The 70510-nt window shown below is 52.2% G+C and overlaps 1 protein-coding gene and 1 long non-coding RNA gene across 3 annotated transcripts; one reads left to right on the top strand and one right to left on the bottom strand.

Annotated features, from left to right (window-relative positions):
- Positions 1 to 15260: 15260 nt before the first annotated feature.
- SLC9A1 (solute carrier family 9 member A1) lies at positions 15261 to 64702 on the bottom strand. 2 transcript variants are annotated; one of them, XM_004266620.4, is made up of 12 exons: positions 63542 to 64702; positions 28068 to 28528; positions 24763 to 25013; positions 23639 to 23856; positions 22545 to 22747; positions 20547 to 20636; positions 20003 to 20073; positions 19712 to 19885; positions 19361 to 19475; positions 19107 to 19208; positions 17725 to 17797; positions 15261 to 17106 (listed from the first exon to the last, which is right to left on the bottom strand). In XM_004266620.4, the coding sequence occupies exons 1-12, from the start codon at positions 63891 to 63893 to the stop codon at positions 16769 to 16771; spliced, it is 2448 nt and encodes an 815-aa protein (XP_004266668.1). In that variant the 5' UTR covers positions 63894 to 64702; the 3' UTR covers positions 15261 to 16768. The 2 variants fall into 2 exon arrangements, with proteins under 2 accessions (XP_004266668.1, XP_033278372.2); XM_033422481.2 differs by lacking the exon at positions 22545 to 22747 and having other exon boundaries at positions 20003 to 20051.
- LOC125964020 (uncharacterized) lies at positions 56153 to 66614 on the top strand. The gene is made up of 2 exons (XR_007476514.1): positions 56153 to 56289; positions 66355 to 66614. It is a non-coding gene; the product is annotated as an uncharacterized LOC125964020 (long non-coding RNA).
- Positions 66615 to 70510: the final 3896 nt, after the last annotated feature.

Genomic DNA, 70510 nt, shown 5'->3' with positions numbered 1-70510 from the left:
TTCCCTGTTCTAAGGGAATAATTGGAAATGAGAACAAAGATGTATGTAAAATTGGGATTGTTACTTTAATACTTGGCAGAACTTAGCATGGAGGCCTGGGATTTTCTCTGTAGGAGGATATTTGACTGCCGATTCAATTCCTTTACTCATGTGATGAGCAGACTCTAAGATGACCCACTTCTGGTATCAAGTCTTTGTGTAATCTGCTCCCCTTGAGTGTGGGAAAGACATGTGATTTGCTCCTAAACAATAGAATATGGAATCATGGAATGTCACTTCCATGATTAGGTTACATAAGATTGTTACTTCTGGCTGGCTGGCAGACTCTCCCTAGACTCTCCCTATTGCCTTCTTGGCTTGTACCCTCTGATGAAGCAAGTGGCTGTGTTGGAGAGGTCCGTGTGGCAAGAAACAGATGGTGACCTCAGGTTAAGAGCCAGCTGGGAACTGAAGCCCAGAGTCCAACAACTTTTGAGGGACTGGATTCTGCAAACAACCATGTGAACCTATAAGTGGACTTTCCCTAGTTGAGCCTTCAGATAATACCTAGCCCTGGCCAAAAATTGCAGCCTTGTGAGAGATTCTGAAACGGAGCACGCACCTAAGATATGCCCAGACTCCTAACCCACAGAAATCATGAGATAATAAACTGTGGTGTTTTTTTTTTGCGGTACGTGGGCCTCTCACTGTTGTGGCCTCTCCCGTTGCGGAGCACAGGCTCTGGACGCGCAGGCTCCGCGGCCATGGCTCACGGGCCTAGCCGCTCCGCGGCATGTGGGATCTTCCCGGACCGGGGCACGAACCCGTATCCCCTGCATCAGCAGGCGGACTCTCAACCACTGCGCCACCAGGGAAGCCCTAAACATGTGTTTTTAATTTGCTAAGTTTGTTGTAATTTGTCACATAGCAATAGGTTACTAATTATAGAACTATTCAGATATCTTATTACTTTTTGATTTAGTTTTGGAAAATAGTAGTTTTCTAGAAATGTATTCATTTTGCCTCAGTTTTCAAATATATTGGCATAAAGTTGTTCTGTTTAAAAACTTGATTGTAAAATATAACTCACATACAGAAAGGTGCATAAAACATAACTGCATAGTATAATGTACAATTACAAAACAAACATCTGTGTAATCACCACCCAAGTCAAGAAATAGAATATCGCCAGCACCCCAGGAATCCCCATGGGCCCCTTCTCAATCACATCCCCACCTTTCCTCTTAGGAGTAATCATTCTTTTATTTACGGTTATCTCTGCCTAGTGTTATAGTTTCATCGTTCTCTGTAGCTTATCCATCCTCATATAATATAGTTTAGATTTTTCTGTTCTTGAATTTTAAATAAATGGAAAAATTCCCTACATATTTTTGTGTTTGGCTTCTTCTGCTCATCACTGGATTTATAACATTAATTCATGTTGTTGTGAAGTTCTAGTTTATTGTCACTTCTATTTAATATTCCATGGTATGATTATACCCAAATTGACTTAGCTACTTTACTATGGATAGGCATTTTGATTGTTTCCAGTTTGGGGCTCCATAAACAATTCTCCTCTGAACATGTCTCCTGGTGCACAGTCCGTGTATTTCTTAGGGCATTTTTCCAGTGGGGATGTTGCAGGGTCACAGGATGTGAGTATTTATACCACTTTACTGGAGAATGCCAAACTCTCCCCCAGAGTCACCAGCAGTGTATGAGAGTTCCTGTTGGACCATACCCTTGTGACCACTTGGTCTTGTCCCACTTTTGAATTTTACCCAACTGGTGTGTGTATAGCGGTATTTCATTATAGCTTTTGTACTACCTTGATTGTTTATGGAGTTAAGCACTTTTCCATGTATTCATTGGTCATTCGGATTTCCTTTTGTTTTGCAAAGCATGTATTGAATTTATTTGCCCATTTTTCTATTTGGTGGGTTTGTCTTTTCATGTTGATTTGCAGGAGTTCTTTATATATTCGAAATAAGACTCCTTTATCAGTTATATGTGCTCAAGTATTATTCCAGTGTATGGCTTGTCTTTTCATTCTCTTTGTGGAGTTTGTGGATTGTGATATAATTAAATGTATCTATTTTTCCTTTATGGTCACTTATGATAACTTGTTCCCTTGTTTGCATGGTTAACGGTTCACATTTTAAAAAACATAACTTGTTGAAATTTTGAGGCTTAGGATGACGGTGCATTCCTTCGGAGGGCGTTCGCTTCTATCAGGTGCTAGGGGGCAGTACAAGCCCAGGACCATTTTAAATTAAATTTACAGTCTGAATATATGTAGACCATGATAGATGATGTGAATTGTATGCATAAGGGACAGCTTCAGGAAGCAACTTCTCAGGGATATGGTCTCTTTCCTCCTGCTCTTTTCGGCACCATGGCGTATTTCCTTATAATCCCCGGGGCGGGGGGGATGGTTTCTGCTGCTTCACTCTTACAGTGAGAGTGTGGCCCCTTGGGGTCTCTTATCAGCTTCTCCTTCTTGGTTAGGTCCTAGGCTTTGTGAGATCGTCAAACCCGAAGCTCATCAGATATCAAACCCAAAGTTGGCAAATGACCTCAGGGAAAAACAGCTCCACACCTTGACTAACCTCACTCATTTCGCTTAGGTTTTGCCTGGTTATTCATTATAAACTTGTCAGAATTCAAGGATGCTTGTTCATTATAAGCATCTTCTTAAAAAATCTTCTTTTCAGGAAGATGTTTTCAGGAAGATGCTTACCAGAAACTTCACTCCGAAAGACTTATGTACTAAGATGTTAATTGGCAAACTAGTTAAAATACATACAAATTAGGTAGAATAGGTAGTGTTCAAAAAAAGGTGAATTATTAAATTATGATATCCATATATGACAATTACCGTGCCCATTTTCTAAAGTACCCCCTATGGCAAAGACTGTCAGATGTCCATCAAAAGCTGTTGTCTCCTTCTTTTGTATTAGCAGTAGGGTTACTTAGCTGCCAAGCTAGAAACTACATTTCCCAGCCTCCACTGTAGCTGAGTGTGGCTACATGATAGATTATTATCAGTGGATGTGAGCAAAAGTGATGGGTGTCACCTCCAAGCCCAGGCCTTCAAGTTTAGGTGCATTCCCCTTCATGCCCTTTTTTTTCCCGTTGGGCTAAACCTGGGCCATGATTTGACTATGAAGATGAAGACAACACCTTAGGAGGTGTCAGAGCCACAGGATGGGAGAGACCTAGTCCCTGAATGACCACAGGGAGCACAGTGGCCCCAACAATCTGGACCACTCATCTCAGGATTGTTACATGAGAAAAAAAACCAAACTTATGTTGAGTTACTGTATTTTGGGATATCTTTGTTAAAGCACTTTGCCTTTCCCCCTAATTAATACACACCCACTTAATGCTCGCATTTCATGGAGATGTCAATCCATTGACCTCAGTTGTTCTTCTTCCTCCCATCTTTTTTAGTTTGTTTGTTTGTTTTTGTTTTTGCGGTACGCGGACCTCTCACTGCCGTGGCCTCTCCCACCGCGGAGCACAGGCTCCGGACGTGCAGGCTCAGCGGCCATGGCTCACGGGCCCAGCCGCTCCGCGGCACGTGGGATCCTCCCAGACCGGGGCACGAACCACTGCATCGGCAGGCGGACTCCCAACCACTGCGCCACCGGGGAAGCCCCTTCCTCCCATCTTTACTTCTCTTGGGATCTCTTCTTGATTCTACGGTCTCTTATGACAATCACATCCCTGCAATATTGTCTGTAGCCCCTCTTTCATTTCATTTTACTTAGCAAAACTCATCCTTCTGGTGCCTGTGTTCAAGTACCTGAAGATCACTGATAAAATCATACAATTAAGGCTGACTGGTTTTCTGTTCTCAAACAGAAAATGGACTCAACATGGAAAATTCTACTATGTTTTTTGAATAAGCACAATTTTCTTCTTCTCTACTCTCTCAAGATGACAGTTTCATTTCTTTTCCTTGTTCTTCAAAATTTGTACCTCCTTTCCTAGGTTCATTCTTGTTTGGTGACCTTGCCTCATTTTTTCCTAAGAGAATTAAAGCCTTCAATCACACCGACACGTTTCATCTTCCCGCCGCTAAATCTGCAAACCCACCTGCTTCTGCAGGCCCAGGAGAAGCTGTCCCCGCTTCTTTCAAGGGTGTCTGACGCTGAATCTCTGCCTCTTTTACATTCTCAAAGCCTTTTCTTCTCACCTGGGTCATCTTCCAATAGCTCACGGATATCTGTAATATCTCTCTTGTTTCGTCCAACGAAACAAGACACATATCTCTGTTCACTTTCTGTTCCGTATGAAACATAACCACAGACTTAGCGGCTTAAAACAATCCAGATTTATTGCGTCACAGCTTCTGTGGGTCAGAAGTCCAGCAGGTTTTTGCTGGGCTCTCTGTCCAGGGTCTCACCAGGCTGAAAGCAAGGCTCTGGTTGGCCAAGGCTCTGATCTCCTCTGAAGCCCAGGTTTCTCTTCAAACTCACTAATTGGTGGCAGAATTCAGCTCCTTGCTTCTCTATCCTCACTGTCTCCCTAGGTTAGTGTCAGTTCATCTGGTGATGTGGCTTTCAACGCCATTTAGATACTGAAAGACTCACACCATTTTATCTCTAGCCCAAACCTCTTCCCCAAGTTCCAGACTCATTTCTGTGGGAACTTATCTGATAGTTTCATTCAGGTCTCTCACTGGCATCTCTAACTAAACGTGTCCTAAAGGGAACTCTGGATTTCCTGCTCCCCAAACCCGTTCTCCCTCTGGGCGACTGCACCAACCCGCACCCAGTCAGAGAGCCAGGAACCTGGAGTTTTCCTTGATCCCTGCCTTTCCCTCACTTCTCATACACAGCCTGTCAGGGTCTGTCATTACACCTCTAAATTACACACATCTGCGTCAGCACTGTCTGCACCCTAGCCCTGACCTCTGTCACCTTTTCCTGGACTACTGTTCTAGTCTCCTTACTTCCATCCCAGACCCCCTAAATCAATTCTCCATATGGCCCAAAGGAATCATTTAAAAGCATAAATCAGGTAATATAACTTTCCTGCTTAAGTCATGTGAATAATTTCCCAATGCACTTCAAATAAAATTCACTTTCTGGGACTTCCCTGGCAGTCCAGTGGTAAAGACTCCATCTTCCACTGCAGAGGGTGCAGGTTGGATCACTGCTCGGGGAACTAAGATACCACATGCCTCGCAGAGCGGCCAAAAAAAAAAAAAAAAAAAATTCACTTTCCCCCCTGGCCTATGAAGTCTGTGGTCTGTGTAATCTGACCACTGTCTTCTCTGAAGCTCTCAAAACTGTCATTGTCCTGCCTGTCCCTCTGACAGAACAATCTCTCTACTGTTCATCAGGGCTGGTTCCCTCTTTCCTTCAGCTGTGGTTTAAATGCTACCAGCTCAGAGAGCCCTTCGCTCTCCAATGAATCTAAAGGGTCCCCTCCTAGTGCTCCCTCCGTCTCTTTCAGGGCACTTGTTTGATGTGTGCACTTGTTTATTGTGCATCTGCCTTACCAGTCCATGGTTGGTTTCACCTTTGCACGAATGGTGAACTTGCAGAGAATGGGACGCTATTCTAGCTGTGGGACAGGGCTGACTTCTAACCAGCCAGGCTCCCAGAAGCCTCCCAAGTAGCAGCAGAAGAGCGAGTGCTCCAGGATGTGAACTCAGGGCTGGTCACTAGATTTTTTTAAACATTTTTTTAAAATTTACTTTTGGCTGCATTGGGTCTTCGTTGGGTTGCGTGGGCTTCTCATTGCAGTGGCTTCTCTTGTTGTGGAGCACGGGCTCTAGGTTTGAGGGCTTCAGTAGTTGTGGCTCTCGGGCTCTAGAGCACAGGCTCAGTTGTAGCACACAGGCTTAGTTGCTCCCCGGCATGTGGGATTTTCCCAGACCAGGGCTCGAACCCGTGTCCCCCGCATTGGCAGGTGGATTCTTAACCACTGCGCCACCTGGAAAGCCCCAGATTTTTTGATATCATATTTTAAATGGATATAAAATTTACACCTAGCAAAATGCACACATCCTAAATGTACAATTCAAGGAGTTTTGATAACACCCTGATCAAGATATACAACACTTCTATCACCCCCAAAATTCCTACTTTCTCCTTCCTGGTCAATCCCCAAACCCCACAGGCAACCACTGTTGGTAGCTGGATTTTTTTTTTTTTTTTTGCGGTACGCGGGCCTCTCACTGTTGTGGCCTCTCCCGCTGTGGAGCACAGGCTCCGGACGCACAGGCTCAGCGGCCATGGCTCACGGGCCCAGCCACTCCGCGGCATGTGGGATCTTCCCAGACCGCGGCACAAACCCGTGTCCCCTGCATTGGCAGGCGGACTCTCAACCACTGTGCCACCAGGGAAGCCCGTGGTAGCTGGATTTTTATTCCCTGTTCAGGCAAGGGCAGTGGAGTGTTTCTATGATACTCCAGCCAATCCATATATCTTGACACCACTATTTTTATCAATGAGATATAATTAAAAAATTATATCTCTATAATTTCTATAATTAAAAAAATTTTTAATTTATTTTATTTTTTAGCAATAAATGTATGTATATTGTTTTTGTAGACAGTGCTATTGCACACTTAACAGACTACAGTATAGTGTAAATAAGACCTAAAAATATTTTTTATTTTATATGGGACTACATTGATTTATAATGTTGTGTTAGTTTCAGGTGTACAGCAAAGTGATTCAGTTATACATATACATATATCTGTTCTTTTTCAAATTATTTTCCCATTTAGGTTATTACAGAATATTGAGCAGTTCCCTGTGCTATACAGTAAGTCCTTGTCGGTTATCTGTTTTAAATACAGTAGTGGGTATATGTCAATCCTAAGCTCCCAATTTATCCCTCCCCCTCTGTGAGACCCATTTCTAATATTCAGTGTGCCAACTGGCACGGCTTCTGGGGTCAATGGGAATTAAAATAAGCTGAAGCTCTGGTAGTGGTCAGGACTGGAGAATGGCCCTTCTGGCTAAATGAGAGCTGATAACTTCCAACCCTCTTCTCTCTCAGTGTGAATTCCCAATCAGAGCAATTGTCTGCTCCCTGGAGCAGAGCTGAAACTAATACACATCTAACATCACGCAGTTTATGCCCAAATTCAGACACTACAGCGAAGTAGAACCAGTGGAACAGGCTAAGCAAAAGAGACCTTGGGGGTTGGAGGGTGGGTCTGGAAAGCCAGCCAGTGGACCCAGGGCTGGTGGGCTGCTGAAACAGTGAGTCTGGGTGATGTGTCCTCCAGGGCACACACCCAGCCCAGCAGACGTAGATCACATCAGAACACAGTCTTCCCTTACGACCTGCCACCTTGTTTCAGAGCCACCCCTGACCTCCCCCTTCGCCTTCCACGATGCAGGCTGGTACCAGGGGCTCCTTGGGGATGTGGAAGGAGAAACAGCTCCAGAGGTGCTTGACCAAGGCTGCCCCCTTCTCTTTCTCTGCAGCTCCCAGACTTTCCACCTTGGACTCAGGGACTGCCTCTCCTGGGTTCAATTTCCTTGGTCTTTCTTCCTTATATCACTCTCTGGGACACCCTGGACGCTAAGAAGGTGGGCTTCAACTATCTACAAGTGTCCCCTTCCACACACCCCCCCCCATTCTCTCCCTGAGCACAGAGAACAGCATACAATGGGTCCTCAAAAAATATTCCTTGATGGAAAATTGCTTTCCTGGCTCTCACTGGCATGGTCCTTTTACTGAGTTTATGACGTGGGCAGTAATTATGAATCCTTTGCTACAGACAAGGAAATGAGGCTGAGTGTGTCTGCCTCACCAGGCTGCCAGTTCTTCCAGGATGGGGCTCTGTGCTTCCGTCTCTCCTCACCAACACACACCCCGCACTGAGCCTATTTGCTGAATTGCACGAGGGCAGCTAAGGCTTAGTTTCCTTATCCGTAAAATGATGCATCATGTCTGGCGTTCTCCATGTGCCAGTACCGATCCACTCTTCACTTTTCTCCATTCTGCACTGGTCAACAGAGGCTGACATTTCCTAAGACTGCAGCTCTCATCAGGTTCTGGGACCATCCCTTGCTCCCTGGGTGGTGAAGCTTCCTGCCGCTGCTAGCCCCTGAGCACCTCACCAGCCTTTCTTGGTTCCTTTAACTGTGCCCACTACTTTGAAATAATCCTTTCATCAAACCCTTTTCAATTACCCCTTTAAATGTGCCATCTGTTTCCATCCAGTGCCCTGACTGCTACAATAATTGGTACCAGAATAGCCTCAGGAAACAGATTCTTGGCTGGGATTCTGGGATTGGGTTGCTCACACATCTTGATTAGTGTGTGAACAGCCTCCTTGAGGGGGGTAATGGACGATGGCTATCTGCGGCATCACAGTTACTGCCTTTATGACCAGTGGTGGCGTGACATGAACTGGTAAGATGTTGGGAGATCAAGTAGCTATGACACTTAGTCACTATGGTGACAGAAGTGATTACAAAGACTGGAGTGGCCTTCTGACTCTACATTTGATTGCCTTTGGAAACACACACAAAGGAAAAAAAAAAAAAACAGATTGAAAGCCTTGAACTGGACTAAATGGGAAAGAATTCTCATTATGGTCCTAGAGGCAATGAGAGGTGATGGAGTGCATCCTGAGGAAATCAGCATCCCTTGTGAGGAAACTGCCCCAAGTGAGGTCCCTGCAGGATATTTATGCTAGGAAGGCTGGTTTCCTCAGACTGAAGGCGGGGGGTGGGGGCTCGGGGCCGGGTAGGGGTGCTGCCTTCACCAGCGAGGAAGATTCAGGAGGTGTTGGGGGTTCCAAGTTCTGACCAAATGTCCCCATCCCATGCCTGGGTTTCCCATTCTTTCTTAACCAGTGCCTTTCCATTAGCATAAGAGACTTGGTAGGGTTGCGCATTTAACTGGCTCTGCAACCCTGGGGCCCTGACCATCAAGGCCTGGGCTTGGTCCTCTGCTGTATCTGCTCTGTGACTACCAGAATCAAAGATTCCTTCAGAGTCATTCTGGAGGCTTTTTTTTTTTTTTTTTTTTGCGGTACGCGGGCCTCTCCCTGTTGTGGCCTCTCCCGTTGCGGAGCACAGGCTCCGGACGCGCAGGCTCAGCGGCCATGGCTCACGGGCCCAGCCGCTCCGCGGCACGTGGGATCTTCCCAGACCGGGGCACGAACCCGTGTCCCCTGCATCGGCAGGCGGACTCCCAACCACTGCGCCACCAGGGAAGCCCTTCTGGAGGCTTTTTGAATATCCACCCTTGCACTGAGTCATGAGTTCAAGGCTTTCAATTCGTTTTTAGCCTGAGTGAGCTCAATGTGACCACAGACCCATCCTGTGTCTGTAAATTAACTGGCAGAATCCCACCACTGATTTCCTGACTCACGGTAGAAGAGCACTTAGGCGTGGAAGGGTCAAATGGAAGCCCTTGAACGGCAACGTCCCCACCATCAAAACAGCAAACCAAAGGCAACACTACATCCCTAAGGGAATTCTAGAAATTAGCACCACCATCAAGGGTCTGAGATATGTCAGGGGGTCATTCCTATTAAGACTCAGTTTAACATACCTATTTGGCTGGTGCAAAAACCAGTTGGGTCTTGAGGAAAGACTATACATTACTGTAATTAATTATAGATTACTGTAATTACTATAGTTAACTAGGTGGGATGCCAATTGTAACTGTGATTCCAGACATGAAATCTTTACTGGAACGGATCAACACAACTCTTGCCCTCGTGTACATCTTTGACCCCAAATTCTTACTTTTCTATTCCACTAAGTAAAGATCGTCAGAATTAGTTTGCCTTTGTGTAGCGGGGACAGCAGTGTATCTTCACTCTACTACCTCAGGGCTTTGTTTAGTCTCCTGATTTCTGCCATAATAGAGTCCAAAGGGATACCGATCATCTTGACATGGTTCCAAACATGCCGGTCCATTATATTGATGACATTATGGTAACTGGGCCTAGTGAGCAGGAAATTGCAAGCACTTTAGATTCTTCGTAGAACATATGTATGCCAAAGGAAGGGTGATAAATCCCATAAAAATTCAGAGGAATGCCTTGTCAGTGATGTTTCTAGGGTAGCCAGTGGTCTGGGGTATGTCAGGGTATCTCCTCCAAAATGAGAGACAAGTTACTGAACCTGATACTGCCTACAACGAAGAGAGAGGCCAAACATTTGATGGGACTCTGGATTTTTGAGGCAATATAGACTACATTTGGTCATGCTGTTCTACCCATTTACTGGAAAAACCTATAATACTGCAAGTTCTGAGTGAGGCCTGCAGCAAGATAAGACTCTACGGCAGGTCCAGACTGCAGAGCAAGCTGCCCTGTCACGTGAGCTTTACGATTTAGAAGTTTATGGCAGAAAAATATGCTGTAGGGACAAGCTCCAGTAGGAGAGTGGCAGTACAGTTACAGACCCTTAGGGTTTTGGATTCATTCATGCCCTCTTCTGCCAATAGCTCTTCTCCACTTAAAAACAGCTCCTGGCTCACAGCTGGGCATGATAAAGCCTGAATGCTTGACTGTGGGACACCAAGTGACCCATGCAACCGGAACTGGGCATTTTTGTTTGTTTGTTTGTTTTTGTTTTGCGGTACGCGGGCCTCTCACTGTTGTGGCCTCTCCCATAGCAGAGCACAGGCTCCGGACGCGCAGGCTCAGCGGCCATGGCTCACGGGCCCAGCTGCTCCGCGGCATGTGGGATCTTCCCGGACCGGGGCACGAACCCATGTCCCCTGCGTCGGCAGGCGGACTCTCAACCACTGCGCCACCAGGGAAGCCCGGAACTGGACATTTTCTGATCCATCTAATCATCAGATTGGACATGCATGGCAACATTCTATTATTAAATAGTGTATGTGAGATCAGGTCTGAGCAAGCCCACAAGGCGCAAGGAAATTGCGGGAACAGGTGGCTCAAATCCCCGTGGGAGGTCCTCGTAGTGCTTCACCGCTTCTCTCTCAACCCAAAGGTCGGGAAGTTGCGATGGCAAGTTATCATGGAGGAAAAGGCAGACATGGTTTCCAAATGAGTCTGCATGGTATGTGAGCGCCAGCCACAAATGGATAACTGCCACATTAAAGCCACACTCAGAGTGTCTCTAAAGGACAGCGATGAAGAGGTATCCTCTATGGGCAGAACTTCTTGTTATACTGATTGTTCATTTTGCATGGAAGGAGAGATGACCAGAGGTACAGATCTACGCTGATTCATGAGCAGTGGCTCACAAGTTGACTAGCTGGTCAGGGACTTGAAAATAAGAAGATTGGGAGATTGGTGATGAAGAGTTAAGAGGTCTAAGGGAAAGACATATGGATGAATTGCTTGAAATGGGCACAGGTGTTGAAGTTATTTTTAACCCACACAAATGTCCTGAGAGGGCATCCATTGTGAGGGAGGGTCTCAGTGAGCAGGTGGACAAGGTGACCTATCCTGTTGATGTCAACTTCTTTCCCCATCTGCCCTGGTTCTTGTTCAATGGGCCCACATACAGAGTGGCCATGATGGCAGGGAAAGGGGCTCTTCATAGTGTGGTAGACGAATAATGACCTCCCAGAGATGTCCATGTCCTAATCCTAGGGACCTGTGAATATAGTTTATATGGCAAAGGGTAAATTAAGGTAGCAGATAGGATTAAGGTTGCTAATCAGCTGACCTTAAAAATAGGGAGATTATCCTGAATTACCTGGGTGGACCCGGTGTCATTACAAGGGTCTTTAAATGTGGAAGCAGGAGGCAGAGTCAGAGTCAGGGTGGTGTGAGGTGAGAAAGATTCTACTGGCCGTGGCTGGATTTGAGAATGTAAAGAGGCAGCAAGCCAAGGAATGCAGGCAGCCTCTAGAAGCTGGAAAAGGCAAGAAAACAGACTCTCCTCCAGAGATTCCAGGAAGGACCGCAGCCTTGCTGACACCTTGATTTTAGCCCAGTGAAACTCCTTTCAGTCTTCTGACCTCCCAAAATGTAAGATAATAAATTTGTGTTGTTTTAAGCCACAAATAAATTTGCGTTTAAGTAATTTATTACAGCACCCGTATAAAGCTAGTACACGTAGACTCAACAGATTTCCCTCACCAAATCTGATTGGGCAGTTGGCACTGTTGAGTGCCCAAGCTGCCAGCAGCGAAGACCAAGCTGAGTTCCTCGTATGGCACTATTCCCTGGGGCAACGGTTCTCAAAGTGTGGACCAGGAAGCCCTGGGGGTCCCCAAGACTCTTCCAGGGGTTCTATGAGGTCAAATCTACTTTGTTAATACTAAGACGATATTTGCCTTTTTCACTGTCATTCTTTCATGAGTGTACAGTGGAATTTTCCAGAGGCTACACGACGTGTATACAACAGACTGAATGCTAAAGCAGATCTGAGAATCTAGCTCTCTTTTATTAAACCAGACTCTAAACAGATTTGCAAACATGTCAAATAATGCCACTCTTCTCACAATTTTTGTTTTGAAACTTATTTTTCATTCGAATGTTATATTTATGTTGCTAAGTAATGGGCTTATTAGTTTTAAATAAATAAAGCTTTAATTTCTAATCCAGTAAAATAAATATAAACCGTATAAACAAAAACCCTTTGCAATTTTTAAGAGTATAGTTTTTCAATAATTTTGAAGAGTGTAAAGGGATCCTGAGACCTAAAAAATGTGGGAACCACTGCCTTAGGGGGACCAGCTACTTACCTATTGGTAGGTTGATTGTCCCCTTCCTTTGTAGGGGATCTATGACCTCATGGTAATGAATATGTATTCCTGCTCCGGACTTGGCTTCCCTGCCTGCAGTGCTTCTGCCAGCCTCATCATTTTTGGACTTGCTTATTCATCACTGTGCTATCCCACACATTGCCTATTTTCATTTTATGGTGAAGGGCACATAGCAATGGTCTCACCCATGGAACGCACTGGACGCACAATGTGCCCCATCGCTCAAAAGCAGCTGACTGGATAGAGAAACCTTCAGCGCCAGCTGGGAGAGAGCAACCTTCGAGGTTAGGTTATTGACGTGTAGGATGCAGTATAAAATCAGTGGCTCCACCTCTCTCACAGCCAGAATGCAGAGGCCCAGGGACCAAGGGGTGGAAGTGGAGGTGGCTCCTCTCACTATTATTCCAATTAACCTCCTGGAGGACTTTTTGCTGTCCATGGCTCAACTTTGTGTTCAGTGGGTCTGGAGTCCTTAGTGTCCAAGGGAGGAATACTTTCTCCAGGCAACACAGATGTGGTTCCTTGAAATTGGAAGTAGAGTCTTCCTTCTGCTCATTTTGAGCTCTGTATGTTGCTTAACTAAAAGGCAGAGTGGGCATCAACTGTACCAGACAGAGTGATGAATCTGGGAAGTGGAGGGCGGGCAGGAAGCCCACATCTAGAATCCAGAGGATTCCCTGGGTACCTCTCAGATCTCCCGTGTCTAATAACAACAGTGGAAAACGGCAACCCAATAGACCACAGACCAATAAGAACCTGAATCGCATAGGAATAAAGACTTAGGACACACACACACACACACACACACACACACACACACACACACACACACACACACGGTAAAGAACCAGATTAGCCAAAGTGCTGGCAGCTGGTGAGAGGAGCACGGAAGGGGTGGAAGAAGGCGTGACTGCTAACTCAGACCTCGTGACCAGCTACCGATGCGGGGCTGGGGCAGGTTTCTCCCCACTCTGCTGTCTGATTGGAAGAGCCTTGATGATGACTAAGTTAGGCTCCAGGTGAGTGTGACTGAAGGATGACAAGGACGTGGTGAGTATGACAAGGACATGGTGGCTGATGAGACTGTTTTTTCCCTGTTAGGGATGAGCTTTCTTTACCCCTTAATTTTTTTTAAGTATTGAGGTGAAATTCACATAACATAAAACAAGCCATTTTAAAGTGAACAATCAGTGGCATTTGTGCAATCATCACCATGATCTATTTTCAAAACTCTTTCATTACCACCAAACAAATTCTGTAACCATTAAGCAATAGGAACATGAGTTTAACAAGGACAAGAGTGAATGGTGGGGGGAGGGGGGGTAAGGAATTTCTTTGCTTGGATACCCTGTCTCCCCTCTAAATCCACTCTGCCCTTGTTCCATTCCTGGAAGGCTGACCTCTGTGGACTACACTCAGTGAAGTCACTCAGGTGCCTCTGCTTTGGGCTTGCAGATGGGTCTGACCCAAAGGGAGGCACCAGCAGGATCAAAGTCAGAATATTTATCCCCTGGCTCCGTCTGGCAGAGGCTGTGTTCTGCTCCCCATGGCTGCAGCCCTGGCAGGGCATTCCCCTCCCCGCCCCCATAGTAACAACTCCCTCCTTTTGCTCTTCAGGTCTAGGAGTTGTAACGGCTTCCTGTAATGTGAACCCCCTGGGTCCCATCCCTGGTAGGTTCCCTTAACCCTGCCCATACCTCTGTAAAGACTTCCTTAGTCGAAGGCTCTTCAGTAACCCTCTGAGTGTACCATCCGTTTCTACCTGGGACACTGATACAGAAATGGATGGTGTGGTCCCTCCGTATGGTCCTTTTGGCATGGACCACTTCAGATTTTATGGATCAAACCAGCTCTGTTCACAGGTCCCAGTCTGGGCAAAGGAGATGCTTTCCTCCACAAAGCAGGTTCCAAGGGTGCCGGGGGTATGTACCAAGGCCTCACTGCCCTCTGGCGGTCAGCTCCTGAAAATGCACCTCAGGGATCCAACCTCAGCGGATCTCAGCCCACTGGGTGCTGGTGCTGAGCCCATTTCACTCCTGAGCACGTTTCACCCAGGGGTTACTGTCCCCACTTTGCAGCGGAGAGCCTCTCCATTGCCCTTAGTATAAATCAAAATCTTGACCATGGGCTACAAGGTCCCATCTTCGCCTCCCCTCCTGTCACTCTCTGACCCAGCCACATCAGCCTTTCCTCAGATCCTAGGGTGTTCCCACATGCAGCTCCCAATTAGAACATATGGGCACTCTCTGAAACCTTCTTCACCTGGTTAACCTCAGTTCATCCTGTAGTTCTATCCATCACTCAGGAAAGTCCTCCTCGTCACCCCTTCCTCCCCTCACTGTCATTCACACACACACACACACACACACACAGGGGTTTTCCTGATAGCACTGATTAATGTTGCTCTTCCCCAGAGGCTGAAGGAGCGTTTTGCTTTGCTCACAGCTGTATTCCTGGTGCTGGACCCACAGTAATAACCACACCAGCCCCTGACATGGATTAAGTGTTTCTCTGTGCCAGCCATTGAGCCAAGTCCTTGGGGGCTCTGGGCCACCCTCCTCCCACAGGTCCCTGGTCCCCAGGGAGCAGCCCTCGACTCTATCAAAAACTCACACGGATTTATTAGAATATGAAAAAGATTCGGTTTCTTCTGTACAGGCGGCAGAGCGGCAGCAGCTGTGGTGGCTTTGAACATGGTTGTCAACGTCACCCTTGCATGGTGACTCCTGCCCCAAACAGCACTTACATGGAGAGGAGGGGGGACAGATGAGCACCCACTGCCCAGTCCATTGGGAAGGGGGACGCTCTGACTATTGCACAATCCTGGGGAAAGGAGTACCCTTGGGAGAAGGACAGACACCAGTAGGCCTGGGCCTGGCCCATGGTGGCAGTGGGAGTAGGAGTGTGTGCCTGTGAGCAAAGGCCTCTGGGGACCCAGGACTCAGCCCACCCACCAGCCCTGGCCGGTGGGAGATGCTCAGGGGAGGCCCCTACCCTGAGGACGGGGCTCCACAGCAAGCTGGGTGCAGTGCTTATAAGAGAGGTTCCAGGGGCCAGTGGGGGAGGGGAGAGGGATGAGAGAAAACAGGCCAGCGGGAACTGAGGGTCAGGCCCAAGAGAAAGAAGGTGCCAGGAGGCCTGGCATCTGTGAGTTAGAGAAAATCATGATTAGGGTGGGTATGTGAGCGGGTGAGGTCATTTCTGAAATCAGAGCCCTGGGGACAGAGGACTGTTTTGGGGGAGAGTGTTGGGCAGACAGGCACAAATGAGGATGGGTAATGCTCCAGAGTAGGATGGCTGGAGCTCTGTTCAGCTAGAGGTTTTCAAAAATGTTTTAAAAACAGGAATGCCCTCTGTGCAAATAGAATCTTACATGGAAGTGTGAACAAACAAAACAGATAAAAAGGCAGCACTCTCTGGTGCCCCTGACAGAAGCCCCTGAAGGGCCCAGTGGTCCCCGCTGGAGCACAGTTTGGAGAGCTGAGTCATCATCGTCCAAAGCGCCTCAGCTCCAGACAGAGCTCAGAGATGCCCTCAGCCTGCAGCTCTGAGTAAGGACAGGTCAGGTGGCTGGCCAGGGTGACACAGCTGGCGGGAGGAGGGTGGGACGGCCATGGGTCACTGATCCCTCCCCCAGTCAGATGCCTGGTCCCCTAGTCTTAACGCTGTTAATGGAGGGACAACAGAGGCCCCGGCTCCTTCCCTTTCCAGGAAGGACCAAGGCTGAGCCAGAGGCTCTTTGGTTAGAAACTAAGATTGACTTCAGTGAGGAGGGTGACAGATTGGGAGGGGGCCTTCCGAGGTCTGGGAAACTCAGAGGCCCTGGTCTGGGTATGGGAGAGAGCTTGGATCAGGAAGGGCAGGGTTTGCCTCAGCCCAGCAGGTCTGCCAAAGGACTGGGAAGGCAGTTCTGGTGGGAGGGAGGGCGCTTCCCAGGAGGCAGGGGGAGCCGTGCTGCGGTGGGGGCTGTGGGCCCAGCTGCCATGCGACAGGGGGAGGGGCAGGGCCAATCCAGGTCGGGAAGGACGAGGGGAGCCCCGCCAGCAGACCCCTGCTCTGGTGGGAGAGTCTGTGGTGGGACGGGCACCGCCCGCTGGCCCCAGTGCTACTGGCCCTTGGGGATGAAAGGCTCGCCCTCCCCAGGCTCAGGATGGGGGCCTGGGTCACTGAGGCAGCGCTGCATCCTCTGGGAGCTGGGGCTGTCACTTGACGCAGGGGTGAAGACGTCGTCGGTGCCCGGGGACGAGAGCTCCTTGGTCCGCATCATGATGCCCCTGTCGTCCTCGTGGTCCTCCTTGGCCACCCTTCCTGGATCCCGGTTCAGCCCCAAGACCTTGCCCTTCAGCTCCTCGTTCACCAGGTCCACAGACTCAGGTGACTGCGGGGAGGCTGGGTCGATGGTGATCACAGGCAAGTCGGCCTTCGGCTCATAGGCCAGCGGGTCTGGGGACAGAGAGCCAGGCACAAGCTGGTTTGTGCCCCTGAGCCCTGCCCAGCGTGCGCCCCACCTCAGCCCGTGCCAGCAGCTCCTACAGAACCTCAGCAATCCTGGCGCGCTTCAAATCACTCCACAGGGGCCTTTCCAAGCCCCTGTCAACACATCAGATTGCTTTTCCTCCCCTCGGACTGGGGTCTGAGAGGTAGGACTGTGTTCCCCTCCTCAGCCCTGGGGCTCCCATAGGAGTCCCTCCTCAGACCAAGAATTCAGGCTCCCTCCTGAGTCACCGGGTCCTGGAAGGCCTGCCCTTGTTTTCCCCACATGCTGGTGATCCCAACGGTGCAGCCGCCTCCAGCCTCCCTGCCAGGCACCCAGCTCCTCAGCATGAGCCCCACGTGGAGCGCTCTGTCCCTGGGGAGGACAGCAGGGCCACTCTTCTGCCCCCTTTGGTGAACCCCCAACTCTACCCGATGTAGGAGGAGCTTGGGAGGTCAGGGAGGGAGCAGCCCGTCCTCCCCGCGGGCTCTCTGAGGCCCATTCCTGTTGGAGCCTCATCCTCGAGATGGTGGCACTGTGTGCCCAGCCTTGAGGCCCCTCGCCCAGCACCCTACGCCCTGCCTTACCTGAGCCAATGCGGGCCCGCGACATGGTGGGCGAGTCCAGCTTGTGGGCCGGCACCGTCAGGTAGTTGTTGATCTGACAGAGGAAGGGCAGACAGGGGTGAGCATGGGCGGCCCCTCTGGACGGCACCCAAGGTCAGTGGCCACACCCTCCCTTGGTGTGTCTGGGGTGCCCGCTCCCTCTCTGCCCGGGCCAGTGCTAGGTCCTGAGGGCTTGGCCCAGCCTCTTGTCAAGCTCTGCAACCTCCGGGGTGGCCTTGAACACCCCCCTCGCTGCCCCGCCTCTCCCACGGTGACACTTGCCCAGACTCTAGCTCCAGCCCACACCTACCCCTGAGGTACAGACCCAGAGAGTCAGAGTGTCGCCTGGGCCCTGGATGGCCCCCAGGTATCTCAATGCAACACGCTGGAACTGAACTCAGCCTCTTATCCTCCTTCAAAAGCTGTCCCTTCCTTGGTGTCCCCTCTCCCAGCCACCACTCCCGACCACCCCAGTGGAAGGCTAGACGCGAGCCCTGACGCCTTCTCCTCTTCCCTCAGTCCCACCTCAGTCTGGTGACCAAGTCTTGCTGCTTCCACCTCCTTCCTCCTTGAAGCTACCTGCTCCTTCCCTCCCCCCGCCACTGCCCTAAGCCGGGCCACCCCCACTGCTCCCCATGTCGTTCCCTTGCTTAGAACCCTCCTTCGTGACTCTCCACGCCCTCGGAATAAGGCCCAAACCCTAACACCATTAACAAGCTTCCTGGAAAGCTGAGCCCCCTCAGTCTGTGGTCAGCAGCTTATGCCCAGCTTCTGCCTTCCGCCTGGACCTCCCTCTGCCACACTCCCTCCCCTGTGGCTCTTAACCCTAAGCATGCGCTGGCCACTTCCTTGTTCAAGGTGCTCAGGGCCCCTTGCGCTTCCTGTCCTGCACGGGCTACTGCATGAGAAGCTCCGTAAGCGAGGGACTGGGCCAGTTCACCACCGGATTCACAGAGGGTGCTCTGCTGCTTGGCACTTAGGAACCGCTCCACAAACGCTTCCTGAACAAATGAATGAAGGCGTGTGTGCCTTGCTTTGTGACTTTGGACAGGTCCCTTTCCCCTGAGCCTTAGTTTTCTCACTAGAAAATGAGGGGTTAGAGCACATGGATAGACTCGTCTAGCTCTGATGCCTGAGGACACAATGGGGAAGGGGGCCTCTTTGCTGCTCTGAGTGCGGAAGAGGGAGAGAAGGCAGCTTTCTGGAACCCGCCCTGGGGCTCAGCCTTTGAAACAAGTGGAGGAGGCCGAAAAACCAGATCCGAGTGGCTCTATCTCCAAAAGGGCCTGGTGGTGGCGGTGCAGGAAGAGGAAGAACCCAGGCTCCCGGAGAAAGGTGGCAGCCAGCTCCAGTCCCAGACACACCTTCTGCTCCAGTTGCCGGGCCTTCTGTCTCTGGAGCAGCATCTGGTTCCAGGCCTCCTCGTAGGGGTCTGCCACCAGCGTGTGTCTGTTGTAGGACCGCAGCTGTGGGAGGAACAGTTGTCAGGCAGGGCAGGCCCCAGAAGCTGGGCCTGGAGGGGCTGGGCGGCTCTGGGCGTGTGGCGCAGGGCTGGAGCAGAGAGGGGGCGGAGGGGCTCCTCTACTGTAGGGGGGCCGGGTGGGGAGCAGCTCCTCACCCGCTGCCTGGTCTTCTGCAAGTTATTCCTCAGGATTTTGCGGATCTCCTCTTCCTTGTCCTTGGACAGTGCTGGCAGGATGCGCTCGGCAGGCAGGGACTTGGGGTGGATGTTCCTGGGATAACGAGGCACAGATGAGAAAACTCCTGGGACCCTGGGGCCTGCTGGGCTGGGCCAGAAGGGTCCCCCCGGGATGGCCGGGGTGGGGGGTGGGCCAAGCCTCTGGTCCTCAGTGTGGCCCTGCAGCTCTCCCGCCCACCCCAGTAGGATGCCCCAGGGGGCCTGCTCCAGGTGCGTGTCGAGGGGTCAGTGCGGCTGCAGAGGCTGCCAGGGTTGGCCACTAGCACTCACTGCATGGAGACGGTGGAGACGGCAGAGGGGATCTTGCCCATGCCCCCACTTTCCACCAGCTCGATAGCCTGCTTCATCTCCATCTTGTGGTAGAAAGCGATAAGCTGGGGCTCCTTGGAGCGCTCGCCAGCTATCAGACACTTCTTCACATACTTCTTATTAAACCGATTGAGCCTGGTGGGAGGAGGGAGGACATGGATGAAGCCACCTCCTGGGACGGGTTGATGCCCAGGCCCCGGGAGACCCTTACCTGCCCCTCCCACCCTCCTGCCCACAAGGCCTGCCACCTACTTGTCCTTCCAGTGGTGGTGGCCGTAGTGGCCACAGATGTCCTCGATGCCTGTCAGAAGGTGGTCCAGGAACTGAAACGGGCCCAGGGCCAGGTCAAGCCTTACTACTGGGCTCCTCCCCTACCAAGACTTCTGAATGGGCGCCCCCCTTCCACCCTAGTGCAGCTCTGCTCAGCCCAGCCCTATAGTTCCAGGACCAGCCAGGAGGTGGCACCTATACCTCACTCATCCTGAACCCCAGGGAAACCTCAAGCCTCTGGCCACTGGGGCCCGGCTGAGACCCCTTCTCTGAACCCACTTGTGCCGATGCCTGGGATAGGTTTCTGCAGAGGCAGAGACTGCGTGACGCCCCTTCCTCAAGTTCTAGGCTGCTCGTACCACACCCCCCTATGGTGTGACCTGGTGACCTCAGGAGGCTGAAGGACCACCCGGGCACTGGGATGAGGGAGGAGGGGCTGACTGAGGGCATGGACGCGAGGCCTAGCTGCTCCCCAGCTTCCGGAGCCTCCTCCTGCGACACAGGGCCCAGGCCCAGCTTCCAGTACCTGAGTGTGGATCTCCTCGTTGATGGAGCGCTTCGTTTCTTGCTTTTTCTTCACAGCCAGGAGGTCTACCAGGGGCCGAATGGTCATGCCCTGGAGGGCAGGTGGGTGTCAGGCACTGTAGCTCTGCTACTCTGGCAGGGAGGCTACAGAGGTACCCCACCCCAGGGTCCTTGAGTCTGCCCTCTGCTCTGAGGTCCCCGATCTCCCAACCTCCCAGCAGCACTTACATAAAGCAGGTCCTTAAGGCCCGCTTCTTTCCAAAGACACAGCCAGCGGTTTCACAGCCCATCCAGCCAAGTGACTCACACACAAGGCATCTAGCCCAGGTCAGGGGTCAGAGGGCCTGGGTTCAAGTGTGAGCTCCACCACAGATGCATTCTGTCACCCCAGGGAAGTCAGGCCTGGCTAACAGGGAGGACCACCTCTGCTCCGCCCCCCTTGCAGGACTGCCACCCAGGAGGACCTAGGAAGAGCAGCAGCAACTAATTTAACTGCACACTTGCCATGTGCCAGGACCAATTGTGTTTTACTAGGATTAGCACTTCAATACCCACAATGACCCTAAGAGGGAAGCCCATTCATTATCCTCATTTTACAGATGAGAAAACTGAGACTCAAAGAGGTTAAGTAACTTCCTAAGGTCTCACAGAAGTAGTAAAGCTGGATTCAAACTCAGGCAGGGAGGTCCCTACCTCAAAGCTGCTTTCATTAAAAATGGGCTTGGTAGGGCTTCCCTGGTGGTGCAGTGGTTGAGAATCCGCCTGCCCATGCAGGGGACACAGGTTCGAGCCCTGGTCTGGGAAGATCCCACATGCCACGGAGCAACTAAGCCCGTGTGCCACAACTACAGAGCCTGCGCTCTAGAGCCCGCAAGCCACTACTGAAGCCCGTGTGCCCAGAGCCCGTGCTCCCTAACAACAGAAGCCACCGCAATGAGAGCCCACGCACCACAATGAAGAGTAGCCCCCACTAGCTGCAACTAGAGAAAAGCCCGCACGCAGCAACTAAGACCCAATGCAGCCAAAAATAAATAAATAAATTTATATTTTTAAAAAAGGGCTTGGTAAACCATTAGCATATACAACTGCAAAGTCAAGGTGGAAGCAGGGCAAGATGACAAAAGAGGCAGTCCCCTCTGCTTTTAAAGGACAGAAAAAACAAGTCCAGCCCGAGGAAGTTTCCTCTGTACTGTTTTTTCCCCGAGAAGGCAATGATGTTTCCCATCTAGGGCCTGGCCAGGATTAGTGTCCAGGAAAGATGGAGGGGATGGTAGAGAAACAGAGGCCCAGACAGGGTGTTTCTCACTTGCCCAAGGTCACAGGTCAGATAAGGAAAAGCAATTTACATCATCTCAGGCTGGGCTTCCTTGGGGACTCTGAGGGCGGTGAGGCTCTCAGCTAAGTCTGGGTTGTTTAAATGCACAGGAATCATGGCCAGCAGGCTGGAAGGATTCTTCAGAATCATCCAGTTCAGTCCCCTCACTTCACAGATGGGGATCTGAGACCCAGAGATGGGAGGAGAGTCCTTCCCGGGGTCACACTGATAACAGCAGAGCTCTGGCTAACTCCAGACCTCCTGCTGGCCAGCTCAGGGACCTTTCCAGTTCCCCATGTTGCGCTATTATTCCCATTTTACAGATGCAGAAACTAAGATCCTAAGACATTAAACCACTTCCTTAAGCCCCTACAATGAGCATCATGGGCCTGCTGACTGGACCCACTCCTCTTAATGCTATCTGGATTCCTAACTAAACTAGGCAGCAGTTTGGTTACTTTACATTCTGATTGGTCACTTTTCAATGACGCATGATCACAACTCTCCCTTTACAATTTAGGACACTGGGGCCCAGAAAGGGGGAGTGGCTTGTCCCTGTGATAACTGTACTAGTTATCAGTGGAGCTGGGACTAGAACCCATGGGCCCCCTCTTGGGTCATGTGCTTCCTCTTTCCTGCTAGAGTCAGGGTCCCCAGGCAGGGCTGCTCCACCCTGTCCAGCACCTGCACAAAGACGGTGAAGAAGATGACGGTGATGATGGCCGTGAGGAACAGGTCACACATGGGAAAGTGCTTCTTGTCCAGGAGGTAGCCCAGGGAGAAGGCGATGGCCCCTCGCAGGCCCCCGTAGGCAATGATGAACTGGTCCTTGGGGGTCAGTTTCACGATGCGGAACTTGTTGATGAACCAGGTCAGGCCCAGCACGCCTGCCGGGGAGGGGAAGAGAGGGGTCAGGCTGTCCCAGACCCTCCTGGCTTCTGCAGCAGAGAGACTTCTCTGTCTGGAGGAAGCCTCCACTAGTAAGCCCACCCGGCTCACTCGTTTCTCGGGTCCCTCGGCCCAACATGCTCCAGATCCCTCAATCCAAGAGCTGGTGGATCTTCAATTTAAGGGGGGCCCTCAACCTGGATATATTTTAGAGACATTACAGAGGCCTCCAGTGGCTGGAGGTCAGGGGGGGATGGGAAAAGAGACGGCCACAAGTTGACACCTATTAAATAGGACGGATCTACTTTTCTGTGTGTTTGAAATCTTCTGTAATAAAAAGTTATTTAAAAATGCAGAGTTCAGAGTCCAATCTCAACCCACAGAACCAGAATTTCTGGAGGATTAAAGGGGTTTTAAGACAGTGCAGCAAGTAAATGCGACGGCCAGACCTAACCTCAGAGAGGAGGTGAGATCCAGAGCGGGAAGCCGTGCAATCACTGAGGTAATGTGTGTCTGGCAGGTGAAGCAGCAGCCAAGGGCCTAAGGCCTGGTCCCCGTGCGCACCCCCGGCTAGCAGCAGAGGTTGGAAGGAACTGCAGGCAGCTTTGAAAGTGCTAAAGTCCAGACACTCACAGACCTGGCTCTGTGGGCCTCCACTGGCACACCATGACTGTCTCCCCAGAGATCACGGATGCACCTCAAGCACGTCCCTCTCCCCTCAAAGGCCCATCATGGCCTCAGCACTGCAGACAGCAGGAGTGGGGAAGCCCAGCCAGGAGCCAACCCCAGCCCCTCCACCCAGCGCACTTCTCACACACACACAGACACACACACAGCACCCACCCCCAGCACGCACACACACCTCCCCTGGCTCAGGCCCGGGACCTCACCCAGCACTCGGGCGATGAGGCAGAAGAGCAGGGTGCTGATGACAAAGGTCCAGTTCCAGTGGTGGGAGCCGGCCACGGTGGAGACGCCGAGGAAGATGAAGATGAGGGTCTCGCTGACGCTGCTCCACATCTTCAGGAAATACTTGATGGTCGTGTGGGACTTGTGGGAGATGTTGGCCTCCACGTAGGGGCGCATCACCACTCCCGAGGCAATGAGTCTGGGGTCAGGGAAGCGCGGGGTTCAGGGTTCAGAGTCGAGCTGCACCCTCCCAAAGCGCCTCCACAGCCAGGGAGGCGGACAGGTGCCCGTCTCCTGAGCTCCCCTTACGAGTCAGACGCCCCTGCGGGCTTCGCACACCTGTTCTCACTCAATCCTCTCACCCAACCCTGTAGACACAGGCATATTCTTGTGTTTTCTAGACGAGAGATCTGAGACTTGTAGAAATAAAGTCGCCTGCCCACGGCCACACGGCCAGCGAGTGGCAGAGCTGAGACGCAAACGAAGGGCTGCCCAGCTCCTAGGCCTGTTCCTTCTCCCCGAGGCCACGCTGCCACTCCACCTTACAGAAGTCAGGTCTGCGACCTCAGGTTTATCCCCCCGAGTGTGGCGTCCCTTTAACCTGTGGGGGTCCCCACGGGGAGCTCTCTTCCGAGCAGCAGCCCGAGGCCTCCCAGCCTGGTGCCCACACCTGGGCCCCATTCCTGCTGGCCCAGCCTCCTTGCGGTCACCCCCAGTGCCCCACACTTCCAGTGGCCTCCCCTACTGTGAGCACCTTTGCACCTCACTGCCCCTCCACACTCCCCTGGCTTCAAGACCTGTCTGGGGCCTCAGGACCTCCAGGACCCTCACTTCAAGGGAAGCCTGGAGCCTCCTTGCTGGGGCTGCTGAGGGCAGCAGCAAGCGCGAGTGACTGTGTCCGGCTACCACCAAGGGGTTCCCTTTGCGACAAATGAGGGGAAGAAATAGCTGGGCTGAGACTTTCCAGAACCTTAAACTCAGTGCTTCAGGGGCAGCCCCGGGACCTGGAGTCTGGATCTGGGGGCTGGGCGCTGGGTAGCTCCCTTTGACCCTACAAGCCTGGGGAATCTGAGTTGGCAGCCCCCCACGCCACGCCCAGACTCACGCCATGATGCCCGACAGGTGGAAGAGCTCGGCTGACAGGTAGGCCATGTAGCTGTAGAGGAAGACGAAGAGCGGCTCGATGACGCGGATGTGGGAGGTGAACCGGGAGGTGAAGGCTGCGATGACCCCGTAGACCACGCCCACAAACACCCCGCCCAGGGACACCACAAAGAAGCTCAGGAAGCCGAGGACGATGTCCACGATGCCCACGCGGTCGTAGTTGGCAAACTCCTCAAAGAGGTGATACAGGACCTAGGAAGAGTGTGCAGGTTGGTCGGCAGGATGCCCCACGGCTCCCTGGGGTCCACCCAGGGTTATCCTATCCCCTCCGCTGACCACGGCCATGTGGTAGCAGAGAAACCCTAGCACCAACCAGGTGCCCAAACCACCGGCCTCGGGGCCAGAGGGTCTTCGGGCCTGCAACGTGCTGCACAGGTGAAGAGCACAGCTCTGCGGTCAAACCACCCGGGTTGAAATTCTGGCTCTGCCGCTCCCCAGTTGTACACGTGAGGCAAATTACTCAATCTCCCTGTGCTTTAGTTTTCCTGACCAGAAAATAGGGGTAATAGTCCCGACTTTACAGGGCTATTGTGAGATTAAATTAGTCGATGAAGGCAAAGTGCCTATCACAGTATTAGCTGCTACTGCACCAAGTTCGCCTCTCATATCCTTGCCTGGATTTCGGTTTTTCCTTCGGCACAAAGCAGGGGGAGTTCAGATAATGAACTAGGACAGGACTTAACCGCTGAAGTTCTCTGAAAATATACACGGCCAGGCCATACATACCCCCCGACTTGGACTGTCTGGAAGTGGGGCCCAGAAATCTCTGCTCAACGGGTGGTTGCAATGAACCACCAGGTTCAGGCACTGTGGGACGAGAGGCTCTCCATGGCTTCCCCACCTCCGGGCGGGGGAAATAAACGGTCATTGTATCACTACCATCAGACCTCAAGCGGCACTTCATACACAGTAAAGCGCTTTGATTATGGCCATGCTGCTCGACACACTACAGCCTGAAGAGGTAGGCAGGCTAAGGATGCTTGTTCCTTTGCTAAACTTAGGCTCAGAGGAGTGAAGCAACTTGCCAGACGGCCCCCAGCCCAGGAGCAGCAGAACCGGGCCTAGAGCGTGTTCCCTGACAGCCGTGGATGGGGCCTCCCCGGGCATTCAGCTTGGAGGTTCTGCCCCCTCTCAGGTGCTGGCTGCTTGGCCTGCTCCGAAACAGCTCTACCTAGAAACCAGCTGGGGAGTGTCCAGGCCCGGGGGACGCTGAGGGAGTGGGGAAGAGGACCTGAGGGTCCCTGAGACAGAACCCTCCGAAGCCCCCAGTACCTGGGCCGCACCTGGAAGCAGGGCACCTTTGCTCTAGGGCAAAGGCCTGAGGTCACTCAGCTTGGGGCAGCCTTCAGCTCTACTGTCTGGAAAATGGGGCACTCACACCCATGCCCAGAGCTCTAGAAAGGGCCTGACTGGGGCTAGGCAGGAAGGGGAGATGCCAAGCACCAGCCAGTCCCCGGTGCTGCCAGGACACAGCTGTCTGGGAGACAGGGCAGGGCTCCGGTGAAGGACAGCAGTGCATTCTCAGCCCTGGGCTACCTAAACTTACTCCTGGCCTGAGGAAATTCATGGGCCCCTAAAGTGCACCACCTGGGCCAATGGGGCAGGTATAGAGGGCAAGGTCCTCCTTTCTGGCCTGGTACCACTGTCACTGGGACTAGAGAAGCAGAGTAGCATACTGGTAAGCGTTTGGACTCTGGACTCAGACTGTGTAGATCTGAACCCCAGTTACATCATTTATCAGCTAATATGACCTTGGACGAGTTCCTTAGTCTCTCAGTGCCTCAGTTTCCTCACCTGGAAAACTGGGGAAAATTACCATGCTAAGCTCATGGAGTTTCTGTGCAGATTAGATGAGACAATACATATTCCGACAGGAAGTACTCAGTGAACACCAGCGATTACCACCAACGCTGCCACCGTCTTGGGGAGGCGTGGCCGTGGCCCAAGGTGGCTGGACTGAGGTATCCACTCTTGCAACCACGCCCTGCTGCTCCCCAGTAGTGCCAACCTGAACCCCGACACCCAGATCCTCTGGGGAGGGCTTCGTCTCCGGCACTCACTGATTTTGCAGACATCAGTGAGTGTGACTCCTGTCAGAACCCCGGGAGGATGACAGGCTAAGCACTGCAATCCCTGTTACAGATGGGGCAACAGGCTGGTGTGGTAACCCTGGGCAAGAAGAGACAGGACAGACGCCAGCCTGCTCAGGTCAGGCTGCTGCTCCACCAGCCTCACGAGGAGCTGACGAGGGTGGCGGGGAAGGAAGAGGGAGAGGAAGCCCAGGCTGTCAGCAGCCGACCACCACCGTCTGTCGCTTCTTTCAGGTGCGGCTTCCTGAGGGGCTGGGGGGGAAGTGGGAGTGTGTGTGCGAGCGTGCACACGTGTCCTTGTGTTTTCCTGTGCGGGCAGCTGCTCTCTGAGGGGTCCAGCTAGGAGGGGGGTGTAGGTGTTTCCACAACACAACGTGAGTGTGCACATACACGTATCTGTTTCCTGAGGAAGCCGACTGGGAGGAAGGGTATGTGCAAACATATACAGCCTTGCCACATGCAGACCCTGCAGTAGGAGGTGTCTGTCCTCGCTAGACCCGGAAGGAAAGCACTAACTACTCTGCCACTTTGCAGCTGTCAAAGGTGAGGCCCAGAGAGGTACAGTCACTTGCCTAAGCTCACACAGTAAGGAAGTGGCCAACCCAAACCAACCCACTTGTCACCTTCTGTAGGTTTTAGAGGCAAGGTCCCCTTCCACAATTGCTGCCCTCGAACTCTGCACAAATTAAACTCTAACTTAAGACACAGCTACCATGAAAGCCAAAATGCCCCTCAGAGACTAAACGGTCTATAAAGGGTAAACTGAGGTACAAAGAGGACAAGTAATTTAACCAAGATCACACCACAATCCATCAGGGACAGAGCATATCACCTGGTAAGGCCAAGAGCTCAGGTCCTGGGGTCAGACAGACCTGGCTTCTAATTTTGGTTCTATCATATTCTAGCGAGTTATTTAACTTCTTTGAGCCTGATTCCTCCTTTGTAAAGTGAGAATAATAAGCACCTCCTAAGGTGGTCATGAGGATGAAATGAGATAATCCACGTCCAGTGCCCATCATGATGTCCGCACACAGCAAGCAGGAAGGGACATTTGCTATCTTATTACTATCATTAGCGGGTGGATGTGGGATTCACTCTGGACCTGAATTCGGATCTGCGTCTTGTGTGCACGTGGGTGTGGTCCCTGCCCCCTCACCACAGTGACGGCGTCATTGAGCAGGGACTCCCCGAAGACAAGGATGTGCAGCAGCTCATTGATGTGAATTTCCTCGAAGACGGCCAGCACGGCCACGGGGTCCACGGCTGAAATGATGCTGCCGAAGAGCAGGTTTTCCAGGAGGCCGATGTTGTTGATCTGCTCGCCGCCCACCAGGCACACGGCGTACATGAGGCCGCCCAGGAAGAAGGCATTCCACAGCGTGCCCACCACAGCGAAGATCAGGATGGTGCCCAGGTTCTCTGTGAACTGCCGCAGGGGCAGGAAGTAGCCCGCATCCAGGATGATAGGCGGCAGCAGGAAGAGGAAGAAGACGTCTGACTGCAGGAAGGGGGGCGTCTCACCCACGCCCTTGATCAGGCCCCCCACCAGCAGCCCCACCACGATCAGTAGGCAGCTCTCCGGGACAATGCTCGAGATGGTGGGGATCACGTGGAAACCTGCAGAGGGTGAGAGAATGGGAGGCATGGGCTTGCGGGGAGCAAGGAGAACAGAAGGCTGGGGATGGGGTTGGGGACGAGGAGGGCAGCTGGTGAGAGGGTCACAGGCTTGGTTTCAGAAGGCCGCTCTGTTAACTTCCTGAGCCTCAGCTTCCTCGCCTGTAAAACAGAGCTGATGATACCAGCCTCAGAGGGTTGCTGTATAAACTAAGTGATGATGTTGTTAAAGTGCTTTTTGCAAAGGATATACAGATGCTATCTCTGTCACTGTCACAAAGTAGTATAAAGAAGCAGCTCTGTATGCCTCCAGAAAGCAGAAATTATACACTGATTACGGAGGCTCCAAGCTCCCTGACCACCCTGTCTGCCCAGGTCAGGGTAGGAGTTCTTTTCTGGTGCCGTCCCCACTCACAACTTCTATCTGCAATCCTAAGGGCATTACCTACACCTGAACCCAAGTCACTTTCCAGGGACAAGTTCAGGGAGACAGATGTGAGCTCAAGACCAGGCCTAACAATCCAACAATTCTGTCTGAGGGAAGACAGCCAGTTCCTCATCATGGAGGTATTTAAGCAAAAGGCAGACAATGGTTGGTAGGGAAGTGACACAGGAGATAGGAAGAAGCACAGAGGAGTCAAAGAGTATCAGTGCAGGAAGGAACCTGGGGAATCATACTGCCAGGGGCCTGCAAACGTGCAGGACGCACGCAGCAACTTCCCACCCCAGACTCGCGTACCTTCCTGCTGAGCCCAGAGAGCTGCTCAGGAGGCCGACAGCAATACATCACTTTTGCATGTGAGACAAAACCTGTTTGCCAACCTGTTTCTAGCCCAATTCCACCCACTTTAAAGACAGGGCAACTGAAGCTCAGAAAGGGGAAGGGACTTGCCCAAGGTCACACAGCAAATCAGTAGCAGAACCAGGACAGAACCCAGGTCTGACTCAGAAGCTCCCATCAAATTCCGCAGTTCTTTAAGTCAACCCCTCCTTCCTCCCCATTAAGGCATAAAATGCCCCTCTGCTTGAGACCCATCAACTATCTCCCCAAGCCAGGTCCTGACCAGCAGTAGCAGCAGGCCACTCTCTGCAGCGGGCCCCCTTGGTTCCAAACCCAGAGCTGGGAGGTAGCAAAAATCCCTTTCAGAGAGGGCACCTCTCAATGCTATGGGTTTGGCCATGGGTTTTTGGTTTGTTTTGGGTGAGGAGGTGGGTGGAGAAGACCTGGGCATCTAGCTGCATGTCGGGCACATAACCCTCAAGGTCCTCTTGGTTAAGAGGGTCTGCTTGACACTTTGCTCAAGGTGAAGGCTCTTGCTCTCCTCCCCTCCTTAGCCTGTAAGCTCTGTGCAGGCAGATTCCATACCTGTTTATGATTATATCTCCAGGGCTGGGGACACAGTAGGCACTCAACAAGTATCTACTGATCTGAAAATGCAAAGGGCTTGGCCAGGACCCACATGATTCCCGATAACCTGTTTGGCCAGGTCTCTGCTCTCTTCATCCCTGAGATCCTTGGGAAGGAAGAGGAACATCCCTCCCCATGCCCAAAGCCCTCCTGCTCTCAGGTACTGATCTGGGTGGCGCCAGTACAGCTACAATTCAAGACTCAGTACACTATCCGGCCCAGAACCTTGTCACAGCGCCCAGCACCCAGGAGATACTCAAAACATGTTGGAAAAAACGCATCTCCATCCTAGGCCAGGAGACGTGAAAACAGACCTGACCAAAAGTCACCTCTTAGCTAAAAAGGCCCCCTCCCCCGTCCCCTGTCTTTGAGGGCCCTTCAGTAACCCTCAGTGTTCACCCGGCTGGTACACTGGGAAGGGTAGGTCAGGTTGAGTCTGAGTCTCCCTTGATTACTTGCTAAAAGGTTAAAGTCCAAACTTTCAGCACTGCCTCCATCATCTGGTCTTGCTGAGGTCTCATGCTCCCCGCTCCCCACTGTCAATTTTTTTTTTTTTTTTTGGCCATGCTGTGCAGCTTGTGGGATCTTAGTTCCCTGACCAGGGATTGAACCTGGGCCCACGGCAGTGAAAGCACCGAGTCCTAACCACTGGACTGCCAGGGAAGTCCCTCCACTGTTTATTCTTATGTTTCAACCTTGACGAATTCCTTGCAAATGAGCTACATCCTCTTTTGCCTGCAGAACTTTGCGTAGTCTAGTTTGCCTCTCCAGAACACCATTCCTGTACCTCTACCCGCCCCCCCACCATGTGTGGGTGACACCATATCCTTGGGGAGACAGGACAGCATGTGAGTTTGGGGAAGCCAAACCCAGCCAGCTGGCCCCCACACCCCTACCCCCCACCCCTGGGAGGTGAGCACCAACGGCTGCCTCAGGAGGAGGCAGAGTCTAAAGAGACAGCCCAGGGCAGGTGGAGGACAGCTTCCACCTCCACCTAGCATGTTAGGCCCTCTCTGCCATCATCCAATCCAGAGCTTTCCTGGCCCCACGGAGACCCAGAGACAAATAAGCCACAGCCCCAGGGTGTGTGTGTGTGTGTGTGTGTGTGTGTGTGTGTGTGTGTGTGTGTGTGTGTGTGTGTGTGTGTGTGTGTGTGTGTGTGTGTGTGTGTGTAACAAGCCAAGAACAATAACATGAAGAATGTTCATTACTCCTAAAGTGCATCAGGAGCCAGGCCCTGAGCAGGCAGCATGGCACACGTCACCTCTTTAGTCCTCACAACAGCCCTGTGGGATAGCTACTGTCCCCATTTTGCAGAAGAGAAAGCTGGGGCTCCGGCAGAATTCAGCAGCCTCCCCAGAGTCTAATGGAGGAGCTTGACTCTAGCTCAGAGCGTCTTACTTTCTTCAAATAAGCCAGCCCCCAGAGTACCTGGGGCTGGAGCCCTGCTCCGGGAGCAGATCCTCCCAGGCCTTCCTGTGTTGGCCCTGCCTCTCCCAGGCTGGGGAGGAAGGTCTGGGATCCACTCTGGCTCCTGGCCTGCGGGTAGGCGGCACATTACTGGAAAGCAGCTTCGGGGGGGGGGGCTAGACTCTGTCATCAGCACGTGGAAGGGGGCCTGAGGGCCTGTTCTGGCGTGTCCCTCTCCCAAGGCCCTGACTCCACCCTGTGGAGTCCCCACCCTGTACCCCTGAAGAGTCCCCTCAAAGCGCAGGAAGCTTGCTGACACTGAGTGAGGTGAAAGGGGGGACAGTTGGGTTCCTGGTCCCCTCACAAAGGCCCAGCACTGAGGCAAGACCCCAAGATGCCAAGAAATGAGGCAAAACTTCCAAGGCTCGAACTCGTGGCAGTGGTGATGTCACCAGGATGGAATCGGGGGTGGGGCAGAGGCAGTTAGAATCAGATCCAGCTCCGTGAGAGGTGAAACAGACCTTGGAGACCATCCAAATCCTCCATTACACGGTTGGGGAAACTGAGACTCAAAGGGAAGCGGTGAGCTGTCAGTGGTCACGACCAGTCCCACCACGAGAAGCTCCAAGTCCAGTGATCGCTCAAGCCACACGGCCTCCTTCAGGAGCACCCAGGCCTCCCAGGGCAAGGACAGGAGGAGAAGGTGTGGAATTCAACATCCCCGCCATGGGGCAAACCCCCCGACACAGGTTGGGGCTGGCCTCCCTTTGATGTGAAGAGGCTGGGGGAGGGGAGACGTGTTTCTCACTCCGTCCAGTGTAGGTGGCAGTTGGGCAAGTGGGGGCACTGTGGGAACACACACACTCACATGCATACATACTCACACACACTCTCACTCTGACACACACACTCGCTTTCTTACACACACACATGCACACAATCACCCATATTCTTGCTCTCTCTGACACACATACTCTGACAAACACACACATTCACCCACCCTCTTCTCCTTCTTACACAGACACACGCACATACTCTCTCTCTGACACACACACGTAAACGGAACAGGCACTGGGCTAAACTTCATATTGATGAGGGGCTCCTGGTCCTCTGCAGCCTCTCTGCTCTCCACCATGAGAACATTTTATTTACAGCTCCTCAGACTGTCCCCATCTGCTGAGACTGGCGCAGTGGAGCAGGCAGGCGAGGCTCTCCCACATCACCCTTGGTTGCCAGGGTGACCAGACACCCCAGTCCCACTTCCCGAATCTTTCCCCTGCCCTGGCGGTCAGAGGAGAGTGCCGGGAAGAGGGGCCTCCTTGGCCCACCAGTGCCGGGTCACCGGGGACCCAGGGGCACGCGATGGGCTCTGCTGCCCTAGTTCCAGGCCTGAGGACTGCTCTGGGGCTGCAACTCGGCCAGGTCCCAAGGGGTTCCTGGTTGCACAACAATTCCGTTTAACTCCCTCTTCAACTGCCCCAGCAACCAGTCTCAACTACAGTAATGAAAGGTAATACCTCCCAAGGAAAGCCTGGCACTCTATGGTTTATAGCAATGTGTTGACACGTCTAATTTACTTGCACCTCACCAAGCTCTGGGAAGTCACAATTACCATCCCCTCATTTTAGAGATGAGGAAACTGAGGCACAGAAAGGTGAAGCAACCTGCTCAAAGTCAAGCGGCTGGTAACTGATTCAAATCCAGGCAGTCTGGCTCCAGTCTCTGTTCTTAGCCACTCCCTACGTTATCCCTGGTTTTATTCTTATTTTGTTTCTAAGGGGAGCGTCAGAACCCAGGACTGAAGAGCCCCAAAGTGTTCCCAGGGTGCCAGAGGTGTTTCTTCCCAGGAGCTCTTCTCCAGGGAAGTCGCGCCACTGCTCCTCTTCCACTCTAGAGGCCGAGGAAAGACCTTGGGGAATCTTTCCCATCTTTTAAGCCTGCCGCCTCACTCCCCAGTTAACTCAGCCAGAAGGGGTCAGTCTTCTCCTGAACTCCTAGGGTAGGAGGAGGGAATTGTCAGCCCCTGCCTGCCTGGTCTGTATTCAGCTCCGGTCTCCACTGGGGCCGAAGGGTTCTTTGGGGTAGGAGGGGCTCTGATTGTTCTTGAGTCAGATTCCTCTCCGTGTTGATTCTTCCCACCATCAACGTCAGCTCTGAGGACCAGGGAGAAAGATAAACCAGACGCAGTTGGCGGCGCCTCAGTAGGTTTGCAGCCAGACCGGCAGAGACAAAGATGTGTGGCGCTCGCCCCTCTGCCCTTGGTTCCAATCAGGGTGTAGCCACTGACTAGCTTGGTGGCCTTGAGCAAGTTACATCTCCTAACCTCAGTCTCCCCATCTGTGTAAAAGCCTATTTCAGAAGGTTTCTGGAGCACAAGAGGACATAATCAGGGCAAAGGATGCCAAACAATGCTAGCACTCAATGCTGGCAAAAAGCGGTGAGTGCTATTATTATTAGAATCTTCAAAACCCAGGTATAGCATGAATCACTCTACGTTATCATGACCCGCTGGTGCGCACCTGTCCATCACTTAGGTGTTAAGCTCCCTAAGGGTGGGAACTTTCTAGAGTCAGCTGGGTCTCCAGCTGCCAGCATAGAGTAGGCATAGTAACTATTTGTGAATTGAGATAAAACTGACTTTCAGATGTGAAGTGTGGGAAAAAGGAAGGGGGCTCTGAACTTTCAAGAGTAGGTGATGCTCCCAGAGCAGGGACCATCTGAATTGGGCTTTGAAGTTTACCAGAGAGAGAAGCAGGAAAAAAGGCCTTCTAGGGTCTGTATCCTTTAAAGACCCCAGCATAAGTACCCTGCACGTAGCAAATGGATGTATGGGTAATGAATGAATGAAAAACAAGGAAAGAAAAAGACAAATAGGAAGGCTTGACTTCGCCAAGCCTTTGCCAATATCCAAATATGAGTGTTGCTGAAAAGATTAAATGAGATGGCGTATGTCAAACACTTAGCACAATACCTGTTACATTTCTCTTTGAGTCTTGGTTCCTCCTCTGTTGCTGGGGTGATGACTGACCTGGTCACCCAGTGACCAGGGTGGCTGTGTCACTGAGATCATTTATTTAGAGCTCCTGGCCCACAGGAGTCACCCAATGAGTGACAATTTTAAAGAAATGTAAACCAACAGTGCCCACTCAGTAAGACTATATTTGATCATGATTCACTTTAAGATACAATCTCCAGCACAGAGAAGGAGAAAAACACTTACTGGACACTTAGAGTGTCTGATGCAAGGCTTTTCCATAGCTCCTCTCATTTCATCTCATATCCTGACCCCCATTTGACAGATGAAGAAACTGAGGCTCAGAGAGGTGAAGTGACTTGCCCAAGGCTACCTAGCTGGGAAGTGGCAGAGTCAGAATTAGAACCCAGGTCTCCTAATTGCCAGTTCTTTGTGCCAGGCTGCATCAATGAAAACTAAATGTGTGAGCACCAACAGGAAGAGAATTCAAGTCTGCAATATGCCTCCCCTGCAAAACAGCCAAAAATAAATCTGTTCCAAGTACCTGGAGAAGAACTCTTCCCCATGCTGGTGGAGTCTGTCTCTCTCTGTGCCTTTTCCCATCATTCTTCCAAATGGTACCTCTATCTCTTGCCTGTTTCAATCCACATCTCAGGGAGACAGGGTCCCACCCTCTGGGAACATCGAGTCTGGGTGGGAAATTAGCTAATAAGCTAGCTGAGAACACAACAGCATACGCTGGGCCACCTGAGGCATGGGGAAAAGACGACTAAGCCAGGAGGTCAAAACCTGGGTTTGAGGCCCAGCTCTGCCCTTTAGTAACCAGGAGGCTTGGGCAAATCACCACAGACGACCTCAGTTTCCTCAGGTGTAGACAAGTGAGAATCAAGGGACTGGATACAGAAGCACCTGTACATTGTGACGTGGCAGACAAACTTCAGAGATGATTGATAAAGGGGAAGTAAGGACAGAAATGCCACATGGGCCAGAGGGCAGGGGGGACAAGGAGACTCGAAAGCAGTAAGCAGAGTGATGCTGCGACTTGCCAGGCCCTCTCGGAGACCTGGCAGGAGAAGCTGTGATCAGGATTCCAGGTTCGTTAACCCTTAGCACTTAACGTCCCATCCCTATCAACCCCTGTCCTCCAGTTGCTAGAAGTCCCCAAACCCCATCTCTGTGCACACAGAGGGAAATCCTTCACCTTGAACTTCTACCCACCTTTCAAAACCCAGCGCAGGTGTCACCTCCTCTGGGAAGCCTTCCCTGAACCCCCAGGCTGAGTCAGGTGCTCCTGCAAACTGAGGAGTGAGAGCTCTGTAGCTGGTATTCTAGGCGACTTGGCAGCCCAGCACGCGGGCTGGCTTGTCGAATGGATCTGAGGTGGCTTTCCAAATATCCTGAGCCCCATGAAAATAATGCTCAGGATGAGTGGGTTCAGGGAATGATGGAAGCTTCCTAAAGGATGTGGAATTGAAGTTGGGTCTGGAGGGCAGGGGGCTGATGGGGGAAGAGTGAACAAATGCACAGAGAGGGCGTCTCAAAAGCCTTCCAAGGACCCTGAGGCCTCCAGCCAGCCTGGAAATGAGAAAGGTGCTGTCACACAGCTGGAGGAGGCAGGCATGCGAGGACCCAAGTCAAGGGGCCCGAGCTGATGCTGCGGGCCTCAGAGGGGCCCCTGACCTTCAGGTCTGGCCCTTGAGCCAGGTTCTATTCCTGCCCTGCCTTTCACTCCCACCAGACTTCTCCCTGGGTCTCAAGTCCCATTTCAGTACCCCCTACTCCCCCTCACCTCACCCTGAGCTGGAACAGCAACTCTAGGTACCTAGTCCAGCCTCCCCAATCACCCAAGCTCTCCATAAACATTTGCTGAATGAATTTCACTCCCGCAGATTCTCCCCACCCCCCACAGGATAGATGCTGGATGGAGTCCCCATGCGGTGAGGTGGAGGATGACTCACGGAGGGGCGGGGAGGTAGGGACAGGGACAGGGACAGGCAGTAAACAGCCTGTGCGTGTTGACAAGATACAGAGCTCCAGCAGGAAACGGCAGGCAGCAGAGGTCTCCGCGCAGCCAGAAAGGGCAGCAGCGCAGGGGGGTGGGTAGGACCTCAGGCTCCAAAGACTCTCGTGGCTGGTTTGGGTCCCTGGCGGGGGACCATGGGATACACACTGGTTTCTTCTGATTTTTTTCAAAATGGAAATATATTACTTTGGTGATTTAAATGAAATCATGGTCACTTAAAACTTTTTTCCAAAAGTATATGAGTTCATTAAGTCAAAGGAGAATAATCTGCCGGTGATTCTCCGTTTCCTACACCCATTCTATGACCCCCCAACACCCGAAACAGAATGATATTTAAACTTCGAAGCTTTTCTGTGTCTATAAGTTTAAGATTTTTGTGTAAATGGTGTATGCTACACACTGTGCTGTGACTGCTTCTGTGGGGCACAGACTGCGCTAAACACTTCACTGCAGCATCTTGTGCAATTCTCTCAACAACCCTACTGCAGTAGGTACTATTATTGTCCCCATTTTAAGGTGGGTAAAGAGAAGGTCAGAGGGATGACCACTTACGTGCCCCAGGGTCAGAGAGCCAGGGTTACTGAGCAGTGTTTCAGACCCAGGCTGACCCCATGCCCCCAGCCCCTCACCCCTGCCCCCTGTGAAGCAACCTCACTGTGTGTACGGCCTTGCCTGCGCCATCATGTATTGGATGGTCCCTCCACGATGGCATTAGGCTGAAGCCTGCTTCCTTATACTCTGAGATCCTCCACCAAGAGTTCCAGGGAGGCCTCACCTCTGCGGCTGGCAGGGAGACCAGAGGGCCTCGGCTTCTGCTTTCTCCTGACCCTGTGGTACCACTGGTATCAGAAAAATCTAAATCACATCCCTTTCAAAGGAGGCCTTTCTGCGCTCCCCAGATTTCAACCACAGAGTGTGGAGGAGAGGAAAGCACAGAGTGCTTGAGCTGGGAAAGAACCTGGCATCAGTCTGGTTTCAAGCCACCATCCCCTTCCTTTCCTGGTGCCCCAGGTGTGCCACTCCCTAGCTTGGGCTCTGCCCTCCCTGCACATCCCCATCCCCATCCCCAGCCCTGTCGTGGCTCCTGCCAGACTGCTCTCAGGACTTACAGACAGCAGCAGGAGCTCCAAGCACCAGTCTGCCCACACCTGGGGTGGGGAAGAAACAAGAGGTTCAATAATAGAGGTTCTATTTCCAGAAACCTTAGAGCCCTGGGAAAGCTGGGTTTTTCTTTTCCTTTTGGTGGGGGTAGTGTGTAGTGTTTGCAAAATCCAAATTTAAGAGAAAACTGAAATTGAGTACCAAATACCTGCTGTTCTTAATGTCCCAGCTGAAAGTCACTCAGCTTAGAAGCGCAACAATGAACTAAATTCATTAGATATAACTTGAACTTGCTCACGATATCATCGTACTCAGATATAGAGAGGTGGAGTACAGAGAGGTGGCCGTAGGAAAGCAACACAAAGAGAAATTCTACCATTTCCAGGACAACAGCTGTGCAGAAAGCAAGTCCTGGCGCCCCATTTTCAGCTGCCGCAGAGGAGGGAGGGGGAGCTGCAAAGAGAGAACAGGACTTAGGTGGTGCTGGCTGGGCGGGGAGGAGGGAACAGCGCCCTGGGGAGGCATCCGGGGCCCCTTCTACCCCTCCCAGCTCAATTGGCTACAGAGTCTACTATGCGCTTCACAGCATCTGGGGGTGGTGACGAAGAAGGGGTGCCTGGCAACCCTCAGCTAGGTTTTGGTGACCACTCAGAAAGGCCAGAAAGACACTGATGAAAGAAAATGACTCTCAGAGGACAGAGCTTGGAGTGAGCCTGAGAAGATGGGGAGGCTTCCGGTGGGATGGGCGTGGGGTGACCCTGAGGCTGGTGTGTCTGGGTGTGCACAGGGTGGACCTGCAGAGTAGCAAGGGCACAGGAGCTGAACTCTCACTTCCCCACCCCCAAACCTGCTCCTCCTCCCACGGTCCCCGTCTCCCCAGCATCACTCAGTTGCTCAGGCCCCAAACCCTGGAATCATCCTGACTCCTTTCTTTCTGTCACAACCCATAACCCAGTCCAGTGGCAAACACCGGATCTGGCTCCACTCACTCCCTTCTGGAGCTACTGGCCTCCTTGCTTTTCCCTGGATGCAAATATGATTCCACCCCAGGGCCTTTGCACTTGTTGGCTCCTCTGCCTGAAACGTTCTACACTGAATACGTGGACGTGGACGGCAGATTCCCTCCCTTCTTACGGGTCCCTCCTCAGGGAGGCCTTCCCGTACCCTCCTATCCGCCTACCCTGCTTTATCATTCTTAAGAGCACTTATCACTTCCTGTTTGTGCTCACTGACGGTTCCCCTGACCCAGAATGCAAACTCCATCAAGGCAGACTGTCCAGTCGCTGTCGTGTCCCTAGCACCTAGAGCTGTGCCTGGCACACGGTAGGCTTGCAATCAGTATTTGCTTAGTCGATGATCGTCTCCTGCCTCAGTGACCTAACAAGGTTGTTGTGAGGACCACATGAGACCCAGACATGGGAGCACCGAGCAGACCCAAAGAGTCTGCTCACACCGTGTGGCTGGTTGGCCGTCTCCCGTCCAGATTGCTCAAGGGCAGGGACCCTGTCTTACTCACCGCTGACTCTCCAGCACTTAGCACAGAGCCTGGCACAGGGCAAGGGTAAAACTTGTTTGTTGAGTCTGCATGACTATTTGAGGGCAGAATTCCTGTCCTAATTTAACCTAATCTCCAGTGTTTGGCACTAAGCTTGTGTGCACTAAACACTAGCTGAACTGGCCTGAGTCTGAAGGAAGGGCTGGGGTTAGGGAGACACGGGGAAGGCCTTCCAAGCAAAGCCCCAGCGTCCGAAAAGGCAGGACAGGCGGAACGAGTGTGGTGTAGGCAGAGGACTTCTACTGGGCGTAAATGACAGTGAAGGCTGAAGAGGAAACCATCACTCGGATGGTCATAAAGCAGCCTTTTCTCTGGTCCTCACTAAAACCCAAGGCCGTAGACAACAGATGAGGAAACAGAAGTTCAGAGAGATCCAGACATGCAGCCAGGATCACGGGTAACAGCAGAGACAGGTCACAAAGCTGAGACCACTGACCCAGTCCAGGGCTCACCCAGGGCCAGACTGTGAAACGGCCTTAAGCAGCCTGGAGAGAGAATCCTGGGTCAACCTGGTGAACCAGGCAGAACTGCTGGAGGGCTCTGACAGAGGAGGCGAAAAAGTCCTGCCTGTAAGCACCCTGGGGAGGGAGTCAGGGAGATGGTGCTGCCCCCAGGCTCAGCACCCTGGGGTGGAGCAGAGCTCTCCAACTGCCTAGCCATCAAGTCTAGGATCCAGGGGCAGCCGGCACTGCTTCCTGCAGATTCCAGCAGGTGGACCAGCCCAGCCTCCATCTCACCTCCAAATGCCTGCAGAGACCAGGAAGCAACACTGGGAGAGGAAAAGGGCCTGAGCCAAGCCCAGGGTGGGGCTCAGGAGATCCGGATTCCAGTCTAGATCCTGCCACCACCTCACTAGGTGCTTTGAACAAGCCCTTGCCTTTCTCTGGCCTCAGCTTCCCCATCCTCAGAGGCATGCTGAGAGCCTTTCCAGCTCTGACATCTGACCGATGAGCCCCGCTCGTGGACAAAGCTGGGGCTCTGTAATACCGTCTCTGTCCATGCCAACAAGCATGATGTCTGGGCTCAGAACAGTCTTCATGCAGAGCAAGACTGCACAAGCAGCATGGGGCAGTGTACAGAGTCCTGGTCTGCCAACAAGGGAGCTGGCTTCTGTTCTAAACTTGAACTTCTCGGTGATCTATGGCAAATCACGGTACTGCCCTGAACCCCACTTCCTTCCCCTCTAGCATGGGGATAAAGCAATACCGTGGCACAGGGTGGCTGTGAGAAAGAGGAGGGAATGGAAGTAAAAAGACTGAGAGGAAAATAAAACAAACACCCAGAGAGCTGCGGCAATCACCGTGACGACTCCGCTTTCAAGGAAGATGCAGAGGGAGAAGGACACATCTTGGAGGGAGGGGTGGGATGGCAAGGGGCCTCTCTGCTCCTGGGGAGCAGGGCATGTCTGCCCTCCAGGGCTCAGCCTATTGTGTGGCCCAGTGTGGCTGCCACCTGACTTGGGTTCCACAAGAGCACAGCAGGAATATGGTGACACCAGAGGTGCTGGGCCCTCCGCGGGAGTAGAGACTCACTCTGAAGCCTTGGCCCAGCCAGGCAGCCAGGCCCTAGTGAGAGGAGGAACCCCGGTCAGGCGGCAGCCTGCACTAGAGGCAGCTTCTCTTGGGGGCCCGGCAGCCAGCTCTCTGGAGGACTGAGGCAGAGGGGCTGGTCCCGGGCTTGTAGGAGGGCTGGGCCAGGGGAGGCAGTCCAGGTGCAGGCTGGGAGCGAGATGGCTGGGAAGGGAGACACTGAAAAAACACACCGGGGTGTCGCCTCAGAATTCTGTCCCAAGTTTCAACTCAAGCTCAGTTACCAGAGGAGGCAGGGAGGCTGGTCTTGAGAACCCAGCAGCCTGGTTTCCTGGCTCTGCCACCTACTAGCAGGCACTCAACCACTGAGTCTCCACTTCTTCATCTGAAAAGTGGGGCTCATAATCATTTCTATGTCAAAGGGCTGTCCTGAGGGTCCGAGGAGGTGATGTATCTGGAGCAAAGGGCTGCCAAAGAAAGTGCTCAGCAAAGGGCGTGGTCCCGTCGCTGTCTCCCCAGTCCCAGGCCAGAGAGGGCCCGCTGGCACCAGAGCACGGCTGCCAGGGACGCAGCTGTCAGGAGACCAGGGCACCTTCTGAAGCAGAGCTTGGTGCCCTGTCCCTGCCATCACTGGTTCCAGGCTGAGTCTGGCTGGCAGGAGTTTCTAGAGGTGCTGAGAGAAGACAGAGGGGACGCTGAAGAGAGGCAGAAGGCCCACTGAACCTGCTTCTCGTCCCCCATAAGACCTGTAAAGCTTTCTCCCAGGGCACCTGAGTACAGATCTTGAGAGCTGTGGATGTGGCTGGGGCCCTGCAGATGCAGGTTCCCTGAAACCTCGGCAGCAGAGTCCCTGCGGTTAAGCTGCTGGAGCTTCCCCCTAAGCAGGTGCCCGAGGCATCCATCTCGGGTCTGCCCTGAAAGTCTCCACACACTTCTCCTGAAAACAGCCCAGTTGGCCGAGCGTTGCGAAGCGTTGGGGGCGGGGGGGCGGACACAGAGGGAGCATTGGCGGGCCTCTCCCCGCCTCCTCTCCCTGTCCACTGGGGACAGTTTGCCACCTCAGGCCTCTGGGAGCCAGGAGATATGCGGAGGAGATGGGAGAGCTGAGCATGCTCAGAGGAGGCTGCCCTTTAGAAGACACTGCAGAGATGAGGACACAGCCGGCTGCAGGCCTTGGTCCTGGTGCCAGGAAGGCCTGGGGCTCCAGAAACATCAAAGGGAAGTTGGACCTCTCCTGGCGAAGAAGATGGGCAGCAAAAAGCCACAGGAGGTTAGAAGAGGCAGGGCGTCCCCAGACCATTTCAATCTGACCCCTCCACTTCACAGATGCAAAGAATGAAGCCCAGAGACAGGCAGGGACTTGGCCAAGGCCACACTGCAAAGTGGTGGCAGAGCCAGGATTCACACCCAGGACTCAATATTCCAAAGCCAGTCCTCACTCGGGACACAACACCACCCCTCATGCTACTCCCGCCTTTTTCAAAGAACCACCTTTTTTCTAGCACTTCACTGTGATGCTCTGTACACATTAACTACATGGTTCTCCTGAAAGTTCTCTGATACAGGTATTGTCATCCTCATTCTGCAGCTAAGAAAACGGAGGCAGAGAGAGGTGAAGGGACGTAGCCCAGGCCCTGCAGCTGGTCTTTTTGACTCCAGAGCCACGGCTCAGCTAGGCTGCCTCCATCTCTGAGCCCTGGCTTTCTGTCCTGCTGGCTGGGAGCAGAAGTCTCAGTTTACTTCCAGCTCTGTCACTCCCTTGCTGTGTGGCCTTGGAAGTAAGCCACCCACCCACGCTAAACCTCTGATTCCCTCTAGGTAACCCCTAGCAGTACCCACGTGGCCTGGTTCTGCGTGTGCTTTGCTTGCAGAACCAGGAGCCATCTGGTACCCTAGTGAAGAGGAATGGAACTCTTGCAGAGGTACCTCCCAGGCCTGGGTCGGGCCTGTGCGCACTGCCTTGAGGGGCACAGCGTAGCCCTCCAGCTGCCCACCAGCACAGGAAGGGAGAGTCACACCAAGCCTGTGCTTTCTCATTTCGCCTTAGTAACGCCATGAGATAGGCAGTGTTTCCATTTTCGGAGGAGAAACTGAGGCTCAGAGCCTACAGAACTTGCACACAGCAAGCAACACAACTTGCTCGCTGTATTTGATCCCAGGACCACCTGATCCCCGAAGACAAGCTCTGCCCTCAAGCCAGGCTGCTCAGTAGGAAACGACCTGTAACAGCTTCCTACTGTCTATCACTCTCGTCCTCAGGGCACAGGTTCCAGAGTCCGGCTCAGATTGTGCGGGGAGAGCCTGGCCGGAGGCTGGGAGCCCATCAGTGAAGAGCCAGGCATGGAGGGGCGAGGTCCCAGGCAGGCTGAGAGGCTGCCCACCCGCCTACTTGCCTGCCACCAGCCCACCCCATAGAAGGCAGTGCCCCGTGCCCAGGGAGGAGTAAAGAAAGTCTCCATGAACACCTGCTTCCCCCTTGTATGGGCCCTGCTTCCCCCTTGGGCCCATTGTATGATCCTTCACATGGTACAGAAGTGGGGATACCTGTGGCAGCAGAAGCCGGGAACGTAACCCCTGCAGGGCAGGGCACGGAGGGCCTGGAACTCCGGCTGGAGCCCCAATTCTTATCAGCTAGCTCAGTGGCCAGCTTCCGCTTGAGATGGGGATGTTAGTGATGACAGCCTCACCGAGGGCTCCTTAGTCCTCACAACTACCCAGTGCGGGAGGCCCTATCATACCCACATCACAGATGAGGAACCTGAGGCTCAGAGAGGCTAGGTTACTTGCCCAAGGCCTCCTAGCCGGTAAGTGGCAGGGCCAAACAGGACTCCAGCCCGGGAAGCTGACTCCAGAGCTGACAGGTACTCATCCTCCAGGGCGTTTCTCAGCCAGGTTCCTCATCTGAGCCACAGAGAAAATGATCTGGATACCATTTTCTCAATTCTCTGAAGGGTGGACCTAACTAGAACTGTCTCAGAATGTTCAAAGGACCAGGCTGGGGGCCTCAGTATGGAATAACTATTGTTGTTATCAGTGAAAAGGAAAGAACACTGTCCCTGAATGCCAGTCCCCACACCGTCCTAACTATGGGTCTCGGGTTTGCTCCCCTGTGAGCGGAGGGGACCAGGGAACCTCCAATGTGTCTTTCACTCTGGCTTCCCAGGATTCAAGGTCACTCAGTTCTTCCATTTTCTGGTGCGTGTGACCCTGGGTAAGCTAGTTAACCTCTCCAGACCACAGGGTCCTCATTTATAAATGGGGACACTTCCACCCACCTCACAGGGTCAGGTGAGCCCCACTGTGTTGCTGAAGGCAAAGGGCCCGTGAGGTAAGGCTCAAGCACCAGGTGGTGGTGCCCCCTATTCTTTGAGCAGGACTCCTGTGACGTCACCACTCACCGCCTCTAGAACACATGTCGCTCCACAACCTCACCCTGAAAGCAGATACCAGGGCTCAGAGCCCCTCCCCAAGCCCCACCCTGGACCAACAAGGCACTCCCAGGCAGGGCCTTGCGAGCTCCCTGATATCACTGCCCTGGTGCTTTCATAATGAGCTGCGGCTCCTAGACGGATGGGAGCCAGAGCACGGGAGCCATTTCCGCTGCTGTGTGCCTAGCACCACATGCAGTGGCTAAACACTGAGGAAAGTGGGGCCCTCCTGGGCTGGTACCGTGCAAATCTTATCATGCCAAATTCTTCCCGGGAAGGGGTAGGTAGTGAGGCAAAGGCCCAGCCCATGCTGGTCAGGGTTTTGTTTCCGGATTCTTGACCTCAGCCTAGGCTGTAATCTCACAGGCCTGGACAACCCCCCTCTACCCTCTCGTAGAAGCTGTGAGGGTGAAGCCTCAGGAGACCTGAACACTGAGCTGGAAGCTGTCTGAGCGACTACTCAGATCCAGGCCTTTGTCCACCTGAGGACAGGGGCAGCGGTGCTAACTTGGTTTCTTAGGAGGAGGAAGTGAGCTCCGTGGGGCTGGGGGACTCACACAGCCCCAGGTTTGGGGGTCCTAGACCAGGGCTGCATCTCCTATCCATCCAAGTCCCCGCTCCTCTGCCCCACCTCCCTGCTTCTCTGCTTTCTTGGACCAGGGGAGGGTGGGGACAGATCAGTGCCTGGAAGATCTAGTCCCCAGTGGCCTCAGTCAGTAACCAGGGGGAGAGCACCCTTCCTGCCTAGCAGGGAGTCCCCACAGATAGGAGGTGGACCGGTTAGAGCCAAGCTCTGGTCCAGAGAGAGTGGGAACGGTGGGCAGGGGGGCGGCGGCGGCAGGCGGGGGTGAAGTGGGGTGCTCTGTGAAGCTGTAGCTCCTACGCCTCCCTTGGTTCAGGTCTGGCTCCATCACTTGCTGGCTCTGTGACCTTCCCGAAGCCACTGTTTCCTCACGTTTAAGATGGTGGGCTGAGTTAGATTCTCAGAGGCCTCCTCTAGCTCTGACAGCCCCTGAGTTTACATAATAACCAGCTCACACGCATCACTTTCCATTTTGCTTTGTACTTTCGCATACTTCATCTCATTTAAACCTCATGGCATGCTTCAGAGGCAAGTATGGGTTCTCCCAGGTTAAAGATGAAAAAACCAAAGCTCAGGGCATTTAAGCCCAAGAACAGATCCAGATAGGGCGCAACAGAGCCAGAACTTGCACCCTGGGCTCCACATTGAGGAAAGCTGAAGGCAGTCCAGCCAGGGTGAAAGGCCCGAGAGACCGGTTCAGGAGCTCACTTAGCCTGTCTCTCTCAAAGCTGCTCCACTGACACAGAGAAGGGGACTCTTTCAAAAGATCAGATTTAATGACAAAAGTAAGTTGCAAAAGATGACGGACAGCATGATTATTATCGTGAAGCCGTTTTCATTAAAAAGAACTTCATACAACTGTAGGGAAAAGTCCAGGCAGACACACTGAACTGTGAAGACTGATCAGCTCTGAGGAGCAGCTGGGGTGAAAGGTATGATTTGCATTTTTTTCTTTAAATACTTATGTAGTGTTTGTTGGTTTTTTTTTTTTTTTTTTTTTTTTTCCTTTTTACAAACGACAACAACAAAAATCTGGGGGGAATTTTCTGGGCAGCAGCTCTAAGTCAAAACTCAGCATTAAACATGTTACTGTAATTGATTATCTCACTGAATTTTCAAAAACCCTATGGAGGATAAGAATATTCACAGCAGCTTTATTCATAATTGTCAAAAAAGGGAACCAACCCAAATGCCCACCAACAGGAGAATGAACCAACTGCGGCTTACTCACACGAGGCAATGCCGCAAAGCTATGGAAAGAACAAACCTCTGGGACATGCAAAGATAAAGGGAAACCTCCCAGAAATGCTGAGCAAAAGAAGCCAGAAACGAGAGTACCTGTGTCTGACTGTGGGTGTATATGGAGTTGAAGAACAGGTACAGCCAAGTGACAATGACAGAAGACAAAATGGTGGTTCCCACAGGGGAGAGTTGGGGTACAGATTGGGAAGGGCAGAGGGGACTTTGGTGGGGTACACAGGTGTCCTTTATCTCCATCTGGATGTGAACATTTGTAAATAATCAGCGAGCTATAATGTACACCTTAAGATCAGCGTACTCTACTGCGTGTATGTACGTTATTCCTCGATTAAATGAACAGAGGGAAAAAGGTTTAAAAAAAACATGCAGGCGAGGTACTTCCCTGGTGGCACAGCAGTTAAGAATCCGCCTGCCAATGCAGGGGATGTAGGTTCGATCCCTGGTCTGGGAAGATCCCACATGCCGCACAGCAACTAAGCCTGTGCGCCACAACTACTGAGCCTGCGCTCTAGAGCCAGTGAGTCACAACTACTGAAGCCCATGAGCCTAGAGCCCGTGCTCCGCAACAAGAGAAGCCACTGCAATAAGGAGTCCATGCGCTGCAAAGAAGAGTAGCCCCCGCGAGCCACAACTAGAGAAACCCTGCACACAGCAACGAAGACCTAACGCAGCCAATAAATAAATAAATAAATAAAATAAAATTTTAAACAACAACAACATGCAGGCGAGAATTATTTCCAGATAAAAATGATGCTGATGGGTCAGGCACTCAGCCCAAGGTTATACAGCTGGCCGGTAGTAGAGCTGGGATTCAAAGCCAGGTTTGTTAGATTCTGAAGACCTTAAGCCGCCAGGCTATACTGACCCCTGCCTGCCCCGAAGGATGCCCTGGATCTCCCAATGGGTCCCTGTGTCACTGCAAAGGCAGCCTTGCCCCTGGGTTCAAGACCATCTACGGCCATCTGGCTCTTCACTGTTATCCCTGTGGTTCAGTCACCTGCTCACACCAGGTGGATGGAGCCTGGCTCCCCGGAAGGCTCGGCACACTGAGGGCTGCGCTTTAACCGGTGAGGCCAAAAAGGAGCAGAGGCCACACCCACAGCTAAAGTCTTGGGCCCACTGGGAGCTGGGATGCGAGGAGTGCTCTGTGCCAGAAGGGGGTGCCTGGTACACACCCACTTACCATAACAGGCCCTGGCCCACAGTGATGGAATTTCAGATGTGTAAGGATAGCTAAGCAGCAGTGCCGGGCCTGGGCTTGGCTCTGATACCCAGCTCAGCGCTCCAGCCGCGAGGCTTCACTGCCTCACATTCTCCCATTAGGACCCCAGCTCCTGTTGACCCAGAAAAGCCAGACCCTGCCAGTCGATCTCACCCTTCTTCCCCGCCAGGGACCAGGAACAGAGGAGCTCTGAGGAACTTGGCTTCCCCAGAGCCACCACATTCTGCTTTAAACTTCCAGCCTGCCCAGGTTCCCCCTCCCCCTCCAAAGGGAGCCACCTCCTGCTGCTTGGCATAGATCTCCCTCTCCCGCTACATCCTCTCCACTCTCTCCCCAACTCCTACACAATCCTTGTCCCAAATCACTTCCTGCAGCTTCCCATCTGATCAGTTTCTTAGGAAGCATAATTATCCAGGGAGGGAGGAGGTGGAAAATTCCCAGAGCCAAGAACACTGGGGAAAAGTTCATCCAGTTCATTCTCCACCTGCCAGGAGAGCCTCTGTCCTAAACACAAGCCAGTCAGTCATGGTCACACCTCCCTCCTAAACCTCCGCAGTTCCCGCCACTACACTACAGTCCTCGCTGCTCTGCAGTGAATCAGAAGCCCTTCTGATCTGGCCCAACTTCGGTGCGGGCCTCATCACCACTACGTTCTAAGCGACGGCGCCAGAACTGAGACCGTCTGCCACCAGGGCCCACGCTGCACTGTGCTGCCTCCCTGTGTCACTTCAGCCTGCCTTGTATTTAAGCTGTTTACACGTCTATCTCCCACACAGCCCTGCCATTGCGTAGTAGGTGCTCAGACGCAAGCTGAGGAGAAGGTGGGATGCCCAGGGCCAGCCACCTCACGCCTGCAGAAGGGCCAGAGGACTGTTCCAGAGGAACAGTGAAGGAAGGAAGGAGGGAAGGGCCACTCACTCCATCACAGAAGAGCTCCGGACCAGGAGCTGAAGACCTGCACTAGCCCAGCTCTGCCACCGCGCCCTGTGGCCTGTGGGCAAGTCATTTCCTCTCTGGCCTTCTGCTTCCTCCTCTGCTAGATGAGGAGGCCTCGCCGCTGCTCGGTGCTCTGCACGGCACTGTCACCGAACCTCCACATCTCTGCCCTCAGTCACCACACAGCTGCAAGGACAGGAGCCTGGATTCGAGTCCAGGCCTTTTAACCTCCAACGCCCTTATCTTTTTCAATTACACCTCCTGGACTCCTAACTCCGTCTCTAGCATCCCTCCCAACAATCAAGTCCAATTATCTGATTCCAGGCCTGCCCTTTCTGGGCCTGATAACTCCCTAGGCCACATGGGACCGTAAGGTTCAGGCGGTAAGAGGCATGTCAGGGCCCTGGCGCTCGGCGGTGCCACGCCTCCCACATGACAGGTCTGGTGACATCCTGCCTAGAGGTGCTGGGGCTGGGCAGGGGAGGGGCAGGAGTCCCGCAGAGCCTGGCACCTCACTCAGCCCCTCCCATTGCCACGTGCTCCCGCCGCCCCCCTCCTCCTCTGCTCCGCTCCCTATCCACTCCTCCCTGGGCACGGCTCTCCATCCCGCTCCTGGCCTGGCCAGAGATGCCTGTTGGGAAGCTTCGCTCTTGCTGCTCTCACAGACCTGGCTGAGTAGCCCTGGGCCAGGGTCCTGCTTTGCTTGGCTCGCTGTGGCCCAAAGCCAGAGCCGACCCTGGGAGCCGTCTCTTGACCCCTAGGCTGCTCTGCACATCCCTCCCCAGCTCAGTGGCACTGCACGCACCTAGAATCCAATCCGATGCCTAACCCAAGGCCCACGGGCCAAGCAGGGTCTGGCCCCCGCCTTCCTCTCCGTCCTCACACTGCACCTCCCTCTTATTCCACCCCAGCTTCCTCAAAGACGCTCTCCTCAGGGGCCCTGATCTTTGCAAGGTGGGCGCCTTCTTGTCATTGGCTCAGCTCAAAAGCCAGCTCCTTAGAGAGGTCTTCGCTGACCATCCAAAGTAGCACATCTTTCTCATATTTATTTTCTTCCAGACACTTATCACTGCCTGACGTTGCGTCCACTGTGCAACGCCCCACACTGGCCTGTGAGCCCCCTGACATCGGGAGCCTCCTCATCTTGCTCCCGGCTGTGTCCTCAGCACCCAGAAGACTGTCTGACGTGGGCTGGGGCGGAGGGTGGTGAGGCGTGGGCTACCTATTAGACTAGGTGGCCAGGGAGGCCTCTCTGAAGAGACAGCATCTGACCCAGAGCATGAATAAGGCAGCCGGCCTGTGGCCATCTCCAGGCAGCCTTCCAGGTTGGGGAAAGCAAGCGCCACGGCCCTACGGAAGGGGAAGGGGTATGGCAGGGCTTGGTGTGTTTGAGGAACCCAGGAAGGTTGGTGTGAGTGGTGGGAAGAGAGCAGCAGGGAGTGAAGGAGAGAGAGGAATAGGCCACACCTCTCCTGGATTTTATCCCAGGTTCATCAGGAAGCAACTGAAAGGTTTTAGCAGGGGAACACCACATTGTGAGTCACGTTTCTAAACGACCCCACTGGCTGCTCTGTGGAGAGCTGATTACAGGCAGAGCGGAGTGGGGCCAGGAGGCCACTGGAGTCATCCGGGTTAGAGATGCTTGTGGCTTAGATAGGGAGAGCAGAAGTGGAAATGGAGGGAAGGAAAGCGTTCGATCCGTGGAGCCATCTGGCCACCGGCCTGAGAGGCCTGGCCGACTCTATACCCCTCTGGCTGGAGTTCTAGACGCCTGGGAATCCAGCCCAGCCCACCTACCCAATCTTATTTCTCAGTGAACCCCAGCCCAGACTTTCCCCCCAGCTGGCTGGGCCTCCTCTCAGCTGCCCAGTCACACCTGCAGCAGGTGCTGCAACCCTCACTTGACCTGCCACCTGCCCTCCCCTTATGAGGGTCTAGTGAAGGCACCTGTGCAAAGGCCCCTGCTCCCTGCTCATTCCAGCCACATTTCTCCCCTCTCTGAAGTCCTCCTGGGCTTTGAGGCAGTGGCACAGCAATCATCAAGCACTTAATTATTCCCTCTTCCACTTTCACGAGGTAGCTGTAAGCTGGATAAAGGCAAATACCAGGACTCGCACCCTTCGGGGTTGTCGTGACACTCAGACAGTGATGCGCTGTGTGGAGCCCTCAGTGCAAGGCCAGGCACTCAGTAGGTCTCCCTCAATGGTAGCTTCCTCCTTATCGCCTGCATATGAGGACACCCATCCCTGGTGTTCACTGTCCCACAGGGAAGCTCAGCTTCTCTGCCCAGCCAGGCACGTGGGTTAAGGACGTTTGGGGGTGAGTGAGGTGGAGGGGATGCAGAACGCCCCGATGGGTTTCAGAAGCAAAACTCAACGGCTCTGCATTATCTATGCTCTGCATTATCCACATCTCGTCTTTCTCCAGCTCCTCCCTCCGTGTGAAATGAGCAAACTCCTGCTTAACCTTCAAGCTCTGGGAAGCCTTCCCGAGCCGCCCACCACCCAACTCCTCCCGTGCACCCACAGTCCTGTGGGCCCCTGCTGTGGCAGTTCACAGCACACGGCAAGTGCCAGTTTCCATGTCAGCCGCTCCCATGAGGCTGGGATTATATTTATTCACCTTTCCATCTTCAGCACAGCATTTATCACGCGCAAATCAGTGTTTACTGAGGGTGTGTCTCCCCCTCTTCCAACTGAAGGCCAAACTCAGACACTTCAACTCACAGTCTCATTTTATGCCCACCCCATTCCTGGTGACATTCAGCCCTACCCCAATGTCCTCCAGCCCCCTTACCTAAAACCATCCTCCACTGCTAGTCTTCACTCTCATCTCATCTGCCTTTTTTTTATTACTTTTTATTTATTTATTTTTGGCTGTGCTGCGCAGCTTGTGGGATCTTAGTTCCCCAACGAGGGATTGAACCCGCACCCTTGGCAGTGAGAGCATGGAGTTCCAACCACTGGACTGCCAGGGAATTCCCTCCTTTTCCTTTGATGTTACAGGACAGTGGTGACTCCCATTTCTGAGAGCTTATGATGTGCTCGGGGCTTTACAGACATTACCGCATTTGACTGGGAAGACTGAGGCTCACAGGGTGGGGTGGTTACGAAGTGGCAGAATCTTCTGCCCTTAACGCTGGCACAGATCACCTGGCACCTCATCACAGCTGGGCCTATTTTAAAAATCCTCATCTGGGGGCTTCCCTGGTGGTGCAGTGGTTAAGAACCCGCCTGCCAGTGCAGGGGACACGGGTTCAAGCCCTGGTCCGGGAAGATCCCACATGCCGCGGAGCAACTAAGCCCTTGCGTCACAACTACTGAGCCTGTGCTCTAGAGCCCATGAGCCACAACTACTGAAGCCCACACGCCTAGAGCCCGTGCTCTGCAACAAGAGAAGCCACCGCAATGAGAAGCCCGCGCACCACCACGAAGAGTAGCCCCCGCTCGCCGCAACTAGAGAAAAGCCCACACGCAGCAACGAAGACCCAACACAGCCAAAATAAATAAATAAAATAAATTTATTTTAAAAAAATAATAATAATAAATTTTATTTACCTGGAGCCACCTGCCCCCTGTGTTTAGCACAGCACTGGATGCCCAGCAGGGCATCAGTAAATCTTGCTGAGTGATTTTTCAGTTGCTGGGAGATTCAAGACTCACAGAAAACAAGCTGGTATTTCTCCTCCTCCTGATACTAGAAGGACTCCTAAGTGCCACCATTTATCATATGTTCAGAATGTGTCAAGCCTGTGCCATGTATCTTACAAGGGTGCTCTCCCTGAGTCCTCCCAACATCCCTGCCAGGTGTTACCCCATGCTGGGGGTGATCAAAATGAGACACAAACAGGGTAAAATGACTTGCCCATAGTCAAGGTGCTACAGTGGTAGAGCTTAGATTTGAACCCAGGTCTGTCAAGTTGCAAAGCCTGTGTTCCTAACCACCATGTTTCCAAAGGAAACTGCTCTGGGACACTCCTCTGCAATCCAAAGGTCCTGCCTCAGGTAGAAGCTTCTGGCTGTGCCCAGTGAGCCCTGTTTCACTCAAGCATCTCATCTAGATCCTACCTATTCTTTAAGACCTAGTTCACCAGTCACCTCCATAAAGCCTCCCTGATCCTCCCAAGCAGGAAGGTCTTTCTGCCTTCTCTAAACCCTCAAAAACTTCCATCTTCACCTCGACTCGCACCCACTTTCTACTGCCTGACTCCCCTGCAACTATACTGAACTTCTCAGACCAGTCCTTGAGCTCCTTGAGAGAAGCAGTTCTTGGGCATCTTTGTTTGTTCCACCAGCCAGGCAGGCCCAGAAGGGTGCGGTAGGGTGCCAGGTCCCCTCCCCCACTGAGCTGTAATCTGAGTCTTGGGCTGGGCTCAGTGAGGTGAGCTGGCCCTGCCTCCACACTGGCATCCTGCCTACCTGGTACGGCATCCAGATTCCTGTGGGCCCTGGCCCCAGGAGATAAGATCTCATTCCCTGGTTTGAGGGCAAAGATGCTATAAAAAGCAGAGCACCCAGGCTCAATATTGGCTTGTGAAGGAGTACAAAAGCCTGAAGAATTTGATGGGTGAGGGCAGAAGCTTCTGGGTCCCAAGGCTTGCACTTGGTTCTCCTGCAAAGACCTGTATGACCAAAGCCAAGTGGCTTCTCGGCCAGGAACAGCTCTTCTGATGCACAGTCCAGCACGAAGCTGCCGTTCCTTAGGCTTTTAGGGCCCACTAGAGAGGTACCAATGCTTAGATACCAACATCAAGGCCAAAGACCACAGCCCCTCCTCTTGGTCCAGCTCTTACTGCCTAGAGACCCCTGAGTTAGTTAACAGAGCAGGGAAAGCCCTCCCTGCCCTGCCGTTAATTCACTTGTGAATATGGGCACATCCTCTCTCAGCCTTAATGGGGAGATGAGAGGACTGGATCAAAACATCTCCGTCTCTCCTTTGGGCCCTGGGGCCACAGGCTATGATAAGGTTCTTTCTACCTCTAATATTCTACAGGTAGAATAATATTGTCTACTTTCACTCCCGGAAACAGAGTCAGAGCAGGAGATGGGGGTCCTCAATCCAAGAAACAGCAGAGGCCAATCGGGGCTGCCTAGTATTGTGCCCTCAAAGCCTGCCCCCTTAAAAGGCAATGCCTTGTTTCTGCTGCCTCCAAGGTAGCTGCTTCCCGTAACAGAGTCTCAGAGGACGGTCTGGGCCCTGGCCACTTTAGGAAAAAGGGCAGGAGGACTGAGTTACCTCCCAGGGTGTCAGCTGAGCTCACCTTGGAAACCCACCAGAACCAGGGGGCAGAATGAACCTAGTACTTGCCCTGTCTACACTGGGCAGGGGAAGCCTGCTTCATCTGCTTTGATCCCCAATCCGGAAAAGTTTTTCTCTGCTTTACAGAATCATCTTCCCTCCTCTTCTCCTGGGACACAGCTTGTTCATTCTGACTGGATTCATTCCCCTTGCCTAGAAGGAGTTCTGCAGTTCCCCGGGCAAACCCCTCTCATCCCAGAGGTAAGTACCACTTCGTCCAAGGAAAGCCCTTTACCCTTCTTCAGATTCCCACAGGACAAGGGCCAAGGCTCTTAACCTTTGGCCGGGGGGTGGGGGCACAAATCCTGCTGAGAATCTATGGCTACTATGGGCTTTCTTCCTCTGATACAAACACACAAATGTCTGCAGATATTTGGAGGAGGATGGTCCATGGGTCCCCTGAACTCCATCAAGAACTCAGGAAGAATCTCAGAAACCTAGATCTAGATCCTAGAAGAACAGCAGGTCCCCAAGTCCATTCTCCCACCTAAGCCAGGATCCCTTCTAACAGCAAGTCCCCCTGAGAGATGTTCCTCTTCTCCACCTGGCCCACTGCTCAAGATCACCTCCTTCAGGGAGCCTTCCCTTGTCTCTCCCCCTCCTCTCTGAGCCCCTCTGCATCCTAGCCAGAGCCACACAACTTCCCACCTGTGCTTTCTCCCGTGTGTTGTCTTACTTCCCCTGCAAGTGAGCTGGCTCTCTGCCGACCCATTCATTTAACCCCATAACCCTGAGCTAGAGTTGGAGATGACCATTACCATGAACTTGAGAATTCTGTGCTTTGAAGCCAGTGCTCATGATAGCAGTGGCCCATTCCCCCAAAGGATGGGGCTGTGGAGATCTCCTTCCGAGGGCCTCAGGCTGCCCAGGCCTCACCAGAGGAGGGGCTCCTCTGGGACCACTGCCTTTCCTGCTGGAAAGTCCCGGAGAGCCTTTCAACAACTGAAATCAACAGACAGGAAAACTAAGACCCGGGGAGGCAAAATGACAATATTCAAGAAAGAGGCAGAGCTAGGACTAGGATCCAGGTCCCTGATTCCCAGCCTGGAGCTCTTTTCCTTACACAAGTGGCTTTATAAAAACTAAATCCAGTTACAATAGCCAGGACATGGAAGCAACCTAAGTGTCCATCAACTGATGAATGGATAAAGAAGATGTGGTACATATATACAATGGAATATTACTCAGCCATAAAAAGAAACGAAATTGAGTTATTTGTAGGGAGGTGGATGGACCTAGAGTCTGTCATACAGCCTGAAGTAAGTCAGAAAGAGAAAAATACCATATGCTAACACATATATATGAAATCTAAAAAAAAAAAAATGGTTCTCACGAACCTAGGGGCAGGACAGCAATAAAGACGCAGACGTAGAGAATGGACTTGAGGACACGGAGAGGGGGAAGGGTAAGCTGGGATGAAGTGAGAGAGTGGCACGGACATATATACACTACCAAATGTAAAATAGATAGCTAGTGCAAAGAAGCCACATAGCACAAGGAGATCAGCTCAGTGCTTTGTGACCACCTAGAGGGGTGGGATAGGGAGGGTGGGAGGGAGACACAGAGGGAGGGGATATGGGGATATATGTATATGTATAGCTGATTCACTTTGTTATAAAGCAGAAACTAACACACCATTGTAAATTATACTCCAATAAAGATGTTAAGATTAAAAAACAACAAAATCCGGAATTCCCTGGAGATCCAGTGGTTAGGACTCCACACCTTCACTGCTGAGGGCATGGGTTCAATCCCTGGTCAGGGAACTAAGATCCTGCAAGCCTCGCAGCCACAAAAAAAAAAAAAAAAGATTAAAAACTAAAATCTGCCCTCACACTCTCACACTCATATATGCACAGAAAATTTCTGAAAAGATGCAGGAGAAAGTTAACAGTGGTAACCTCTGGGGAGTACGACAGTGGAGGTAGTCAGAGAAGTGAGGAGGAAAACTTTTACTTTTTACCTTAATACCCCTCTCTACTGTTGAACATGTTTTATTTATTCATATTATAAAAATAAACCTGCCACAGAAAGGAGATTCTGGCCCCAGCCCACTCCCAACACACACACAAAAACAAAGAGAAGACATAAGTCAACGTGTCTAGGTACAACTATAAATTTGCAAGACTGCCTTTTTGCATGGTTTACGGCACTGGTCTCATTAATTCACAGTCACAGTGCGGTTGATGACTCGATGAATCTTCCTAGGGAAAGCTTAATTCAATTAGGGCTCTCGGCAGTTCCCTGACGAAGCTCTGGTATCTTGCTTTTACTTATACAAATTGAGGGTAAACCAAACAGATGCAGACTTTCCCAGAGAGACCCCAGCCAGCCCAGAGAGGATGCCCTAGAAGACCCTCCATTAGAGCCAGGCCGAGGGAGGCAGAGGGGGAGGAAGGCGGCTGTGGCAGCAGCACTTACACAGGTGCTGGCTGACGCCGAGAGCATCACTCTGTGTCAAGCTGGTTTCTTGTCTTCCTCAAAGGCTTCACGTGGACACTATCTCTACACGGAAGTCAGTCATGCACTTATTTGTCCCCCAAGTATTTAGGAGCCCTCCCCCTGTGCCAGGCACAGAGAAGAAAGCAAACAAAGGCTCTGCACTCAAGGGGCTTCCATTCTTGTAGGAGTCCTGTCCTAAGAACAGCTCTCCCTGTCCTGCCTGCTTGCCTAATTCCTCTCCATCTTCAAGACTGGCTCAAATTCCACCTCTTCCGAGAAGCCTTCCCTAACCACCTGTGCCCTCGGGGACTGCTTGTTCCCTCTGAACTCTGCCTCTGCCAGGAGTCTGCCGAGACCTCAGCACAGATGGACCATTTTCTCCAAACAGACTGGAAGCTCCTGGTGAGCCAGGCCTGGGTCCCACTCTCCTTGGTTCCCCGATGTGCCACAAGCTCAGAGCCCGCTGGCTGGTTTCAGCTGACCTGCCTCTACGACCTCACCTCGGACAGATGAATTGATTAGCTGCTCTCAGTCCTGGCTGGCCAGCCCAAAGCCAGAGCCTCTGTGAGTCTGCCTGGCACACAGCACGTGCTACGTAAGTGTTAGCTACTTATTATTTTGGTGAGCTCATAGATTCTGTCTGACACACCTGTGATGTCACCTCTCCGCTTTTCAGTGGCCTGGTCTCAGATAGGCCCAGCGCTGTGGAAGGGCCAGTCTGGGCTTAGGGGTAAGTGTCCCCCAAGGGACCGGGAAGGGGACTTGGGAAGGAATAGGAATTCTCATCCTGAATCTCACTCAGAGCTGCTTAAGGCTATATGTTTTCAGGAAAGGACTTGCCTGGGTAATTTGGGGAAACTCCAGGTTCTCAGCAAGTCAGTATCAGAACTCAGGGGTCATGTATGACCTAACAGACCCCAAAACTGGCCCCGCATGTTGAAAGAGCTTTCAGGGGAAGGAAATGAAGTCAGCACGATTCCAGGGAAGGGGGGCAGCCCACTGATCCCGGCCCAACTCAAAACTTAGTTCAGTTAAAATTAGATTAGCCTGTAAGATTAAAAATACCCACATAGGGCTTCCCTGGTGGCGCAGTGGTTGACAGTCCGCCTGCCGATGCAGGGGACACGGGTTCGTGCCCCGGTCCGGGAAGATCCCACATGCCGCAGAGCGGCTGGGCCCGTGAGCCATGGCCGCTGAGCCTGCGCGTCCGGAGCCTGTGCTCCGCAACGGGAGAGGCCACGACAGTGAGAGGCCTGTGTACTGAAAAAAAAAAAAAAAAAAAAATACCCACATATAATCACGGCCTGCCTTAAGTATCAGTTGATGTTTGTTGGCATCTAAAGAGATGGTTGGGCCCAGCGCAGTGTGTGCAGACAATCTTGGGGAGACGTGTCTGACTCAGACGTTTACAGGGGGAGCGAGTGCTGCAGCAGGAGGTCCACACAGGCATTGCATGACTCAGGAATAACCCAGGTCCTGGGTTTGCTTAGTGAGCCTTCTCTCCCCACCACGGAAGGAAAGGGGGGGCAGGTGGGGGAGGGTGACAGGAGGAGGGAGGGAGGGAGGGAGGCAGGCCCGCCAGCTGTGGACAGGCTGGCATTCCCGAAGGGAGCCCAGGGCTACTGAGCTCCAATGCCCTGTCCCTCCTGTGTTTCTGAATGCCACCACCTCTGAGAAGGGCTATTTGCTTCACAGTAAGACTTGGAGTGGGGGGGGGGTCACTGGTTTCCCCCCCAACCCAAGAAATGATCCACAGAGAGCAGCCAAGACTTGAAATGCCTTTAATCCTTCCCTGTTCAAAATGATCATGGGAAAAATAAAACTTTTGAACCGAAAGGGAATCAGGGCATGATGATGAAAAGAACAAGATCTCCAAAGTCAGACAGATCTGGGCTGCAACCCCACTGTTTTCTAGCTGTGCGAGTACCTGACACAGCCTCTGAAACAGGAGCTGAATAAGTGACAGCTAATATAGTTAACAAATATTTAACATAAATATTACAAATTAGGAAACGAGGGCTCAGAGAAGTAGTGCCTTGCCTAAGGTCACACAGCTAGGCAGCAAAAACCTAGCCCCATACCATATCTCAGGGTCTCTTGACCCCTTCCCTCTCCTGCCCCATTCAGCATGTGTTCTGTTGTAATTCACTTCTCTGCCTCTCCTTTCTCCTCCCAGAGGGCCTACAACACATCAAGGGAAAGGAAAAGTTTCCATTTCAAAAGTCTGCTGCTCCACAGACTGTGAGAATGACAGGTCCCAAGGCTGAGTCAGCCTTCACACTCTCACACACTTTCTTCATATAAATACAGGCATGCTTGAGGGGTTAAGAACTTGGAGTTAAGCTGGCCTGGGCTCCAGACCGACCCAAACCACCACGCTCCTTTAGCCCCTCACTCCTCCGAGAGGAAACAGTGTCTCTCCTGTCAACCACTCAAGTTACCAACGTGGATGTGCCTGGTCATTTACTCTAATTAAAGACCCTTGGAACCTCTGGTCGCCCTTGATCTTCACAACGACCTGGCCAGGCAGGAAAGAGGACACGGCCTTGGGTTAGAAATCCAGGGATTGTGTCCTTTGCCACTTACTTGCTAAGTGACCTCAGGCAGGTCACAACCCGGGGCTCGGTTTCCTTAGATGTAAAATGGTTACATCAATACCACCTGCTATTCTAACCCACAGGACCATTGAGAAGATCGGAATTAAATACTGTACACGCAAGTGCTTTGGAAACAAGTTACAATACTAATGAGAATTACTACTAAACTCCACTTGCCTTACAGGGCTAAAGAGAGTTGTGCCATCTGCTTCCAGCACAGAGGCTGCCTCTCAGGGGATCCTGCTGGGCCCCAAGGGTAACCAAAAGCAGCCCAGTACCCTTCCAGCCCAGAAGCAGGAGATGGTAATCACAAGGTTAGCCATCCCCTGCTGGGCAAAGGAAACTACACTTTAAGTGGCATTCCTCTGCCCAAGCAGGGAAGAAACAAGCTCAGTCAGACCACTGAGAGAGCAAAGAGACGGCAGGCAGGGTCACTAGCAGAGGATAAGGGATAGGCCCAGCCTGGCTGCGGGATTCAGGTACACATATGTGGACTCACAGGGACAGAGGATGGGCCCAAAGCCGGCACAGAACCCCTACAGCTTTCTCAGGGCAGGGAGAGGGCTTCCACCATCAACAAGTGTCAGCCCCCAGAGGGAGTCCTAAAATCCCGGAAGGCAGGTGCAGTGAGCTGGGCTCCCACCCCGTGCAGGGGCCCGGGCATCTGCTGAGGAGGACGTGAGGGGCAGGAGATGCAGCTGCGCCCTGAAAGGAGACTGTGCCAAGGCGCAAACAGAAGATAAATGGCAAGGCAGCATCACAGCAGATAACCCCTTTGCGCTGTTTCCTCATCCGTGAGACAGAGAGCCTTTATCTCATAGGATGATAGTAGGAATTAAATGAGATTACTTTTATAAAGTGCCTGACACCACTCTGTAGATACTCAATAAATGGTAATTCTTACTAAAACACACAACCCCCCCCCCCAACAGAAGAGATGTCACAGGGCAGGCTAGGCCTAATGCCAAAGTTGTGGATAAACAATAAGGGATATGGTTTTAGGGGAGAAATGAAAGCAACGGCTGTGGGCTGGAGTGGGCTGGGAAGACCGCCCAAAGTGGAGGAATCTGAACAGGCCCCGAAAGCTGCCACAGCACGTTGGGCTCTGCGCTAGCATCCCCACGTCTGGTCTCTACATCGATCCTGGAAGGCAGAGATGGCATCCTTACCTTCCCGATGAGGCAAGTCAGGTTCAGAGAAACCAGGGGCCTGGTCACACAGGTACCGAGGGGCAGGGGCAGAGCCCAGGCTTTTGTGACAACATCTGTCCTTCCCACCAGAGCTGGAGGGGCTAGGTGGGGCGGGAAGGAGAGGCAGGGTGCACCTCATGGGTGTTCAGGTGAAGGAAGTCCAGGCGATATGACCAACAGAGGCCCTCTAAGTGTCCTGGAGCCTCAGGACACACATGTCCTACCTGAAGCTTCTTCCTAGTCCCCAGATGACCTCCCCTCCCACTATCCTGAAGTCACTCAGCTGTTTTCCCAAAGAGGAAAAGGTCACCTTTTTCTTTTTGGAGAGTTCCATCTGGGCTTCTAGAGACAGTTTCAAGGTGACCTTTAAGTTGTTCCTCTCTCCTTCTGAGAAGGGAGAGAGGGAAGTTCTAGTCTTACACAGGAAACCAGTTGCTGGGACTGATATCCACGCACGTGAAGTGGGCAATAATGATCCCCATCTCCCCTCCTCACGGGCTTGCTCTAAGGAGGAAATGGCAGAACACACCTTGCAAACACCAAAACCAGAAAAAGCTATAAGATGTGAAGGGACAAAGGAAGGTTTTTTGGTCTCTGATGAATACCTGCTTCATAGGCTGCCAGGAGTTCCGGATCCGGGATATGCGTAAACAAACGCACAGGGTGCCAGTGGTGAGCTGGGTTACAGTGAGGTTCTCCCTTGAAACAGGCACTGGACTGGGAGCCAGGTAAACAGGGACAACGCGGAATTCATGCAGGGTCCAAACCACAATGGGAGGCGGAGGTGGGGGAGGGGAATGGGCCTACCTAAGGCTTGGAGTCATTCTCAGAGTTCTCCCAATAGTCTAACCCCAACTCACGAGCCCCTCCTCACCAAGGAAAAGGCAAGAATCCCTGGCTGTCAGAGAGAGAAAAAAGGCCCAGAGACGGGAAGTGACTTGCCTAATGTGACCCACTGAGTCACTTCGAAAAGAATCCATTAGCATCTACTCTAGAACTTCAGCTCTAACCCCACCCTTCCCACACGCATCTCCGACAGTATCTACCTGAGGCTCTGCTCAACAATTAGGACAGGAGTGAGAACTGCGCACAGCACCTTCTATTTTTAAAGGAGGGGTAACTTGCAAGGGAAGCAGCTGCCCCAGATGACAGAATGAGGCCTCCAACATGGCTCCTACCCATGCTGGGGTCTGAGAGAATAGATAAGACCCCAAAATGAACTCCTAGGCTCCTCGGTAACTGATAGTACAGAGGGAGCATGGCCTCGACACACACCCCATCCCCCAAGTCGGTTGGTGCCATGTCCCCTCCCCACAGGACCTGCTCTGGAGGCAGCTTAAGGGAAGGAAGAACAAAGTCAGTAGGACTGACTTTCAGTCCTTCCTGAAACCTCAGGGAGGGACTGCTGGTGGCAGCCTAGGTTGAGAGATTTGTAATCCTCCAGCCTCAGAGGAAGACTGCAGGAGGGGCTGAGGCAGGGATGCATTTACCTTAGGTGGTTAAAATACCAACAGGAGCAGCTGCAACTCACTGAGTGCTTCCTATAGGTACAAAGCCAGCTTTACGTGCGTTGATTTATGTCATCATCACGCCAGCAGCATTATAGCTAGATACTATTGTTTCCCCCTTTTTATATTTGAGGAAACTGAGGCTCAGAGAGGGTGTGTGGCAGAGTGGTGCCAACCTCAATCCAACACTGCAAAGGGGAAGCTCCCCGGTGGCCTAGTGGTTAGGATTCGGGGTTTTCAACTGCCGCAGCCCAGGTTCAATCCCTGGTTGGGGAACTGAGGTCCCGCAGGCAGCGTAGCCAAAACAAAAAAACAAAACAAAACAAAAACACTGCAAGGTAAAGGGAAAAATGGGCTTTCACTTTTTGCCACCTGAACTGGGACCCTTAAGATCTTTTGGCCATCTTTCTCCCTACCCTCTTCCCAGGATGGCCAGATGCTAGGGCACTCCTGTTTTCAGAGGCAGAAAATTGCCCTATCAAGCCAGAGACACAGTCTCTAGGAACTACAAATGCCCTCGGAGATCATATCCAGCCTCCTCACTTTACGATGAGAAAACTGTGGCCCAAGGGTGAGTGACTTGCCAGGGTTACCCAAGTCAGTGGAATGGCAGAAATGTCAGACCTGCAAGAGGCCACAAAGATCAACTGACAAGTGGAGAGGCATGACTGGCCCAAGGTCACAGAGGGAGGTGGTATAAGAGGCCAAGTTTCCTAACTTCTAGACTGATACCCTTGTCATGGTACCACCTCTGCCAGCTGCCCAGGGTCCCGGGCACAGTTCTGGCGGGGACGAAGCAGGCCAAGCCTGACCCCATCAGGATTAGAGGTAATCAGGCCTGCAGAGACAAACTCCTGACTCTCCAGAGCAGGGTCTTCGTGGTCATGCTGTCGACCCACCAGAAGGCACTGAGACCCACAGTGTGTGCACTAGCCTCGAACGCCCTAACACAACGCCAGGTGAGGGGGTTGGAGAGAGGAGGGCAATGTATAAATAGTGCTTATGAGGCCTCTTCCTGGTCTCACACAGGCAAATGACACATCAGTCACTTCAGCTTCTTACCAACAAATTAAGACACAGGGTTTCACGATTCAATTGAGACGCTTGCCAGTTTCACAGGTGGGCGAGACCTGCAGAAAAAGGCCCCAGCTTGTTCAAGGTCATGTATTTGTCAGAATCAGTACACATGGCTCCCCTTGCCCAGGCCTCGATTTTTTTTCCGGGAAGCTGGCTGCCATCAGGGGATAGGTGCTGGTGGCCCAGCTCCATGTGCAGGCCTGCTACTGTCACAGCACCAAAGCCCCGTATCAGGAAGCCAGCTCCTGGATCAAAACAGAAGCACGAGTGCCCTCCTGCAGCATGTCCCAGAGCCTGCCTCATACCAGCCTGGCATCGCCACTGAGCTCCTGCATGTCCTTGGGAAAGCTGCAAGGCTTCCTGCCAAGAGTCACAAACTCTCCAAACCCAAACCAGCAGAGTTCCAGGCCCCCGTGCCTTCCACAGCTAGCTGGGGGCTAGAAAAGCAAAGGCAGCTTTCAAACCCCCCCACCCCCTGCCCCCCGGACACCACTTCAAGGGGCTTCTAGGCTATGCAGGCTCTGGTGAGCTCCATCAATCAGCCAGCAGAACAGAGTGCTCGGGCCTAGCAGGGTGATAATCCTCTGGAAGGGAGCAACTTTTCTGCCTCCTTCTCCCAAAAAGAACGTTTCAAAGTCTCTTCAGCTCAGAACATGCTGAGCTCCTCCACCTGTCCCTCTCCCTCTTGGATGAGCAGCAGGCAGGCCAACATGACAGCACCTTGAGACACAGCTGGGTGCAACCTGGAGATGAGCTGGGGCCAGACCAAGGCTGACCCTCCTCCACTCTCCCTCCACCCCCAAACCAGACTTCAGGAATTCCCAAGGCCCCCGTCCCATAAACTGTATAAGGAATGGCATTCCCAGGCAGGAAACTGACTCAGGGGCTCCTGAGCAGCCTGGGCAGGCAAAGCTGACAGATAACACTCTGGGGATGAAGGAAGGTGAGGATATGGGGATGCCTCATCTTCCCCCACACCTGTAAGTCTCCAGCACACAGGTCCCCCACTACACTCAAACTCCTTAGACAAACCAAGTAAAAACAGCCTCCATCCTGGAACACCCTCCCATGAAGCATGTAATTACGCTGGTCGCTGTGGACAGAGCGGACTGTGCCACTTGCTGAAGACACTCCTGTCTCACACAGCTGGGTGCCTGGCTCCCCTCGGGGTCTGTCCCAGCCAGAGGAGACTTGCCAGGCCTGGAAGCCTCGCTGAAGGTACCTAGTACCTGAAGCATCCCATCCTCTGGTCCTGCTCTCTCCCACGAACAACGCTGGCTCCAATCTTAGGAGGCCTCAGACCACAGAGGCCACGGAGCTCCAGTTTGAGAAGGACCACGATGATGGGATAGAGCCTGCCTACTTTACAGCAGTAGTCCAGACCTTTATTCCTAGGCAGCCTCAAGTGGTAAGGATGGTTCAAGAAGCTCATTAGTTTGGTGGCGGCGGAAGCGTCGGGGGCGAACTGCACTTACCTATCTTCATAAGGCAGGCCAGCAGGATCCAGAGGGAGATTTCGAAGGGTGTGCGCACGTGTGTGTAGTCGATGCCCAGGACTGGAAAGACCTTTCGAGATTTCAGGCTGTGTTCAGTGAAGGAATGGTTAACAGGGCGGCTCTCGGGGGCGAGCTCCGGCGGGGCGGTGGTGACCTCCCCAATGGAGCGTTCCCGTGGCGGCTCTGAGCCTCTGATGGTGCTGGCAGTAGGGCTGGGCTGGAGACCATGGCTTCTAAGAACGGGTAGCAGCCCCACCAAGGCTACTGCCACAAGCAGCGAAGGGAAGATTCGAGGCGGAGAGAGGCCACAGACACCAGACCAGAGAAGCATCCTGCTGCCACCCTCGACCCTTAGCAGAGTGAGAGTAAGACCTGGGACATAGGTGGCAGGGGGTCAGCAGTGGGGAAGAGAGACTGGGGGAGTCTCTAAGCAAAGTTCATGTTTTAGAGATGTGTTTTTGTGGAAGCAGTCCTCTGGAAGTGGAGGAAGGCTGGGTTCACGATCTAGAACTCCAAACTGGGGAAGAGGGACAAGGACTCAGGACCGTAAGAGAAGACCAAAAGGTCTGGAACTCCAGGCCTGGGAAAGGGGGTGGGGGAGGGGAGAGACTGCACCCTAGGGACAGAGGAAAGGACAGGATGGGTTGGATCCCAGGCAAGGAAAAGGAAAAGGGAGGGTGGGGACCCTCGGCTGCGGAAAGTGACTGATGAGCTGGGACTCGGCTAAGGTAAGGGGCAGGGAGCCTGAGCTAAAGGAAGGGGATCGAAGGGGGTGAGACCCAGTCCAGGAGAAGAAGAGAGGGGGCTGAGAGCCCAGGCTGCAAGGAAGTGAAGCCAGAAAGCGGCAGGGAGTTTCCCCACCCAAAGAAGGACCGGGTGCAGGCGCGCCGGGCTGAGATTCCGGGGAAATGGAGGGAGGCGGAAGGCGGAGGCAGGCGGCCTGGCGAGAGGGCGCCTTTGCGCGCGCTGAGGGCGGCTCGCGGTGGGCCAGCAGCGAAACGCCCCTCCTTGCGGCCCCGGCGCGGTGCTGCGCTGCGCCCTGGCCCAGCTTCTGGTCCTCCGCGTCCAGCTCCACTTCCAGTTGCAGCCCCGGCCCCAGCCCCGGCGGCGGCGGACTGCTGCCTCTCCGAGCCCGGCGCTGCCACTTATAGGCACCAGCGAGCAGCCGGTGCAGCGGGCTAGAAGGACCTGTCAGCGCCCGCTCAACGCAGCGACCCCTGTCTCCGAGGAAAGGAAGTATCGCGTCGAAAGAGGAGGGAGAGTCAGGGATGGCAAAAAAAAAAGTCTGGAATCTACAGAGATTCTGACTAACATGAGTGAAATGCTCTACTATTTACAAAGAGCCTTCATATCCACATCCACATCCACATCCACAGTCTCTTGGAGACTCCCCAATAATCTTGTGAAGGATGTATTATTATCTTATACATTTAGTTACCATGTGATCTTGAGCAAATTACTTAACCTCTCTGTTGCACAGTTTTCTCATCTGAAAAAGTGGGGATAATGGGAGTACCTATATCTGCTGATCTGCTGTAGTATAGTATATGTGATGACTAAATGAGATAATCTATGTAAAGTGTTTAGAATGGAGCCCAGCCTATAGAACAATTATTATGGTTCCACTTTTGCAGATGAGGAAACAGGTAAAGAGAGTTCCTTAACTAGTATGTAAATAGTTATATCGGTTTGCTAGGGTTACTGTAACAAAGTACCACAAACTGGGTGGCTTAAAGAACAGAAATTTACTGTCTCATATCCTGGAGGCTAGAAGTCTGAAGTCAAGGTGTCAGCAGAGTTGGTTCCTTCTGAGGGCTGTGAGGAAGAATCTGTTCCATGCGTCTCTCCTAGCTTCTGGTGGTTTACCAACAATCTTTGGTGTTCCTTGATAACTCCAGTCTTCACGTGGTGATCTCCCTGTGTCTCTGTCTCTGGGTCCAGATTTCCCCTTTTTATAAGGTTTCCAGTCACACTGGATTAGGGGCCCACCCCAATGACCTCATCTTAACTTGATCATTTTCAATAACCCTATTTCCAAATAAGTCCACATTCACAGGTGCTGGGGGTTAGAACTTCAACATCTTTGTGGAGGACACAATTCAACCCACAGCAGCAGTGGAACTGAGATTTGAACATATAGTGTTGGTTGAAATTTGTAAGATTTGAGAGATCCTGACCATACACTGGAATCCTTGGAAAGCTTTTAAACACTACCATTGCCTGAGACCTTCAGAGGTTTGTATCCACTTCCTCCAGGGTAGTGCCCAAGCAAGATGGATAGTTTTTCAAAAGTTTCCCCAGGTGATTCTCAACTAGGGTTGAGAGTTATTGAGATTACTGAAATGCCACCCTTGTTTTGCAGAAGAGTGAATCAAGGCAGAGGAAGTCCAAGTGACTAGCTTGAGATCATAAATGATGTCAAAGGGCTTAGTTCAATTTAGCAACTATTTATGGGCCTCTTGACAAGGCTTTGTGATGGGCTTTGGCAACACAGACATAGACATGGGGAGGAAGGAGGTGGCAGTGGTTAGGAGGGGGCACAAAGTGGACACAACAAGGGCTTCTAGGGTGCTGATAATGTTCTCTTTCTTTACTGGGTGGTGGTTGCAAAGGTTACACAGATGTAGTTGTTCTGTGATAACTCATTGAGCACTCATGATCTGTGTACTTTTCATGAGATATGCTCTCCCTTCACATAAAAGTATATTCAAACGCTACGAGAGTGATGTGATTGTGACTGAAGGTGCCGACATTAAACTGAATTCTCTGTACTTCACATTCTCCTGGCACAGGTCCAGCCATTTGGGAGATGACAGAAGAGCCTAGAAAAGCCTTCAGAGAAATCCAAGGGCCTTGTGTCACCTGGAGCAGATGAAAGGAGAACATCAGCTATAATGGAAATAACCAAAGAGAGGAAAAGCATTTAGGACAAGGATCAGAACAACGACAATATGCCTCACATTGTTCGGTCCTTTATAGTTTACAACCAAGTGCCCCAGGTTTATCAATGATCCAAGTCCTGGTGCTCAATAAATAGTAGCTATTATTCTCATTTCCATTTCACAGATGAAAAAACTGAGGACTCAGAGACATAAAGCCATTTGGCCAAGATCACACAGCTATTAGGTAACAGATCCAGGACTTAAGTCAGTTTTCTAACATCTTAATCCAGAGCTCTTTCAAAACACCACAGGTTCAGTGTAGAAAAAAGGAGGCAAAGGTGGGGCTAGTGGAGGGAATTTATGCAGGTGACATGGGCCAGAACCCTGAGACCTACAGTCCTTTCCAGTCTTCTTTTTTTTTTTTTTTTTTTTGCCATGCCGCGTGGCTTGTGGGATCTCAGTTCCCAGGGATTGAACCCAGGCCACGGCAGTGAAAGTGTCAAATCCTAACCACTAGACCATCATGGAACTCCCAGTCCTTTCCAGTCTTGAGGTCAACATTCACCCATGCACTCTGATCCTCCTCACTCTCTGACTCTCCCTCATTCTGGTCAGTCAGTCCTTGGGTGCCAGCCTTGGAGGTAGCAGATCCCATGAGAACCAGGACATAGCAGCCCTAAGATCCTCCACAGCCTGGAGAAGGTTGTATCAACATGACAGTGCGAGGAAAGAGCCCTTGGGACAAACCACCTGGGACAGCCCGTGGCCAAGGCCCGGCCTAGACCAGGCAGTATAGCATAAGAATTAAGACTAAGAATCTAGCCAGATTGTCTAGGTTCAGATCCCCACACCACCACTCACTAGTTAGAAGACCTTGGGTAAATCAGTCAACCTCCCTGATTCACTGTTACTTCCCCCATCACATGGAAACAGTAATGCCAATCTCATGGGGCTGTTCTAAGGGTCTTAGCCAATGTACATATAGAACTCAGGGCAGCAGCCAGCAAGTACCACATATATTTACCATCCTTATCTTTATTTACATGTACTGAGGGCCTCAAATGTAGACTTTCTGTGTTAGGGCCACATGAAGTTATACATTCAGACACAGAAACACAGGCTAGAAAGAAGTCCCTCACATCTGTGAAAATGGTCCCATCATCAGACTACTCCCTCTGTGGTATGCTATGAATTTAATAATTTTATATAAATTATACTGCTGTGTATTCTGCATGTTTTTTAAATTTTATTATTTATTTTATTTTATTTATTTTTGGCTGCTTTGGGTCTTCATTGCTGCGTGAGGGCTTTCTCTAGTTGCAGTGAGCAGGGACTACTCTTCTTTGCGGTGTGCGGGCTTCTCACTGCGGTGGCTTCACTTGTTGCGGAGCACGGGCTCTAGGCGTGCGGGCTTCAGTAGTTGTGGCACACGGGCTCAGTAGTTGTGGCTCATGGGCTTAGTTGCTCCGCGACATGTGGGATCTTCCTGGACCAGGGCTCGAACCCGTGTCCCCTGCATTGGCAGGTGGATCCTTAACCACTGCGCCACCAGGGAAGTCCCTCTGCATGTTAAAAGCATGATCTTGTTGAAGGTAATCAGTTAAAATATGCTGCAATATTTGTAACCCTGTTTTAGCAAGTCCTCTTCTTTTTTTTTCCCCCCTGGCCACCCCATGCAGCATGCGGAATTTCCTGGACCAGGGATTGACCAGGGATCGAGCCCATGCTCCCTACAGTGGAAGCACGGAGTCTTAACCAATGGACCACTGGGGAAGTCTAGCAAGTCTTCATTTTTTAGCGATTGCAGGCCCACATTGCTCTTGACTCAGAGGGGCCATATATCTGCAGACTCTTCTTCCTGCAGATCCAGAACAGTCTCAGGATGCCTGGGCCTGGGTGGTAATCCCCCTTGCTTAGGCCATGTCTGCTCCTCCGTCCCCCTCATTGAATCCTTTTGCTAAAAGTAATGGGAATTTTATGGAATGGCTCTAGCTATGACAGATACATAGCAGACAATGTGTGGTGCTTGGGAAGGATCCTCTGGGCCACTTACCAGCTGTACATCATGAGCCAGTCATATTTTGTTTATGTCACTCAGTTTATTCATGTGTAAAAAAAGTGGGTGAGGTCAGAACACCTGCCTTCAAGGTTAGTGCAAGGATTAAATGGCTGACGTATGTCAAGCTCAGTTCCTTACACATTATTGGCACTCTGTAACTGAGTTCATTTCCTTATTTCCTTTGTTATATAACATCACAGCCCTGCAAGGCCCTCTTCCTTCTTTTTAATAGTCTTTTTTTAAATATTTATGTATGTATGTATGTATGTATTTTGGCTGCGCCGGGTCTCCGTTGCAGCACGCGGGATCTCCGTTGCAGCATGTTTAGTTGTGGCATGTGGGATCTTCAGTTGCAGCATGCAACCTTCTTAGCTGCGGAATGCATGTGGGATCTAGTTTCTCGACCAGAGATCGAACCCAGGCCCCCCGCATTGTGAGTGCGGAGTCTTACCCACTGGACCACCAGGGAAGTCCCAAGGCCCTCTTCTTTCAGTCTCCCCTTCACTCACTTCACTCCAGCCACACTGCCTCCTTGCTATTTCTCAAATACTGACAGCCACGCTTCTACCTCAGGGCCTTAGCACTTGCGGTTCCTTCTGCCTGGAACACTCTTCTCCAGATATCCACTTGGCCTACTCCATCACATCCCTCAAGCCTTTCCACAAATCTTCCTTCTCACCACTACCATGTGGTGACTCCTGATACTTCCCCTACCTGACCACTACTACCACTACCACTCAGGCCCAGCCACCTTCTCACATATGATATAATAAACCTATTTACTGTGTTTATTGTTTACTGCCATTGCCCCCCATAGGATGTGAGCTCCAGGAGAGCAAGAGAGCCCTAATGAATGAATGAATGACAGGGTATATTACTTGCACATGAGAAAACTAAGGTTCCAAGGAGAGAGTCAGTTGTGGCCACAGAGCTGGGAAGAAGGGGAGCCAGGTGAGAATCCAAGTCTGTCTGACTCTGAAATCCAAGCTTTTCCCACTTCTCTGGGCTGAGAGCCAGCATGAAAAAACATGCACGTCCTCGGCAACTAGGAGAGAGTTGGTAAGGAGGTAGAATTTGTGATCCAGTGAATGGCTTTTAAGCTAAAGTCAAAATTCACTTAATAAACATTTAGCACCTACTGTGTGCAAGTCCCTGTGCTTCCTGCCGTGGGAGACTTGACTATGAATCTGATCAACATCCATTGGTGAACTTGAAACTCTTCTATCTACTCACAGGCTGGAAGTCCTGTGGGCACCTCCATCTCCACAGGTACTAAACGCAGCCCCCCACCTTCCCCTGAACTTGCTACCACTCCACCTTCTCAGGTACAGATTGCTTGGCCCTGCTAGAAACATTAGGATTTAGTAGGCTGGAGGGGAAAGGCCCAGGGTTTGAATTTTATTGAGTGCCCTTGGGAGATTTTGATGCAGATGGTCCTGTCTACACTTTGGAAAACTCTGGCCTGGACTATTAAAGTAAACTTTTTATTGTTCCCACAGCCAGTCTGTGCTATACACAACTATCAGGGAGAACATTCTGAGCCATGGTCCCCCTGTTTAGACAGCTGCAGACCCCATTCCTGACATGGCACTCAAGGGCCTTCACACATTCAGGGCCACAAACTTTTTTTGCCCTCTAATTATTTATAAAGACATTTGAAAGTATAAATATAATATAACAAACATCAAACTTTTTACCTTTCTGAATTATCAGCTGTTACAGTTTGTTCTATTTGCCTTCAATTGTTTTTTTACAGATATCTGCACTATTTTATCAAATTTTAAAGTCTCTTTGAACCTTCACTGACATCAGCCTCTATCAAGAATGTAATGTAGGACTTCCCTGATGGTCCAGTGGTTAAGACTCTGCCCTTCCAATGCAGGGGGTGAGGGTTCGATCCCTGGTCGGGGAACTGAGATCCCACATGCTACACGGCCAAAAAAAAAAAAGTAATGTACATCAACATCTACCAACGACAGGGCAACCTCTATCATGAGCGTAATGCTT

Source organism: Orcinus orca, chromosome 1, assembly GCF_937001465.1.
Source record: "Orcinus orca chromosome 1, mOrcOrc1.1, whole genome shotgun sequence".
In the NCBI taxonomy this organism is placed as follows: Eukaryota; Metazoa; Chordata; class Mammalia; order Artiodactyla; family Delphinidae; genus Orcinus; species Orcinus orca.
This window is presented reverse-complemented; position numbering and strand designations above follow the sequence as displayed.

Bases quoted from the DNA above. Each gene is read 5' to 3' on its own strand.
- SLC9A1 (XM_004266620.4), bottom strand. From the start codon at position 63,893: ATGCTTCTCTGGTCTGGTGTCTGTGGCCTCTCTCCGCCTCGAATCTTC. The intron at 20,074-20,546 runs GTACTGGAAGCT...GGCCCGTTTCAG, and splicing joins ACGAGGAGATCCACACTCAG to TTCCTGGACCACCTTCTGAC. The intron at 19,476-19,711 runs GTGAGTGCTAGT...TCGTTATCCCAG, and splicing joins GTCTCCACCGTCTCCATGCA to GAACATCCACCCCAAGTCCC.